Source organism: Dipodomys merriami, unplaced genomic scaffold, assembly GCF_024711535.1.
Source record: "Dipodomys merriami isolate MVZ:Mamm:240054 unplaced genomic scaffold, mDipMer1.0.p SCAF_159, whole genome shotgun sequence".
NCBI lineage: Eukaryota > Metazoa > Chordata > Mammalia > Rodentia > Heteromyidae > Dipodomys > Dipodomys merriami.
This window is the reverse complement of record NW_027202926.1, coordinates 297424-369512: the sequence shown is the minus strand read 5'-3', so window position 1 is coordinate 369512 and position 72089 is coordinate 297424. Positions and strand designations below refer to the sequence as shown.

Genomic DNA, 72089 nt, shown 5'->3' with positions numbered 1-72089 from the left:
ATTCCCAGCCTCAACCTTATGATTTCATCCCTCCACTTGCCTATCCACAAGAAAAGGCTTCTGAGTATAAATCATCAAAACAAATCCCTATAGGAAGTTGTCCAAAGATAAATAAGACAAAGCTCATACTGGGGACAGACTCTAACCATGTGATGACTTGACAAATGCCTCCATTTAATTATGTATCATGTTTCAACACTTAATAAAGTATTAATGAAAAATGAGCATGACTCAATGTACTAAATTATTGTGTATAATTTTATAATAGATGTACAAAACACAATTTATATTATGTGTATAATAATACTAAATACAATAAACAATATAATGAATAAATTAAAATTAAATACAAAATCAATAATAATAATCATAATATGAAATAAACATACATATGTACCTATATATCATATATTACACATGTATACAAATATTTTTTCTATTGCAGGGTCTTAATTCAGGCCCTATGAACTCTAGCTTGAAAATCTTTTCCTCAAGAGCAGTGCGCTTAGCCTTCACCCATGGTGCAAAAGAGTTACTTGGACAGTGAGCTCATATCCCAGCAATGGCAGAAATACTGGCCCCAGTTCCAAGACAGTGACTTAATATTTGTAACAGAAGCAGTTATGTTTATTCAGTTCCATAATGAACATTTAAGAATATCAGTGTAGAATTTTATACAGCTACTCAGACATCCTTCACTTACCCCCAAAGTGCTTCTTGAGCACTACATATTTTTGTACGTTTTTTACTGTAAAAATATTGTACAGAGGGGTCACAGTTATATGAGCAAAGTAATGAGTACATTTCCTATTGAGCATTGTTGCCTCGTCGTTTGTTTTCACCCTACCTTCCCTTCCTGCCACTCTTCACAACTAACTTTCCCTGTCGAGGTCAGTGACTTAATTATTTATTTTGGCTTGGCATGGGGTTTGAACTCAAGTAGTGGCAACTCTGCGCCTTCTGTCACATTGCTACACATTCCTCAAGTCTCTGAGTTCAAATCCCAGGCTAGGAAAGAAAACTGGTAGAAATTCCAAACCAGGGAGCTTTATTATTTCAAGTTAGTTAGGTAGATAGTTAGTTAGTTAGTTAGTTAGTTAGTTCATTAATTTTGCCAACCGGGTCTTGAACTCAGGTCATGGCAACTCTGACTCAGCTTCACTCTCCCTAGGATGGGGGGCAGCCTCGGGACCCACAACCTATCCAGAGACCCTACACCCAGATGGCTTGCAGGACGAAAAAATAAAACAGAACAGCACAAAAAGTAGGGAGCTGTAGAGGGCTCAGTGTTTTATAACTTTTTCTTTGCATGGTGACCATCCTGGGTCTGAATAACGGGAAATCCTGAGATACTGGTTTCTGGACCAGAAAAGTCATGGAATGCGATCGATCTTATCCTTGAATGAGTACTTCATGCATGATGTGACTAGGAAATGATGGGCAAGACTCATAGGATATCGCTTATTTGTAAAGCAGTGTAGATGAAGCATGACAATAATCATCACAGTCATGAAATGAAGGCATCTGGAAAGATCCAAGAATCAGTAGACACATGGTAGATTGGATTCCATCAAGGTTATCATCTCTCCTACTCTATACCAATGTATACTTATTTGCATACTGCCTTCAACTTATGAATGGATGACTGCTGTGTGCCCTCCCCCATACCTCCACCTGGGGGTCCATCTCAGGTTCTGGGAACGGCCTTACTCCTTAGTGTCTCACAGACTGGTGTGCTCACATGGACCCATTCGTCAATTGGGTCTGCTGGTCCCCGAATTCAGATCCCAGCAGTGCCAAAAGATTCATCCTGATGTCAAAGACAATTGTTGCACCTGTGTTCCTTTCCTGTGCAAGTCCTGGGTCTCAGCTAGGATGTAAAATGCATGGGCCACCCTGGGGCCATGGGAATAGGTTGTTATCATATGAGCCCAGTTATACCTGTCATCATTTACTGAAGAAAATACACAATACATCCATGAATAGCATACAAAATAGAATAACTACACTAAATGCACAATGCAGTCCACACGGATTTGAATATACATCCCATGCTTAAATGATGCATTCAGGACAATAGTGGCCTCCCTAGTGCTCGATCTCTGTTTCTGGGAACAGCTCAGCAACTTAGTGGCTCACAGTCTAGTGTGATCACATGGACCTATTGGGCAGTTGGGCTTCCTAGGCCCAAAGTTCAAATCCTAGCACTGCCAAAAATTCCCCTGATGTGAGAAGCCAGCCATTGCACAAGGTTTCCTGTGCTGTGCAAGTACTCAGCTAGGATGGAGAATGCATAGGCAACTCTATACTCATGGGAATAGTTTGTCATCCAGGTCACCACAGTTATATCTGTCATCCTATACTCAAGGAAATACACAATACATCAATGAATAAGACACAAAACCAAGACAATAACTACACTGAATTTAAGATGCTGCCCATCCAGCTATGGAAATATAGATCCTCTGTTTAAATGATGAATTTATGACTGTATTGGCCCCACCTGGGCTCCAACTCAGGTCCTGGGAATGGCCTAGCTCCTTAGTGCCTCACAAGCTGTTGTATTCATTATGACCCATTCACCAATTGGGCCTGCTAGGCCTTGAGTTCAAATCCCAGCACTGCCAAAAGATTCATCTAGATGTGAGAAGCCAATAGATCCACCTGTTTTCCTGTCCTGTGAAAGTCCTGGGTCTCAGCAAGGATGGGAAATGATATATAGGCAACTCTATAGCCATGGGAATAGGTTGTCATCCATGTCAGCACAGTTATATCTATCACCATACTCAATAAAATACACAATACATCCATGAATAAGACACAATTAAAAGAATAACTACACTGAATGCAAGAAGCATACCACACCTGCAGGTAAAGAGAAACCCTATGTTTAAAAAAGGTGAGCTGTTATTTTTTCCAGTGTTGGGGCTTCCAATCAGGCTCTGCGTCAGGCCTGACATTCTAGTCTTCAAGGATTGTGAGATTCTCCTTACCCCAAAGTGCAACAGAGCTACCCATTCCTCAGTTCACATCCCAGTACTGACAAAAAATTCATTCTGTTGTCAGAAGCCAGTCTTTGCACATGTTTTCCTCTCTTGTGCAAGTCCCGGATCTCAACTAGGATAGAGAATTACATAGGCAACCCTATAACCAGGGGAACAGGTTGTCATCCATGTCAGCACAGTTATACCTGTCACTATACTCAATAAAATGCACAATACCTTCATGAATTAGACACAAAATAAGGAGAAGTGCACCAAATGCAAGAGGCTGTCCTCACAGGTATGTAAATATAGATCCTATGTTTAAATTATGAATTTATGCCGATCCTGGCCCTCCCTGGGACTCGATGTCAGTTCTGGGAATGGCCAATCTCCTTTGCTCACAGGGTGGTGTCCTCACCTTGACCCTTTTGCCAATTGGTCCTGGTAACCTCTGAGTTCAAATCCCAACACTGTCAAAAGATGAATCCTGTGTGAGAAGCCCATCAATTCACGTTTTCCTGTCCTGTGAAAGTCCTGGGTTTCAGCTAGGATGGAGAATGCATAGGAAGTCCTATAATCCTATAGCAATAGATTGTCATCCATGTAAACACTATTATATCTGTAACCATGCTCAGGAAAATACACAGTACTTCCATGGATAAGACAGAAAATAAGGAGAAGTACACCAAATACAAGATGCTATCCACACATGTAAATATAGATCCTATGTTTAAATAATGAATTTATGACTACTGTGGCCCATCCTGGGGATCAATGTCAGATCCTGGGAATGGCTGAACTCCTTAGTTGCTCACAGGCTGGTGTGTTCACCGTAATCTATTCACCAATTGGTCCTGCTAAGCCCTGAGTTCAGATCCCAACACTACGAACAATTAGATCATGGAGTACGAAGCCAAGTCTGCAACTTTTTTTATTTTTTTCTGAGAGTCCAGGTTGTCAGGCATGCTGGAGTACACGTCTACAAATCTAGATGCCATGTAATAGGATGTCATCAATGTAATAAACGGAATGGGTGCCATCATAGTAAAATCAACGGTAAATAAATGAATAAAACAAAAATACAAGGAACAACCACACCAAATGTGTATGGACTGAACATCCATAGGTAAGTACAAATCCTATCTTTGCAATGTATACAAATAGTATGTTTTCCAGGGCTGCGGCTTGAATTCAGGCCTACAGTACAGGGCTGACTTCCTTATCTTTAAATATGATGAGCTTCCCCTTCTTCCACAATGCTGCAGATTTACCCAGACCCTGAGTTCAAATCCAAAGCCTGGCAGAATAAATAGGGTGAATTGCAACCCAGGGAGCTAATTTCCTTTAATTTTTTTTCCTCAGCAGGGGGCTTGAACTCAGGTCGTGGTAACAGCTTCAATCACCCTATGCTGGGGTGCAGCCACTGGACCCACAGCTGATCCCGGGATCCTAGACCCCCAGGCCTTGTGTGGAAAAAAATGCACCGAAAAAATATGGCACGATGGCCTTTTTAGTTTTCTTTCATAGCCCGGTGACCATCTTGGGTCTGAATGACACTGTTGCAAAGAGTACTTCACCTTGCAATTCTGAAGGTTGGCAGACTATTGGGGAAGCCATAGGCCCACATGGCAAGGTAGGTCCTGATTTCGAATCCCCGTCCTGGCACCAACCAAAGGCAGGAGATACTAAGAGACTAGTTCCCATCTACAGGAATAACAATGGAATGTTATCAATGTCATGGTTGAATGAGTGGATTATGAATGATGCTCGTATAAAATTAGACAGCATCATTTCAGGAGACTGATTTAATTTAATATTTATGAATCATTAAAAGAATAATATTACAGGAATGCAATAATTTCAGGACACTGATTAATTTACTTAATAGTTTGTTAATGATGAAAACAATAACATTAATTACATGGAGGCATAATAAATACCCAAGAATTGGTAGGAATATAGTCCATATAACTGAATAATGTATAGACATCTCTGGCACTCTATAAAGATATATATTTATGAGCATACTACTATCTGGGTGTCAATCTGTTCTTATTTTGTCAACTGATGAGGCTCAATCTCAGGTCCTGGGAACTGCCTGTCAGCTCAGTTTTCCCAAGGATGGCGTGCTGACACTAACCCATTCATGAATTGGGCCTTGTAGGCCATGAGTTCAGATGCCAGCACTCCCAAAAAATTAATCGTGGAGTAAGAAGCTGATGGTGACACATGTTTTCCTTTTCTGTGAAAGTCCTGTGTGTCCGGTATGAGGTGGAATACATATGCAGACCTATGTCCTATGTAATCAATGTAATCACTATTCTATTTGTCATAATAGTCAATAAAATGAACAGTCAATACATGAATAAAACAAAAAAAAATAAAGTGAATAACTGCACTGAATGTAATATGGAGTCAAAATATGTATATAAATATAAATCATATATTTAAAATTTATACGAAGAGGATGTTTTCTAGTGGTGGGCATTGATTTCAGGACTAAGGAACAGACTTGAATTTCTTGACATCAAGGAGGCAAGCTTCACCTTCCCACACAGTGAAACAACGTTACCCAGACCATCAGTTCAAATCCTAGTCCTGGCACCTTTACACTATGTGATGCCCAATTCTTAGGTATTTCATTATGCCCCCATTTAAATGAATGTGATTGTTTAAATGCTTCATAAAGTATTAATTAAAATTGATCAGTGTAGCATAATATAATTGCATATAATTTTGTCCTAGAATCATTCCAGAACTATTCAATCATGACACACATCACATTCCATTATATGGATAAAAATGAGATTCTTAGGATCTCCTGCCATTTGGAGGTGGCAGGACCAGGATTTGAATTGTGGGCTCCAGCTCCTACTACTTTAACCTGAGGATAGGGAACTCATTGGTCTGTCCAAGAACATCAGCAAGACCCATGATTAGCCAGGCACCAGTGGCTCTCACCAGTCCTCCTTGATACTTACCAGGCTGTGATAGGAGGATCATGGTCAGTCACCCTTGGCAGGAAAGTCCTTGAAACTCCTGTCCAACTTGTGCCAACAAATCCAGAAGTAGAGGCATGTGGCTCCAGTGGTAGTGGAGCAGCCTTGAGCAAAAGCAGTTCACAGACTGTGCCTAGATCCTGAGTTCTAGGTCCAGGACTGGCAATAAACAGCCATACACAACAATCTGTGCAACCATCCGGCTAAAGCAGGTCACCCTCTTGTTCCCAACTGGATTGGACAGAGTTTCCTGGGAAAGGTTCTGCTATTATTTGACTCTGCCCATTCATTCTGCATCACAGGATTCCAGCCAAACCCCCATTCTTTCATGGTTCTTTCTGATCAATGGGACACAAGAATGGAAGCCACACCCCATATTCCCCCTTTCCCCCTCCTGGCCCGGACCCGCACCTCTACTGTGCCCCACACTCTGGGCCAGGCCCTGCTGCAAATGTGCTCCAGGGGTGGGAGTGGGTGTTGACCTGAGGATCGCACCCCCATCCCTACTGGCCAGTGTCCCAGGAAACGGGAAGATGCAGCCTTGGATGAGGAGTGGGCACCAAAGAGCCCCTGGCCTGGAGCAGTGGGAGCCACACAGCGGCACATCTGCACCCTTCTCCCTGGTGAGAACCTGAGGCTTTAGTCAGATGTGGGGAGCTGCATGCCCACACCTGCCTTCTGGGGTCTTTTCCTTTTTCCTGGGGATGAGGGTGTTGGATGCAGAAGATAGACCCCCCTTTCTGTGTGAGACCTTGTCTTCTGTGCTTGGTAAACTTTTTCAACTGAAGAGGGTCCCAGAAAACCCACCAGGGAGGTAAGGATGCTGGGGTCAGAACAGAAGGTGAATATCTGGGAAGACCCCCTTTCCCCTACACACACATACAATCGGCCTATCCCCCGCCCCCAACTGTCTAAAGTTCTCACAAGTTGATCACATTTCCCATGTCTACCAGCTTCTGCTGGTGCTCCCGGTCCATCTGGTCTCCAACAAACTCAGGAGATGCACAGCTCTCTCTCTCTCTCTCTCTCTCTCTCTCTCTCTCTCTCTCTCTCTCTCTCTCTCTCTCTCTCTCTCTCTCTCTCTCTCTCTCTCTCTCTCTCTCTCTCTCTGTGTGTGTATGAAAGAAAGAGAGACAGACAGACAGAGACAGAGAGTCAGAGACAGAGTCAGAGACAGAAACAGAGACAGAGGCAGGGAGAGACAAAGAGAGACAGAGAGATCAGAGAGACAGAGAGACATAGAGAGACAGAGAAAGAGAAGTCATGTTTCTCTTTGTACAGCCTGACTGTACTAAGGTGAGTGATCTGTTGGCAAATTGCAGGTGCTGCAAGGAAGAGTGTTCTGTTCTGTCACCGGTCTGAATGTGTGTGTGTGTGTGTGTGTGTGTGTGTGTGTGTGTGTGTGTGTGTGTGTGTGTGTGTGTGTGTAGAATTGGGTTGTAACAAGGAGGCTGGTTGCTTTTGGTAACTTCTACCTGCTATCTTTGGGGGGTGCATGGGCTTCACAGCTGAGGTCTGGGTGCCTGGAAGGGTGAGAGGCTTGAAGGGGACTCAGCATTGTTAAATTACAAGAACAAGGGATCTCTGTTCCCTGGAGCTGTGTACTCTCTTGGGCCTGGTTGGTGGCAGTGGGAGCTTGGGAGGACCTGGGAGTGTGGCCTGAAGTGGGTGGCTTCCCAGGGGGAAAGAGAGCATGGCCAACACTTAGTAAGGATATGAGCCCTGCTAGTATGGAGTACAACAGTATAGCTCAGACTCCAGGTGTTCTCATCATGATGTCTGAAGGGTGAAGCAAACCCTACTTTAAATCTTGAGCTGTGATCTTCAGATCTCAGCCTCCTGAGTAGCTAGAATTATAGGCAAGAGCCTCCGGCACTGGGCCTCTGGTTATTTTTTGTATATTAGGGTTTGACCCCAAGGCCTTAGGCTTGCCAGTCAGGTATTCTAACATTCAAACCAAGCTTTTATGTCTTGGGGATTTCTGAGATGGTGACTTAATATATGCTCAGGCTGGGCTGGATCATGGTCTTCCTATCTGTGATAGGCATGCGCCACCAGGCCTTGTCCTCTGTAATTGGAATTGTAGACATGTGGTGCCATGCTCTGTCATTGGTTTAGATGGATTGTCCCAAACTCAGTCCATAGCAGCCAATTCTTGACCACAGGTGAAGCTCTGGGTTGCGCCTCGACCATTGGACTTCAATCTCCTCATGTGACAGTTGTTAGGAAACAAGGGATTAATACAGAGGGATCTCTGGAGCAGGGCAAGGCAAAGGGAGGGGCCTTCAGATACAGTTCTCAGCAATCCTGTGAGCATATGGCAGTAAGATACCCAGAAAGAGATAAGATGGTATCTGTTATTAATGGTGTGACAGACATGGGATTATGAAACAAAACATGGCTTCCTTTCATTATTACCCTATGCCCATGAGGAAGGGGATGCTTCACTTTGTTCACTTTTGCAGCTGGGGGAACTGAGGCACAGAGTAGCCGAGTGACCTATTCATGACTCCCAGCTGAGAGGAAGCACGGCCTGACTTCTCAGCCATACTCCCTAGGACAATGGGTGCTATTCAGTCCACTTCTTGTGGTGGGAAGTCCACTTCTTGTCAGTCGTGGGGCTTGAACTCGGCATGGACCCTGTCCCAGAGCTCCTCAGCTCAAGGCTAAAGCTCTACCACGTGAGTCACAGCACCACTTCCGCTTTTGTAGTGGTTCTTTGGAAATAACAGTCTCACAGTCATTCCTGCCCGGGTTTGCTATGAACCATGATCTCATATTTCATCCTCCTGTGTACTTAAGATTATAGGTATGAGGCACCTGCATCAGGATTAAGTGTAATTCTGACATTCTTTCAATCTATCTATCTCTCTCTCTCTGTCACAGGATCTTGTTGAATGGGTGCTGGAGGAGGTGGCCCAGCGACCCCATATGTCTGGAACCAAGGTGGCCCTCTCATCCTGTAGATTTTTTTTTTTTTTTTTTTTTTTTTTTTTGTCGGCCGTGGGGCTTGAACTCTGGGCCTGGGCGCTGTCCCTCAGCTCTTCAGCTCAAGGCGAGCGCTCTACTACTTGAGCTACAGCACCACTTCCGGTTTTCTGGTGGTTTATTGGAGATAGGAGTCTCACGGTCTCTCCTGCCCGGGCTGGCTTTGAACCGCGATCCTCAGATCTCAGCCTCCTGAGTAGCTAGGATTACAGGCGTGAGCCACCAGCGCCTGGCTCATCCTGTAGATTTGCGGTGGGTCAGGAGATATCTTGCTCAGTCTGTTGTACCAGCTCCATGAGGTAAGCCCTGCTGTGCCTGGCTAGTCCAAGACGGTTATTCATTGTCCATCTAGCCTTACTGTACTCAGTATTGTGTTCAATGTCCTTTTCTAGCAAAAAAAATTCTGGCCAAAATTGATACATAGTTAAAGAATAAAAATGTAATGCCATCTTAAGAAAGTCATTTAGGGCTATGGGAAAGTGGCTTCATGGTATGGTGATTGCCTAGCATGCATGAAACTCTGGGTTCAATATCTCAGAACCACATAAACAGAAAAAGAAACACTGGAAATGGTGCTGTGCCTCAAGTGGTAGAGGGCTGCCCTTGAAAGGAAAAAAAGCTGAGGAATTATTATCTTTCCCTGAGTTTATGTCCCAGTACTGGCAAAACAACAACAACAAAAAAACCCAAACATTTAGTAAATGAAAATAAAGAACCCATACTAGGAATATATAATTGCTGGTTCCATACTGATACCTGACAATAGTTCTAATTCATGCACTTTAGCTATATTAGGATACTTTGTTGAAAAAAAGTTTTGTTCATAAGTTCACGGCAATTAATGCCAGGAATGTGCTTAGATGTCAGGTGAAGATTAATTCAGGAAATTCAAAGATTCCAGGCTTTTGAGTATTCACTGCTAATCTCAATAAGAAGGGTAGTTTAAGTGAGATTTGGAAACCTTTTTGGCCAGTCATGTCACCAAAATGGCAGAGGCTAATTAACAGTTGTGACAGTAGAGAAGAAATGACTCCAGATGGAAGGAATAAATGATAGTAACTAAGGTATAGCAGAAACCATTCTAGGGAACCATTTTTGGTTATTGAAGAAATAGTTGTCAACTAGGCATATTCCTCATTGCCTTTAGCATTCTAAATCTCTTAGGCTAGTTCTTAATCTCTGTGTGATAAATATATCCCTTTCTATGCTGTTCTTGCATACTTGGTCTCCTTTGCTTTCTTTTTTATGATTTTTATTGTAAAAATACAGTGCTTTCTAAAAATATGTCTTTCTCAATTTCTCTATGAATATTTCCTGATAATAAATATACCTACACAGATGGAAGAGGCTACTAATGTAAGGGTTCCATAGCTCCTGAGTCATTAATGTAACAAAATGGCAAAGGAAGACATATTTATTGCTACCTCAATTATTCTAAAAACTGCAATGTCAAATCACTTGATTAAGATTTCCATTCTTGTCTACTTAGTGTCATTAACTGCACTAAATACAAATAAGAGCCGGGTACTGGTGGCTCATGCCTGTAATCCTAGTTAGTCAAGAGTTTGAGACCTCAGGATTGTGGTTCAAAGCCAGCCTGGTCAGGGAAGTCCATGAAACACTTATCTTCAATTAACCATCAGAAATCCGGAAGTGGTGCTGTAGCTAAAGTGGTAGAGCACTGGACGTCTGGTGAAGAGCTGAGGGACATTGCCCAGGATCAGAGTTCAAGCCCCATGACCAACAGAAAAAGTGCAAAAATGACTTTAACTTTCCCCAAAAGGAACGACAAAGTCAATAGTAATCTTCCCAAGCAGAGAAAATAATTCCAAAATGATTCAGGGCACCTACTTTTGCTGAGTTACTTAAGTTATGGATTCTTTGCTGAACATATTCTCTTCTTTTAAAAATTGTCAAATATTAGCTTTAGTATAAAATTAATCTAATATTTCTTGGTTCAAAAGAGAAGTCCATAAGTTGATGTCACTTGGATTTATTACTATCTCAGTTCAAAGCCAACCCAGGCAGCAGAGTTGGTCAAACTCTTATCTGTAATTAAACACCATAAAATGCAAAAGTGGAGTATTGGCTCAGTCAGTAGAGTCAGTCAGTCAGTAGGAGGCATGTAGGCAGGAAAGACAACTGTACAGGGACAGGGTCCAACCTCTGAGTTCAAGCCCCAGAACCAGCACAAACTAAAAAAAAACAAGCAAACAAAAGAAACCTCAGGTATTTCTTTGGGACCCTCTTACAGGAGTACTGGTCTGAGAAGAGGCTCCTTTTACTGATCATACTCACTGGATCCTGCTCTTTTGAAATCCTTATTGCTATGGAAAACTCAGGTCCACACTAAAGGAATTGATAACTCCTGCAACAAGAGAATCATCTCAGGAGTGAAACATCCATCTATAAGACACTTTGAAACCTCCATGCCTTTGCTCCTTTGCAGGAGACCACTTTTAAAATGAAGCTATTTCCTTTGTCCTATGTTGGCCTTCAAATGGCATATTGTTTCCTTTTGTAATACTCTCAACTAGACTAGAAGTGTATAGACAAATTTTATATGAGTAAAGGACACACTACAAAAAGTCAGGAACAGAGTTTCTTTCAAGCCTTGGATTCTTTTCTTGTATTGTAAAAAGGAAAACAAAACTTAACTTGAATTTTGTCATTCCTCTATGTTCAATTCCTCTCCTGGGATCAGTTTACACTTTCAGTAACAGTTACTTCCACTCACTTCCAGTAACAATCTGTGGTGCTGCTCCAGATAAATTGAAAGTTTTCTGGCTTCATTGAAATACTACAAGGACACCTTTGGGCATGTGGTAACATGTGTTTCAGAGACTTAGTAAAGAGAAAATGTGAAATTTAAATTGCTTATAAATACATTATCCATGAGTATATTGAGTTCAAACTTAATTGCTCTGTAAATTAAGGCAAATTTTAAATGGGAAGAAGGGTTTCAGATCATTTTTTTTTTGAGTGTCTGTGCTCTGCATTAATTTCCCAAGTATACATGATTTAACAGTAGGAGACATAATAGCAATAATAGGAGAAAGAGAAGTTCTGTGTTTATGTATAAGGGTTCAATACAATCGAGAAGACTCTACAAATAAGACAGCATTGAAACAATAAAGTCAAGTCCAGCATGTAGAGTTATGGGAGTGATATAAAGAAAGCATTACTCCTAAGTGGAACATGAAGCATGAGGCCACTCCCTTTCTAAATCATGCTTGCTAATCACGTAAATTTGTAAAAAGTAGAATGCAAGAATAATCCTGTTTCCAATGCAAGTCAGATATATGATCATGGACTTAACTGGAAAAAAAGAGTCCATATTGAGAGAACAGGGATTATACTAGCAATGAAACTGGTGGCTAAGATCACATTAAATTTCTTTCATTTTCTTATATTCGTTTTTGCTGTTGTTGGTCATGGCAATTCACCTCTGGGACTGTGAGCTGTCCCTCTGCTATTCAGCTCAAGGCTACTGCTCTACCACTTGAGCCACAGTGCCACTTCCAGTTTTCTGGTAGTTGTTGGAGAAAAGATTCTCCAGGACTTTCTACCCGGGCTGGCTTTGAACCCCAATCCTCAGAACCAACCACCACTAGGCTTGCGATCACCTTTCTAACAGTGTACAGTCAGGATATGTAATGTGTATGTTAATCTATCTTTATATGAATTCTTGAGTTAAAAATCTGGGCTACAGCTTACACTTTACACTCACAAAAATGTTTGTAGCTTAAAAGTTGATACTCCTAGAAAAATAAAACCTAAGGATGTAAAGGATTCTGGGAAGTTCAGTTTGTATCCAGCCTTTGCAGAACAGGCTTTGAGACACTACCTATAATTAATCAGGCAAACCTGGAATCCCAGACATGAGCAAGATTGCTGAATAAGAGCTTGAGACTTTTGCATAAATACATACAAACATACACATACACAGAGAAGCACTTATATGTGCACACACAAATACACAATGAAACAATTCTCAGAATAAGACTACAATCAAGTGATAATTTTTAGTATTAGAAAGCCCTCAAGTGAACTTTCTTTAAAAAAGTTGAGAATATTACATAGCTAGGGACCAGAGACAGTAAGAGATTCAAGTAATCATTGTTAATGGGATCAGATCCATGGAGGAATGAATCAGAGACCCCTGCAAGTACATCTGAAAATGTTCATATCCTGTGTCAAATGTTAGAAAATCTTTGAAAATAGTACATAAACAGTCTGAGCAGTCAGTCTAGTGGATAAGATCATAGGGGAAGTTCAGAATTGCTAGTCTTTATCTAGATTAAATAAACCAACAACCTATGGCAGGGTAATGTGGTACAATCCTGGAGACTAAGACAGGAGATTAAGGAGTGGAATTACATAGTGATACCTTCCCTGGACCAGGTAGTATACTTTTGTCTCAAAAAAACAAACCAAACAACAATAAAGGAATACACAGTTGGAAGTTCGGGCTAATTTCATTACCATGTTTTGAGAAGTCAAGTTTCCTATTGAAATGCAATACATATAAAATCCTCACTTGTTTTAAATGCTCTCTTCATTACAGAACATACCTAGATGCAAAATGGCTCATGATTCTCTCCCCCAAAATTGCGAAAGTAAGTATCATTCTGTTAGATTCCAAAGAACTGATGAAGGATTACAAAAGCTTAAGCCTGGAGAAATAGCAAAGTATGTCTAACGTAGAACTTTTTAGACCTTGCTAAACTAGAATTCAGATTTAAAATGAATATTTTGGTTTTCTTGTAATTTCATATTTTATAGGATACAACAAAAGTCTTTTTAAGTAGAAGGTTTAATTGAAAAATTCACAAAGTATACTAGCATTCTATTTTCCTAGATTATACTTTCAAGAGAGTTATAATTAGAACTTAGTTAATAAATAATACCAACAGTTCATGTATAACATGATAATGTGAGTAATCTAGACAGAGTTGCCAACAAATGGATGACATTAATTTATAAATTTGGGAAAAGAGCAATTTTTTGAGGGTGTGGTTTAATATGGTGTGAAGAGAGTAATTGTGTGACATCTTCTTTCTTCTTCCTATATGTAACTCAGGAAGCCATTTCCTTAATTACGTGCCTCTTTATACATTGAGAAAAATTCTAGGTATGGGGTTTGTTTTCATTTTTGATTTTATTTTATTGGCTTGTCCTAAAGCTTGAACTCTGGGCCTGGACACTGTCACTAAGCCTGTTTATTCTCAATGCTCGTGCCCTAACACTTCAACCTCAGTGCCACTTGTGTCTGGCTTTTTCTGAGAAGTTTATTGGAGATAAGAATCTAAGAAACCTTCCTGCCTGAGTTGGCTTTGAACCATAATTTTCAGATCTTAGCATCCTGAATATCTATGATAGCTAAAAAGTAAAATATAAATAATATTTGCAAGTTTTCTGATCTCAAGAATGCCACTGGGGGAAAAATGATGCAGCTCAGTTTATTGTGGCATTCTTTCCTGTACAAGGAGGGCATCACATTAGCAGAGGTGTAGTATTTTTTCACAATAGAGTTAAGCTATTCATGATGTGAATTAAGGAATTTTAAGGTGCACTTTTTACAAGATGGAAACTGTTGGTCTAGGATGAATTTATGGCATAAATCTTAGGATTGATGTTCATACAAATAAAGCTTACTCTGATAAACAATTGCTTACTCTTGACGAATTAATTATTACAGATGCTTCATAGTCTTATCCTCTATAATAATGTGGCTATTTTTCTGTTGACTTCTCAAGTTGTAACAGCCCATTGGAAGCTGTATTTACTTCAGAATTTCATAACATGCAAACAGGTACTGTTTTGAATCTCTCAGGTATGGAATGTTGATAATTTAAAAATGAATAATTAGTCATAGGAATTTTTAATAACACATATATACTGTCCTTTTAACAACTTATTTACTTTGAAATGTTATGGGTTTCCATGTAATTAATCTCTTTTCAGTTTTAGTATGAGAAAGTACTAAATTTATTTTTTTTCAAAATATTGGCAAGTTTATTGTGAAAATATTGTCTAGATGGATAACATTCAATTTGATGACCCCCTGATAAAGAAAGGGTAATTAATTCAAATTAGAAGCCAAATAGTTTTGATTTTTAAAAAGTTAATACATAAAGAATAATATTTACTATACCAATACAGTGAAATTATATTTTATGCAGCTTATGTTTAAAATTTTATTATCAAAGTGGTGTACAGTGTGGTTACAGTAATTGTAAGGTAGTGAAGGCATAACTTTCCAAACTTGTTACCTCTCCCTCATTTTTTCTCACAGTTTTCCTTTCCCCCTTCACCCCTCACAAGTTGTAATGTCCATTTCCAAAATATTGTCTTGTGAATATTGCTATTGCATTGGTTTGCCTTTCTGTTTTCTCTAACCATTTTGTTGTTCCTCTTCCCTTTCCTAGTTAAGGTAAATGTGTACACAATACACAGGGTACCAAAATCAAATACAGCAGGGAGAAACCATAGGGAAAATCCTAAAGAAAATAGCTATTACATAGTACATCAAAAACAAAAACCACAAATAAAAATCTGTTTCCATATCTTGGAGTTCATTTTTCTCAGCATCAGCTTATATGGTCATATACACATATAATAATGACAGTGCAAAATAATAGTTGCATGAACACTAAATCATGAAAACAACATGTTATCTTTTTGATGGTAAAGGTGGTATTAGGTTTGGTGAATTCGCGATTCTGATAAAGGAATTTCAAAAGAGTTTTAAAGTTATGACAGGTAAATTTTAATTGTTCAAAATTTTTAACACCTTAGCCTATTAAGAAAATTTAAAATTGCCTGGGAAAACAGGCTTTCATGCAAAGTAATCCATGGAGACTCTGTGGAGAGGAAACAATGTGGGTAAAGATGGCTCTTTTTCACACTAAACAAACAAACCTCAGAAAACTTGCTATAAATCCAGTAGGATCCCTTGAGAATTGTCATTATCCAGGAAATCTATTCACTGTGTGAAACAAGGTTGGAGTGGAATTTAAATTCAAATTCTTAAAAAATAAGACATCAAAATTTGTGAATTAACAGAGAGTCGGGGACGAAGGAGCCAGACGCAGCAGACGAGCGGATTCTACTCAACACCAACAAGAACCGACAAGGAGCGAACATCTTCATCCTGCTGTTTGCAGACCAGAGACGACCCAGGATCCAAGACTCGGCGTGAGTACAAGCCCGACATCCTCACTCCTCAGGGAGCAGACGAGGGAAGGCCACCCCTCCCCCCCAGCACTGGTGATCTCCATCTTGGATACCGACAAAGCTCGGAGGAGCTGCTAGCTCCAGCTCAGGCCTTGGAATAAAATGAGTCATTTAGCAGGTCACAAGAACTTAACGGCGAAGTGACCTGCCAGACTCAGCTCCATCCAGGGAAAAGTCACCCAGCTCAGGCGCCAGCCATCGGAGTGCCTTGCCTCACTGGGTAACCAGAGCCAGAGGCTGCCACTCCCTCTAGCAGCCACCACAATCAATTGAAAAACAGAAACCCTGAGAATGGCTCCAGGCTGGGCGCTGTGAGCTTTATCACAAAATAGCCCCAGGGAAAAGCTACTGTTTGTTGAAAGGCCTCAACTCTATCCAGAACCTAGCCTCATCACCACATCCCCCTCTTTTGTGACTCTCAAAGCAGACCACCCTCCCAGAAAACTAACCTGGGAGGGGGATCTCAAAATCTTGGGTAAAACAGAGCATTTTTCTGCCTCTTCCAACCAACCGACTTAAGAAACCAATCAAGCCACAGGACCTCAAGCTGACCAGAGACTCCAACAAGAGACTGGTTGCAGACAAAAGGGAGATACAGGATTCTTCCCACTCCTCCCCCCCAAAAAAAACAAAAAAATCAAAAGACTTTTTTTTTCTTTTTTTTCTTTTTTTTTCTTCTTCTTCTTTTCTTTTTTTTTGCTTGTTTTTTGTTTTTTTTTTTTGTTACCTTATATATATATATATATATATATATATATATATATATGTATATATAAATTTTTTTCCCTTCTAAAACTTTTATTAATCTTTAATTTTTGCCTCTTCTGAAAAAATAATTGTTTTCCAGTAACTTTTTTTTTCTCATCTTATAATTTTAATTTTAGGAATACGTGAATGAGAGTTTTCCTTTCTTTTCTTGTCTTCTTTCTCTTTTTCTTTCTTTCTTAATTATCTTTTTGTTTTTTATCTAGCTCTACTGAACTTCTGATCTTTTCTTCTCCCTTTCCCATCCTTAAAGATTTTCACATCTCCTCTATGTCCCTCCCCTTCTCTGAACATATTCACATTCCTCTCTAAATAGACGGTCTTTTAACCTCTATAATAACATTAATTTTTACGTTTCTATTCTTTTAATGGTCTCTCTTTATTCCCCTTTCCGTCTCTTCTTTTTCTCTCTCTCTCTACTTGCATCCTACCCAACCCATTTCCTGCATTGTGATTAGGACATAGTTAACTCTACCTGTGCCTCCCCACACCAATCTATTCCCATTTTTTACCCACATCTCTCCCTAATCCTAATAATTTCTGGTTTTCCAAATTCTTTTCTGCGGTTCGAAGTCCTTTAACATATAGTCGTTTGATGTTGAATAGATGTATCTGTTGAACTAGATTGTATCTGTAGACTATTGACTGTACAAATGCAAACTTTGGTTAATGGTTGCCTTAAGATAGTGTTCTAGCACAAAACTGGTGCAATCTTTATCTCAAATGGGCCGAGTAAGATGGAAAAACACAAGAAAAATGGCTAATTCGGATATCTCAATTCCCAACCTTGATGATCAGGGATTAGAACCGATAAAGAATAATCCAGAGGAGAGTTCCCAAATAGCTCTACAAACACTAATAGCAAACATGATAAATGAGAAGTTTGACAATGTACAAAGGACTCTGTATGAGCGTGACAGGGAGAGAGAGGAGGCATCCGAGAAGTTTATACAGGAATATCATAAGTGTGAGGAAGCTTCTCAAAAACTGATACAGGATTTGCGTGAACAACTTGAGAATACTCAAAGAGAAAGGGAGGAATGGCGTGAGCAGGCAGAGAACACTCAAAGAGAACTGCAGGAATCCCAAAGAAGGGAGGAAACTAATCAAAGAGTAATTCACGAATTAAGAGACCAGGTAGAGAATACACAAAGATCACTAAAGGCATTCATGGAATCCATTAACAAAGAGCTGAAGGAAGTCAGGGAGACCACAAAGGGAATGCTGAATGGAACCCAACAGAAGGAATGGGAGTCCAAAGAAACCATAACCAATCAACTAAGTGATTTGAGAACAAACACTGAACACCAAATTAAGGAAGTAAAGAAATTCATACAAGACCTAAAACAGAGCTTCAACAAAGAACTTGAAGCCATCAAAGCTGACCAATTAGAAGGAAAAGAGATAAAAAACAAAGTAGAGAGTCTTGACAGCAGGTTAGACCATGCAGAAGATCGAATCTCAGGGATTGAATACAGCCTAGATATTATAGAGAAAGAACATACAACCATCCAAGACAAGTCCAAGAAATATGATAGGTCTATCCAACACCTGGAAGACACCATCAGAAGGCCCAATCTAAGGATAATGGGTGTAGAGGAGCACCTAGAAACAGAAGTTAATGGTCTAGGAAATTTGTTTAACAGGATCCTAGCAGAGAACTTCCCAAACATACAAAAAGATAGGCCTATTCAGATACAAGAAGCTTTTAGAACCCCAAATAGACCCGACCAGAATAGGACATCCCACTGTCACATTATAATCCACACAGGATCAACCCAGACCAAGGAAAAGATCCTTAAAGCGGTCAAGGAGAAAAGGTTAATCACCTATAAAGGGAAACCAATTAGAATTACCTCAGATTTCTCAGCAGAGACAATCAAAGCAAGAAGAGCCTGGAATGACGTATGCCATGCCCTAAAAACAAACAACTATCAACCAAGAATACTGTACCCAGCTAAACTCTCCTTCATAAGTGAAGGCCAAATAAAAACCTTCCATATCAAAGAAAAATTGAAACAATACATCTCCACCAAACCAGCCCTGCAAAAGATTCTTAACGATGTCCTACACATAGAAAACCAACAAGAACGCAACAAAGGCCAAGAAACTGCACCCAAACTGAGAATCCAAGAACCTTAGGAAGAACCCAGCTTTCACAGCCCCCAAGAAGGTGGATAACATGGCAGGAACTCCCAAATACCTCTCAGTCCTATCTCTTAACGTTAACGGACTGAACTCTCCAATTAAGCGACATAGACTGTCTAATTGGATTAAAAAACAAGACCCTTCTATCTGCTGCCTGCAGGAGTCACATCTGGCCGTAAAAACAACCATATTTTCAAGATTAAAGGCTGGAACAAAATCTACCAAGCAAACGGCCCTCATAAACAGGCGGGAGTTGCAATCCTAATATCAGATAAAATAGACTTCAAATTAAAATTCGTGAGAAGAGATAAAGAAGGTTGCTACATACTAATTAAAGGATCTCTCCTTCAGGAGGATATTACAATTCTAAATATCTATTCGCCAAACAATGGAGCACCCAAATTTATCCAAGAAACACTACTTTCCCTCAAATCCCATATAGATCCAAAGACATTAATTGTTGGGGATTTTAACACACCACTCTCCCCACTAGATAGATCAACTCGGCAAAAACTCAACAGAGAAACCGCAGATCTAAACAGCTGCATAAATCAACTAGACTTAAGAGACATTTACCGAACATTTCACCTAGCAGCATCAGAATACACGTTCTTCTCAGCAGCACATGGAACGTTTTCTAAAATAGACCACATTTTAGGCCACAAAGCAAACTTGTCTAAATTCAGAAACATTGAAGTTATACCTTGCATTCTCTCTGACCACAAGGGAATAAAATTAGAACTCAACACCAAAAGCCACCAAAGAAAGTCAGGTATCACATGGAGGCTGAACAACACACTGCTGAATCATGAGTGGGTCATGGAAGAGATTTGAAAGGAAATTCAAATATTCATGCTATTCAACAAAAATGAACACACAAATTACCAGCTCCTCTGGGACACAGCAAAGGCAGTACTCAGAGGCAAGTTTATAGCTCTGAGCTACTACATCAACAAATTGGAGAGATCGGAAATTAGCAATTTAATGACACATCTAAACCTCCTTGCAAAAGTGCAGCAAGATAAACCCCAATCCAGTAGACGGAAAGAAATAATCAAAATTAAATCAGAATTAAATGAATTAGAATCCAAAAGAACTATAGAAAGAATCAACAAAACAAAGAGTTGGTTCTTCGAAAAACTTAACAAAATTGACAGACCCTTAGCAAAACTTATCAGAAAAAGGAGAGAACACACCCAAATTAATAAACTCAGAGATGAGAATGGAAACATCACCACGGAAAAAACCAAGATTCAGAACATTATAAGGGAATACTTCTCAAAACTTTATGCTAATAAGTTTGAGAACTTGACAGAAATGGACCTTTTCCTAGGAAATATTGACATGCCAAAACTAAACCAAGATGAGTTAAACCAGCTTAACAGGCCCATATCAAGCATTGAAATAGAAACAGCAATAAGAGACCTCCCAGCTAAGAAAAGTCCAGGACCAGATGGTTTTACAGCGGAATTTTACAAGGCCTTCAAAGCAGAGTTCACACCAATACTCCTCCAACTCTTCAATGAAATTGAAAGAGAAAGCTAACTAGCGAACACATTCTATGAAGCCATCATAACCCTCATCCCAAAACCAGGCAGGGACTCATCAAAGAAAGAGAACTATAGACCCATTTCTTTGATGAACATTGATGCAAAACTTCTAAACAACATTTTGGCCAATCGACTTCAACAATTCATCCAAAAAATCATACACCATGATTAAACAGGATTCATTTCAGGGATGCAAAGCTGGTTCAATATACGCAAATCTATTAATATTATTCATCACATCAACAGGAGCAAGAATAAGAACCACATGATTATCTCAATAGATGCAGAAAAAGCATATGACAAGATCCAACACCCCTTTATGATGAAGGTTCTGGAAAAATTAGGAATCCATGGAACATTCCTCAATACAATAAAGGCTGTATATGACAAACCTACAGCCAGCATTATACTCAATGGTGAAAAACTAAAGCCATTTCCTCTTAACTCAGGAACAAGACCAGGATGCCCACTCTCTCCACTTCTCTACAATCTAGTATTAGAATGCCTAGCTACAGCAATAAGACAAGATGCAGACATAAAGGGGATCCAAATAGGGAAAGAAGAAATAAAACTCTCCCTCTTTGCAGATGACATGATCTTGTATTTAAAGAATCCCATGGACTCCACTCCCAAATTACTCAAGCTGATTCAAAACTTTGGCAAAGTAGCAGGTTATAAAATTAACCCCCAAAAATCAATGGCTTTTCTATATGCCAACAATGAGAAAAGTGTGGCTGAAATTAGGAAAGCAACTCCATTTGTAATAGCCCCACAAAAAATAAAATACCTAGGAATTAACTTAACCAAAGAAGTGAAGGACCTCTATGATGAAAACTTTAAAATCTTGAAAAAGGAAATCAACACAGAACTTAAAAAATGGCAAAACCTCCCATGCTCCTGGATTGGCAAGATTAACATCGTGAAAATGGCTATACTTCCCAAGGCTATCTACAAATTCAACGCGATACCTATCAAAATTCCACCCTCATTCTTCAAGGAAATAGAGGAGGCAATCCAAAAATTCATATGGAACAATAAAAGACCCCGAATAGCAAAAACGCTCCTCAACGGAAAGAACACTGCTGGAGGAATATCAATACCAAATTTCAAACTCTACTATAAAGCCATAGTAATCAAAACAGCTTGGTATTGGCATAAGAACAGACCTCAGGACCAATGGAATAGAATTGAAAACCCAGAAATGAACCTACAGACCTATAGCCATCTAATCTTCGATAAGGAAGCTAAAACAATAGATTGGAAGAAAGACAGCCTCTTCAGTAAATGGTGCTGGCAAAATTGGTTAACTACATGTAGAAAACTAAAGCTAGATCCTTATATATCACGCTGCACCAGAATCAACTCCAAATGGATCAAAGACCTTGAACTCAAAGAAGACACTCTGAAAACATTACAGGATGGAATAGGAGAAACCCTAGGTCTCCTTGGCTCAGGTCGAAATTTTCTGAATAGAGACCCGGAAGCACAACAAATCAAAGAAAGGTTGGACAAATGGGATTGCATAAGATTGCAGAGCTTCTGCAGGGCAAATGACATAGCTGGCAAGATCAATAGAAACCCCACCGATTGGGAGAAGATCTTTACTAGCCATACAACGGACAAGGGTCTCATATCTAAAATATACTTGGAACTCAAAAAATTAAACCACCCAACAACAAATCCTCAAAAAAACAACTGCCCAATAAATAAGTGAGCGAAAGACTTAAAGAAAAGCTTCTCTGAAGAAGAAAGAAGGATGGCCAATAGACAAATGAAGAAATGTTCAACATCCCTAGCCATAAAAGAAATGCAAATCAAAACAACATTGAGATATCACCTCACTCCAGTTAGAACAGCAAAAATCAAGAACTCTAACAACAACAGATGCTGGAGGGGATGTGGACAGAAAGGAACCTTACTTCATTGTTGGTGGGAGTGTAAACTTGTTCAACCACTTTGGAAAGCAGTATGGAGGTTCCTCAAAAGTCTTCACATAGATCCCCCTATGATCCAGCAATCCCACTTTTGGGCATTTACCCAAATGTTTACAAACAAGACCACACTAAAGCTACCAGCACAACTATGTTTATTGCAGCATTATTTACCATAGCTAAGACATGGAACCAACCCAGATGCCCCTCAGTAGATGAATGGATCAAGAAAATGTGGTATATATACACAATGGAATTCTATGCCTCCATCAGAAAGAATGACATTTCCCCATTTGTTAGGAAATGGAAAGGTTTGGAAAAAGTTATATTAAGTGAAGTAAGCCAGGCCCAAAGAAGCATAGGTCCCATGGTTTCCCTTATTTGCAATATCTAATATAGGTATGAGTCAAGCGGAAAAGGTCAGATAATGTGATGTTAGGAAAATGAACCCTTAAATATGTATTTTAATGTTTTCGTTTCTTTCATGCATGTGTTTCTAACGCATTTATAAGATTATTTCTTTGTTGCTTTGTATGTCCCTCCCCCACAGTGTAACCCCCGCTTTCACTATATTTGATGTCAGTATAACATGTAGAGGAGATGGGGACAAACAAGTCGTTTAAGGATACAGGTGGAACTGTTGCAACAATGAGAAGTATAAAATGTCATGTCAAAACCAACTTTACAATGTCGGTGTGTGGGGGGGTATAATTGGTGGGGGGAGGGGGGTAAAATTGGGTGGGGGGAGGGGGGAGGCGGGGAAAGGAAGTGAAGGTTAAACAAAGGAGGAGGCTGCAATGCTTGGTAAGAAATATATGCATTATCCTGCCCATGTAATTGTAGCCCCTCCGTACAGTATGTTCTCAAATAAAATAAAATACAATTTTAAAAAAAATTGTGAATTAAACTTTAATTATCAAACAGATAATTTGGGTCAGTCTGGGAAGGTGACTCAGTGGTAGACCTCTTGCCTTGCATGCCTGAGGCCCTGGGTTTGATTCATCAGCACCACATAAGCAAAAAGAAAAAAGCCAGAAGTGTTGCTGTGACTTAAGTGGTAGAGTGTTAGCCTTGAGCTGAAGAGCTGTGGGACAGCGCCCAGGCCCAGAGTTCAGGTCCCACTACTGGACGCCCCACCCCGAAAAAAACAAAAAAAAAAAACAAAAAAAAATAATTTGGGTCAAAATATTTAGGGAGAAAATGCCCTCTACAATGAAAGAGATTATTGGGTTTACACTTTTCTGTTTGTAATACTTTCCTCAATGTCTTTGCACCTGAAGCAGTGAAATACAGAAAAAAATCTGAGTGGGTACTTCAAACCAATGATTTCATACATCTACGTGGCTCACAAAATATAATATCCTTATTAACAAGAGATAGTGAAGAATTCTCTAATTCCATAAGCCAAAAAATTTTGGGTTCAGGGACTGGGAAGGTGGCTCAGTGATAGAACGCTTGCCTTGCATGCATGAGGCCCTGGGTTCTATTCGTCAGTGCCTAGGCCCAGAGTTTCAGGCCCCATCACCGGACCCACCCCCCAAAAAACTTTTGGGTTCAGAAAAGAATTTAGCAAATGGGAAAGTTTAGAAAATAGTGTTCTTAGAAGCCCTAGCTAAGTGTATTGGATTCAGCAGTAGAGGGAAGCCAAAACTTTTTGATATAGATTGTCTTAATATTTTTGCTACCTAAAGTGATTTTACAGAGCCTATTTGGCTCACTACAATGCAGAACTGATTGAATGAAGACATGAAAATAAATTCCACATCCAAATGAGGCAACATAAAAGAGTGTTAAAAGAGAAAACATGAAGATGTAACAGTGGCTGAGGCTTCACTAGACTTGAAGCAAAGAAAATCAGGGAAGAGCTAAGAGGAGGACATAGAAGTAGGACACAGAAGCGTTGTCCTTTTGTAACAGACCTGTCTTCAAAGGTATGGGTGATTTAACTCTATTCTTCTCCATACATCTTGGTGATCAAATGCAAGACCATGAGAAAAATAATCTATTGAAATAATTTTGTAAAGAATAACTTCACTGCTCCTGATATGGTATCTAAGGAGAGTCTTAAGAGAGAAGACAAAAATGGAGTATTTTTTTGGTTTCCTCTAAGCATCTCGTTAGCAAAATATATCCTTGAGGTTAGAATTGATTGAAACAAAAAGTGATGGAGTACTTATTTGTCTGGGCAATTTAGACACAAGAAGACTTTCAAGTTAAAAGAAAAAAGAAAAAAAATATAGCCAAGTATTTGTGATCACAGCTTCTTGGACTGGTTTTCTGGAGACAAATTTTACATTAGATTTGTCCACATTAACATAGATGTTGTTTCATGGCAACCAAATGCAAGAGGAGAGTTTAATGGACTCGCTTAGTCAATTAAACAGCATAATCAAAAAAATGGCAAATAATATTTAGTGAATTGTTTGACCAATTACTTTTCCAGAATAAAGAAGGAAAATGTAATTCAAAATGAATTGACCTAAAAGTATGAATAAAAAGTAGTGAAGAGAGATGAGAGAAAAAATAGAGGATTGTTTTCTCTACAGTGGAGTAATGGGTTCTTCATCTTGTTTCTTACATTCCATCTTCACAAGCTATCAATTGTGGCTCAGGACTGGAGTATCCAGTTCAGACAAAGAGAACTCATAGGAGAAAGTTAATATTTGCAGCAGATATAGGTGATTTATAACCTTAGATAATCTATTTAAATCTGTTCAGAATCTTCCCCTACACTAAACTGCCCGCTTTGAACAGTTTTGTTTGCTTTTACCAAGACTTCCCTTCATTAACTGCTTAAAATTTTTGAGAGGTCATATTCGTACTCTCTAGAGATTGCTGTTTGGTGATTTTTGTGTGTTTTTGTTTGTTTTGTGTTTTTTAACTGAATTTCCAAAGGTTGTGCAAGTGTCTTACAACTAAATATGTCCACCTAATTATCCATTGCTCCTGGATCACAGTGACTCCTTCTATCATTCTCAACCACCCCTTCTACAAGATTTATTTCTGGTTTACCACTTCCTTTCTCAAATGTGTACATTGAGTATTCTAGCTGTACTTGCCCCTTGTTCCATTGTTCATTCCTTCTATGTATTTACTATTATTCCTCTTTGGTTTCAACTTCCTAATAGTCATTCTGCTAAACTGTCTGTTAGTACGTTGAAAGGTTTATATACATTCCATGGAGTTTCTGTCCTGCATATACTTGAACTGATGTCAGGTTATATTTCCATAATTCATTCATCTGCAATAACAATTTGCAAGACTGGAGACTTGGAACACCTCGACATGCTTATATTCTCATCCATTTGCAGATTAATCTTTAGTCAACAAGAAAGTTTAAAAATGGCTTTGAATGTATTCTTAACTACCAATTTTTATAAATGGCTTTGTACAATGGTGTGTGATTATTATATTTTACATGGGATTAGAATTTATGCTACCTATAAGTTTTGGAGAAAAAAGAAAACTAACATTTCCTACTATAAAGGAATATGATAGAAATAGAAGATAGATTTTGTCACATCTCAGATGAGTATCCATATTCAAGACTTAAAGACATATTTCTAACTATGTTAGAGAGAGGGAAAACAAAACAACATATGATCAGGCAAGTATTTGTGACTTTTTAAAATGTCCCTTATTAAGTGATGAAATTTACTTTATTAGCTAAGGTTTGGGTTTGAAATATGGGAGTCTGATCTATTTAACAAATTTCTGGAAGACACCTACTGAACAACACAAATGGTGCATTGTACCATTTCTGCACTTTAATGAATGGTTGAACCTGTTTCGCATTAGTGCTGGGTAAAGAAATCAACTCTATTGTAACTTGCTCCCTACACTTGAAAAACTCGTAATGTCACTAAGTGTCATCTACTTAGCAAATGTTATTTTGGCAAGTGTAATTTCAAAAACTTTATTTGAAAAGGAATACACTTTCAGGAGATTAAATGTAGGTTATCATTGGTTTGAGAATGACATTTTTATAACACAGAACCAAGTTGTACTAAAGGACCAGTGTTTTGAAGCACAAACGATCTTCTCAATTAATGTTTTGCTGAATTACATTTGACCTCTAAGTCAAGTTTTCCTGGGCTTGATAGATCAATGACGGATCTATACTTCCAGGAACTATTTTTGGGACCACTTATGCTAGACTGAAATATTACATTAATCATTAGGGGAGGGGTATTAAAAATAATCTTGTGACACTTTCTGATCTTGTTCATTCATATGGGCTGCTCATCTGTAAATTGAGTTTGAAATACAGTACTTTCTTTCGATCTTGTGACCTCATCTTTCATTTTAAGTTGCCTTGCATTACACAATTGCTTGCTGCTAATTCTTGTATCTCAAGGATTTGGGGCCCTGAAATATTATAAGAAATGAGAAATTGAGGGAGGTTCCAGGAAGATGGTGGAGTTCCAGTGAACAGTCCTAAGCCAGAGAACCACACCAAGTGTGCCTTCACAGGACAGAGAGTTAGGACAGAGAGAGAAAATACAGGCAGGGAGAAAGCCCTGAGCACTTTCCAGCAGCCGCCACAGCGGCGGCCGTGGTGGCAGCGGCAACTGCCACAGCCATACCTGAATCACAGAGAGTCCAGGACGAAGGAGCCAGACACAGCCTGAGAGCGGATTCCACTCAACACCAGCAAGAACCGACAAGGAGCAGACATCATCATCTTGCAGTTCACAGACCAGAGATGACCCAGGAAGCAAGACTCAGCGTGAGTTGAAGCCTGATATTCTCACTCCTTCTCAGGGAGCAGAGGAGGGAAGGCCACCCCTCCCCCACCCAGTACCGGAGATCTCCATCTTGGATACTGACAAAGCCCGGCGGAGCTGCTAGCTCCAACACAGGCCCTGGAATAAATCTAGAGTCATCTAGCAGATCACAAGAGCCTAACCTGACATGCCAGACTCAGCTCCTCCCAGGGAAAAGTCACCCAGCTTGGTTGCCAGCCCCAGGAGTGGCTTTCTTCACCGGGTAATCAGACCCAGAGGCTGCCCCTCCCTTTAGCAGCCTCAACAATCAACTGAAATTCAGTAAACAGAAACCCTGAGAGTGGCTCCAGGCTGTGCTCTGTGAGTTTCTCACAAACCAGCTCCTGGGAAAAGCTACTGTTTGCTGAAAGGCCTCAACTCTACCCAGAACCTAGCCTCATCACAGCATCTCCAAACTCGAAGAAAAAGCCATCTCCTCCCATTGAATGAACCTGGGAGGAGGATCGTAGAGCATTTTTCTGCCTGTTCAAAGAAACTGACTTGAGTAACCAACCAAGCCACAGGAACACAAGACCAGAGACTCCAACAAGAGGCTGGTTATGGACACAAGGGAGACACAGGATTTTTCCCACCGCTCCCAAAAAAATCAAAGAACTTTTTTTTTTGTTGTACCTTTATAAAAAATTTTTTTTCTTAAAAAATTTTTGTTATCTTTAATTTTAACTTTTTTTGAAAAAAATTGTTTTCTAGTAAATTTTTTTTCTCTTAGAATTTTATTTTAGGGGTATAAGTGTGTGTGCGTTTTTCTTCCCTTATCTGTTTCTGTTTTTGTTTTTTTGTTTTGTTTTGTTTTGCTTTTTGTTTAGCTCTACTGAACTTCGGATCTTTTTTTCTTTCTTACTTATCCTTTTCACCTGTTCTTCTCTTTCATTCTTTATGTGACTTAATTGCTGTTCTGCACATCCTCAGATAAACCCGTAGTCGATTATTAGACCTTATCCCCCATTGTGTACACACTTAATCCACAAATTTATTACTCAATTCAAAACCTCTTACAAGTAAATTCCTTAATAGCAGTACTACATCTTTATACCTATATAATATTATAAGCATTTTTATTTTTAAGTTTTTCACATCTCCTTTATATCCCTCCCCTTCTTTCATTATATTCATGTTCTTCTCTGAATAGTATTTTTCTTTCTGTATAATATTTTTAATTTTTACCTTTCTATTTTTTCTGGTCTCTTTTTCTTCCCTTAAACTTTCTTCTTTTTTTTGCTCTCTGTCTTCTTTCATCCTATCCAACGTATTGCCTGCTTTAAGGTTAGGACTTAGCTAACACTCCCTGTACCTTCCCACATCACTCTATTCCTATTTTTTACCCACATCTCTTCCTAAACCTAATAATTTCTCTTTTACCAAATTCTTGTTTTTGGTTCATAGCCCATAAATATATAGTTGTTTGATGTTGAATAGATGTGTCTGTTGAACTACATTGTATCTGCAGACTATTAACTGTACAAATACAGAATTTGGTTGATGCTTGCCTTAACATAGTGTTCTAGCACAAAACTGGTGTTAATTTCATCCTAAATGAGCTCAGTAAGGCGGAAAAACACAAGAAAAATGGCAAGTCCGGGTATCTCAACTCCCACTCATGATAACCAGGGGACAGAACAGATAATGAATAATCCAGAGGAGAGTTCCCAAATAGCTCTACAAACACGGCTGGCAAACATGGTAAATGAAAATATTGAAAACATAGAAAGGACTCTGTATGAGCATGATAGGGGGAGAGAGGAGGCAATCTAAAACTTTATACAAGAATACCATAAGCGTGAGGAAGCTACTCAAAAACTGATACAGGATTTGCGTGAGTAGCTTGAGAATACTCAAAGAGAAAGGTAGGAATGGTGTGAGCAGGCTGAGAACACTCAAAGAGAACTACAGGAATCTCACGAATGGGAGGAAGCTAATCAAAGAGTAATACAGGAATTGAGAGAGCAGGAAGAGAATACACAAAGATCACTAAAAGCATTTATGGAATCCATTAACAAAGATCTGAAGGAAGTCAAGGAGACCACAAAGGGAATGCTGAATGGAAACCAACAGAAGGAATGGGAGTCCAAGGAAATCACAAATAATCAGCTAAGTGATTTGAGAATAAACACAGAACACCAAATTAAGGAAGTAAAGAAGTTCATACAAGATCTAAAACAAAGCTTCAACAAAGAATTTGAAGCCATCAGAGCTGACCAACTAGAAGGAAAAAAAAATAAAAAACAAAGTAGAAAGTCTCAACAGCAGGATAGACCATGCAGAAGAGCGAATCTCGGAGATTGAAGACAGCCTAGACATTATAGAGAAAGAACATACAACCATCCAAGACAAATCCAAGAAATATGAAAGATCTATCCAACACTTGGAAGACACCATCACAAGGCCTAATTTAAGGATAATGGTTGTAGAGGAGCACCTAGAAACAGAAGTTAAAGGTCTAGGAAATTTCTTTAACAGGATACTAGAAGAGAACTTCCCTAACATGGAAAAAGATAGGCCTATTCAAATACAAGAAGCTTTTAGAACTCCAAATCAACCAGACCAGAATAGGACATCCCACCATCACATTATAATCTGCACAGGATCAATTCAGACCAAGGAAAATATCCTTAAAGCTGTCAAGGAGAAAAGATTAATCACCTATAAAGGGAAACCAATTAGAATCACCTCAGATTTCTCAGCAGAGACAATCAAAGCAAGAAGAGCCTGGAATGATGTATGCCATGCCCTAAAAACAAACAACTATCAACCAAGAATACTGTACCCAGCTAAACTCTCCTTCATAACTGAAGGCCAAAAAAAACCCTTCCATAGCAAAGAAAAATTGAAACAATACATGTCCACCAAACCAGCCCTTTATGATGAAGGTTTTGGAAAAATTAGGAATCCATGGAACATTCCTCAATACAATAAAGGCTGTATATGACAAACCTACAGCCAGCATTATACTTAATGTTGAAAAACTAAAGCCATTTCCTCTTAACTCAGGAACAAGATAAGGATGTCCAGTCTCTCCACTTCTCTTCAACCTAGTATTAGAATGCCTAGCTACAGCAATAAGACAAGATGCAGACATAAAGGGGATCCCAATAGGGAAAGAAGAAATAAAACTCTCCCTCTTTGCAGATGATATGATCTTGTATTTAAAGAATCCCATAGACTACAATCCCAAATTACTCGAGCTGATTCAAAACTTTGGCAAAGTAGCAGGGTATAAAATTAACCCTCAAAAATCAATGGCTTTTTTATAGGCCAACAATGAAAAAAGTGTGGCTGAAATTAAGAAAGCAACTCCATTTGTAATAGCCCAACAGAAAATAAAATACCTATGAATTAACTTAACCAAAGAAGTGAAAAGCCTCTATGATGAACTTTAAAAACTTGAAAAGGAAATCAAAACAGAACTTAGAAAATGGGAAAAACTCCCATGCTCCTGGACTGGAAAGATTAACGTTGTGAAAATGGCAATATTTCCCAAGCTATCTACAAATTTAATGCAATACCTTTCAAAATTCCAACCTCATTCTTCAAGGAAATAGAAGAGACAATCCAAAAATTCATATGGTACAATAAAAGACCCGAATAGCAAAACACAGTCCTCAACGGAAAGACCAAGGCTGGAAGAATATCAAAACCAAATTTCAAACTCTACTATAAAGCCATAGTAATCAAAACAGCTTGGTACTGGCACAAGAACAGATCTCAGGACCAATAGAATAGAATTGAAAACCCAGAAATGAACCTACAGACCTAGAGCCATCTAATCTTCGATAAGGGAGCTAAAAAAAACAGAATGGAAGAAAGAGAGCCTCTTCAGTAAGTGGTGCTGGCAAAATTGGTTAAGGACTTGTAGAAAACTAAAGCTAGATCCTTATATATCACCCTGTAACACAATCAACTCCAAATGGATCAAAGACCTCGGAGTCAAAGCAGACACTCTGAAAATATTACAGGATGGAATAGGAGAAACCCTAGGTCTCCTTGGCACAGGCCGAAATTTTCTTAATAGAGACCCGGAAACACAACAAATCAAAGAAATGTTGGACAAATGGGATTGCATGAATTTGCAGAGCTTCTGCATGGCAAAAGACATACCTAGCAAGATCAATAGAAAGTCCATGGATTGGGAGAAGATCTTCACTAGCTATACAATGGACAAGGGTCACGTATCAAAATATACTTAGAACTCAAAATATTAAATCCCCCAACAACGAATCTTCCAAGAAACAACTGCCCAATGAATAAGTGGGCTAAAGACTTAAAGAGAAAGTTCTCTGAAGAAGAAAGAAGGATGGCCAATAGACACATGAAGAAATGCTCAACCTCCCTAGCCATATAAGAAATGCAAATCAAAACAACTTTGAGGTACCATCTCACCTCCGTTAATATGGCAAAAATCAAGAACTCTAACAAAAACAGATGCTGGAGGGGATTTGGACAGAAGGGAATCTTACTTCATTTTTGGTGGGAGAGTCAACTTATTCAACCACTTTGGAAAGTAGTATGGAGGTTCCTCAAAAGACTCCACATAGAGCTCCCCTATGACCCAGCAATCCCACTTTTGGACATGTACCCAAATGTTTACAAACATGACCACACTAAAGCTACCAGCACATCTATGTTTATTGCAGCATTATTTACTATAGCTAAGATATGGAACCCACCCTGATGCCCCTTAGTAGATGAATGGATCAAGAAAATGTGGTATATATACACAATGGAATTCTATGCCTCCATCAGAAAGAATGGCATTGCCCCATTTGTTATGAAATGGAAAGTCTTGGACAAATTTATATTAGGTGAAGTAAGCCAAGCCCAAAGAAACATAGGTCCTCTGATTTCCCTTATTTGCAGTATCTAATATATGTATGAGTCAAGCAGAAAAGGTCAGATAAGGTGTTGTTAGGAAAATGAACCCTTAGACATGTATTTTAAATGTTTTTTTCTTTCATGCATTTGTTTGAAACACAATTATAAAGTTATTTTTTGTTGCTTTGTATGTCCCTCCCCCACAGTATAACCCCTGCTTTCATTGTATTTGATGTCGGTATAATTTGTGGAAGAGAAGGGGAAAAACAAGTCATTTAAATAAGGATACATGTGGACCTTTTGCAACAATTAGAAGTACAAATTGTCATGTCAAAAACGAACTTTACAACTGGGGGAGAGGGTTGGATGGGGGGAGCGAGGATGGGAAGGGATGGGAAGGGTAAACAATAGAGGAGGCTACAATGCTTGATAAGAAATGTGCTCACTATCTTGACCATCTAATTGTAACCCCTCTGTACAGTATTTTCACAAGAAAAAAAAGAAAAAAAAGAAATGAGAAATTGAGATGGATTTTGTTACTTTCTGCTTGCATGTTGCATAGGCCTAGGTGATAAGTCTTGCCCATGTTATCTGATGATGCAGGTAACTCGGCCAAAACATATTAGGACCCATGTGTCTACTGAAGAATAATGTCTTTTAGATATCAAATTAGCACAACTGGAGCATAATCTGTAGGAATGCTCCTGAAATATGGAGAAAAACAGTTTGGGGCCAGTGAGTTAAAACAATAAACAGAGCATCAGAGTAAAATCTCTTATAGATTAGAGGAAAACAACGTTGATTTTTTAAATTGTGAATTCAGAAGACCATGAACACTTAGAATGTATCACAAGTTTATACTGAAGACATTGCTTTAACACTTTTTATATTCTAATATATATTCTGAACCTAATTATTTATATTCCAATTCTATTTATTGGAATATATAAATATCAATTTATTTGTCAAATTATCAATTGATTTTAGTAAGTTTCACTGTGTGAAATATAAAATGGGCACATATAACTACAAAATAAATAACTATATATAATATAATAAAAAAGGGCACATGTTTTGCATTCTTCTGTTGTGGTTAGGGAATCAAAAGCAACTCTGTTTTAAAGTATTATTCCACTATCTCTACCTCAGTGTTTGGTAGAGTTAGAGTTAAACCTTTACCTTTTGTAGATTTACAGACTGGAGGCAAGAGGAAACATTACCCATTTAAGGTCTAATAACAAGGAGAAACATATGGACTTCTCCTGGAGCTATGAAATATTTGGTGATAGAAAGGCAGTAGTGTACGTTCCTGCCTGGTTGGAAGGCAGACAGGCCAGGACATTAGGTAATCATTCATATGAACAATTTTTTCACCTTCTTGGCTTTAGCTACTTTTGAAATGGTAGGTATAATAAACAATTATGTTTTGATAAAAAAAACCCCTTCTAGTCTGAACAGTTCTGTCTGAAATGTTCATCTTTCTATGATCCCTTGTAACTAACATTTGTTTTGTTCAAGTAAGACAATTTACACTCTGAGGGTAAGATATTCTGGTTGGTCTGATCCTACATGGAAGAAGGGTAAAGTGTCAGGTAAACATTTGTGCCAATATGACCTCATTTGTGAAAATTTCAGCTGCAGAAATTTACAAGGAACTCTTAAGCAAGGCTTATTTTGAATCCATTAGCTCCACAGAGCTAACTCAGTTGGATAAATAAATATTTGAAAAAGCCCTCCCTTTTAGATCTAGCTAAAAATGCTTCAAATATGATCAAATCTAAAATGAAAAAGGCTTAAAATAGTTATTGACAAAAAAATTGCAAACGTGAGCAATAGACTGAACAATATAATTATTTCCCATTATACACAGAATTTTAGGGAAATAAGATCAATAGCATTGTTAGGAATATTAAGGTTTCTTTGTTACAAATAGGCACCCAAGTATATAATCCTGTATAAAGATTGCATCATTAACTACCAAAATTTAGAGGACATTACATGCTTCAGCAGCACATATACCCAAATTACAATACAGAGATTAACATGGCAATTGCGCAGGATGATATGAAAATCTGTGAATTATTCCATATTTTTCATTCTTCAGATGCAAGAAATGAAAACAATTATTAAAAAGTTGATTACAAAATTACAAGTCTAACAATACATGTAATTCATATAAATGAAAGGTAGTTTGACATCAGTGTATTAAATCTTCACCTTAGAAAGGCCTTTACATAGCATAATCTTTATAAAACTTTTAAAATTAGACAACACTCTCATTTTATTCCAAAAAAATATACTATAAGGACCTAGTAAAAAAGGAATCTTAAACTGTTTCTTTATGGAATGCAATCTGACACATTTATTAATGAACCTGTATATTATAAAACAATGTAGTATTCAAAGTCTTATATCTAGGAAAGAATAAAATAGATTATGGGCATTATACAAACAATACAAAATATTTTAAAGTATAATTTTTCAGATAAGCACCAGAAATATCTTTAGTTTCTTTAGTACTCATTTCAACATATAAATTAAAATTATTTCTGATTAAAAAAAGCAAAAACACGAGGGGGGACCAAGATGGTTACGGGGAAGTAGGGGAACACCACAGCTCTCCCCAACCAAAAAGAGAGTTTGAGTTCCAACGTTTAAACTCCCCAAGAGACCGACAAAAACAAAAAGACCAACATCCAGAGAAAAGCAGGAGGTAGAAAAAAACAAAAAATAAAGAGTTAAAAAGAAGAATTTCACAACAGAGAAGGGTGAAGACCCCTCCCCCAACATCTATTGGCCACACAGCAGCGAGCCAAGCCATGGCCAGCCCAGCCCGGTAGGAGCTGCCGGTGTCCCAGAGAAACAGGGGGCTGTCTGCAGATCACCTGCACCAAAGCCCCCTCAGGTACCAGTGTCAGACCCGCTGATGTTAAGGAATGAAGAATCTGCTGAGCAGGGAGCTTACACAAAGATCCCACCCCTACCCCTCACTCTCTATTTGAGCAGAGAGGCTCCATCCCACCAAAGCCACTCGGCCTCATGGCAGGAACCCCAGAGATACACCAGATGCCCACAGAACACCAGAACAGAAGAACTGAAAGGAACAGGTGCTGATCCGGAGAGTGCAAACAGAGACAAATGCCAGCGCTCAGAACCTGCACAGAGGCTCCTCCCCCACCCCTTGGGTGGAGGCTGGAGGCCCATCCCATGGAGCTTACCCAAAACAGTGTCAATGGAGGCAGTGACAGAAGAGAAACACACAGAGCCACCACCTCTCAGCCCAGCCCACAATCACATCAATTGAACTCTGACTGCAACTGCAACCAGCAACCTATATCACACAGAAACAACAACAAGCTCCAGGTTGAGTACCCTGTAGGGGACAGTGTATTCCTCAAGGGAGACCAGAGCTGGTGGGAATCCCCAGACCCCCTACCCCAAACCTGCATCACAGGACCCACTAAAACTATAAATTGTTCACAAGCTCCACCAGCCCATGGAGCACACTCAGCTGGCCAGGCTAGAACAAGAGACAGCCTGGAAGGGAGCTTAAATGCCCAAGCCAGGAACAGCACCCCTGGGTCAAGACACCCAATGGTGGAAGAAATTTGAACTGTGTACTCCAGGCTGCACAATCTAGGTGGGATACACAGCAGCACAGGTCCAACCAGTGTGCCCTAGGGTGGGGGCCGGGACCAGACCTGGGGATCCGGTGCCTGAGCAACATAACCAACACCTCCCAACTGAAATAAGAAGCTGAGCATATGCCTCAGCAGAGAGGAGAAAAACAGGGAACTGCACCCTCTGGGAATCATGCCTGTGACAGCAAAAGACCTAGGGGTTCAGGACAAGAGAAGTCCAAAGCCCACAAGAACCCGACCCATATATTCTAGGCTGAGAATTGGACAACACAGGCTGCCAGCACCTGAAAATAGTCAGGAGCTCAGGCTGGTAAGACGGCTCAGCAGTACAGTGCTTGTCTTAGGTGCAGGAGGCCCTGGATCTGATTCCTCAGCAGCACATAAGCAGAAAGGGCCAGATGAGGTGCTATGGATCAAATGGTAGGGTGCCAGCCTTGAGTTGAAGAGCTGAAGGACAGAATCCAAGCCCAGAGTTCAAGCCCACAACTAGCCAAAAAGTAAAACAAAACAAAACATCAGGAGCCCATAGCAGACTCCAGCATCTGGGAGAGTACATCCAGCACATCTGGACTCGCCAAGAGCACCTGTAGGAACAAACAGGAGCAGTTTAGGCTGCTCAACCCTTCTAAAGTCAGGAACTGCCAGTGATCTACAGCAGAGCGCCGAGAACCCTCTGTGGGTCAGACCAGCAGCTAGAGGTCGGCCCCCAATAGAACCGAGATCAGGTACAGACTCTACCAGCACAGAAACAGTAACCAGGCAAAGACAGACGCTATTGACCAAAACAAAATTTCAGATTAGTCTGCAATAATCCCTGAATCCCCATGAAAAATCACAGAGAAAAATTACAAGGTTTATCAACACCTAGGATAACAAGCTATCTCTAAAAGCCAGCAGCCACCCAGGGGATAGACCCAGTGGGAGCAAAGCAGGAATGGAAGACAAACACTACATCCAAGAGATGCTGGAGGCAATGACTCAAGATATAAAACGAGAAACACACCAGAAATTGAAAGAACACAGGGTCGAAATATCGAAAGAGATGCAGGACATCAAACAGGAGATGCATGCAAAAATAGAGGCAGCACACACATCACAAAGCCATTACATAAGTGACAAAATAGAGGCAGTACACACCTCATTCAGAGGTGAGATAGTATTTTGAAAACCAACATCGAATCTATAAATGAGTCCATTTCCTCCATGCAAACAACAATGGAAGCCACAAAACAAAGAACAAAATGGAATGTAGAGTGTCAAATACAGAAGACAGAATACATCAACTGGACCAAAAAATGACAGGTATGGAAAAATCACTTAAATGATGCCAAAGGGAAATTCAAGAGCAAGCAGATAGTGCCAAGAAATTTAACCTTCATATACGAAGGTGAGGAATATCAAAGCAAGGGATTGCAACACCTATTCCACAAATAATCAGTGAAAAAATTTCCCCATCTCAAAAAAGAACATCTTACCTACATAACAGAAGAATATGGAACACCTAACAAGAAGGATCCCAGGAGAAACATTTCTAGACACATTATAGTATAAATGATAGATCTGAATGATAAGGAAACAATCTTGCATGCAGCAAAAATGAAGAAGGAGCTATACTACAACAGGAAAAATATTAGAATCACTACAGATGTCTCCACACAGACACTGAATGCAAGAAAGGCCTGGGAAAGTACCATATGAGCCAATGCAGACTGATATACTTGGCAAAGCCAGCATTCACATTCGATGGAGAACTGAAAATTTTTAATACCAAAGAAAAATTAAATTGATACATAAACATTAAGCCAGCATTACAAACACTACAAGAGGTGGAACACAACCTGAGAAAAGCAACCACGAACAGGGACCTGCACCCAGACAGGCATTAATAAAAGTCTATCTGAGCAAGCACAGGAGGAAAGGAAAGAAGAAAAACAGTGACCATAATGCATCGCTCTATACTATCTCTTAAGATTTGTGGGCTTAATTCACTAATCAAAAGAAAAAGAACTTCAAATTGGATCCTAAAACATGAGCCATCCATCTGTTTGCCTTCAGGAGATTCACCTCTAAGCCAAACATTCAAACAAACACAGAGTGAAGGTTTGGAAAAGGCTTTACCAATCAAATGTCCCTAGTAAAAAGGCAGGTTTAGCAATCCTGATATAGGAAAAATTGAACTTGTCATTAAAATCAATGCAAAAAGACAAGGATGAACACTACATATTAATGCAGGGAACAATACAAGAGGAGGATATTACCATCGTCTACTTACATTCCCCAAACATTGGTGCACCCAAATATGTTAAGCAAATACTCTCAAACTTATGGAATAAAATAGATCCAATATGATAATACTAGGAGACTTTAACACCCCAGTCTTATCCAAGGACAGGTCTACTAACCAGAGGATTGGCAAAGAAGCTACTGAAATAAGTGAAGCCATACTTCAAGTGGAACTGACATTTACCAAGTATTTCACCCTAAAAACAACACAGTACACATTCTTTTCAGCAGCTCATGGTACTTCCTCCAAAATAGACCATATCATAATTCATGCAAAGAACTTAAGCAAATTAAAGGGGATTGACATAATCCACTGTATCCTATCTGACCGCAGTGGAATCCAGCCAGTTCTCAATAACAAAGCATACTGCAGAAATTACTAAAATACATGGAAATTGAACAGCACACTTCTAAGCAATGCCTGGGTAATGGAAGAGATTAAAGAAGAAATTAAAAAATTCCTAAAACTCAATGAAAATGAAAATACTTCGCAAAGAAACTTGTGGGACACAGCAAAAGCAGTCCTGAGGGGCAAATTTACTGCCCTCAATGCCCACATCAAGAAAATAGAGACAGACCAACAAAATAATCTCATGTTGCAATTAAAACAGCTAGAAAAACATGAAAAAATGGAACCTAAATTTACTAGACAGAGCCAGATAACCAAACTATGAGCGGAGAATATTGAAATAGAGATTTGGAGAATCATAACCAATATTAACCAAACAAAAAGCTTGTTAAAAAAATAAATAAAATTGATAGACATTTCGCAAGACTGATTTGAAAAGAAGAGAAGAAACCCATATTAACAAGATGAGGGATGCCACGGGAAAAATCACAACATGTACCCAAGATTTCCAAACAATTTTAACGGACTACTTTCAAAAGTTATACTCGCTAAAGAAAGAAAACCTGGCAGAAATGAATGCATTTTTAGAGAAATACATGTTGCCCAAATTGAGCAAAGAAGAAGTAAATCAATTAAATAAGCCAATATCCTACAAGGAGATACAGAAAGCAATCAGAAGTCTTCCAACAAAAAAAAAGCCCACCCACAAAAAATAAAATACGTAGGAATTAACTTAACCAAAGAAGTGAAGGAACTCTATGATGAAAACTTTAAAAACTTGAAAAAGCAAACCAAAACAGAACTTAGTAATGGGAAAAACTCCCATGCTCCTGGATTTGGAAAGATCAACATCGTGAAAATGGCAATACTTCCCAAGGCTATCTACAAATTCAATGTGATACCTATCAAAATTCCAACCTCATTCTTCAAGGAAATAGAAGAGGCAATCCAAAAATACATATGGGACAATAAAAGACCACGAATAGCACAAACGGTCCTCAGTGGAAAGAACACTGCTGGAAGAATATCAAAACCAAATTTCAAACTCTACTATAAAGCCATAGTAATCAAAACAGCTTGGTACTGGCACAAGAACAGATCTCAGGACCAATAGAATAGAATTGAAAACCCAGAAATGAACCTACAGACCTAGAGCCATCTAATCTTCGATAAGGGAGCTAAAAAAACAGAATGAAAGAAAGACAGCATCTTCAGTAAATGGTGGTGGCAAAATTGGTTAACTAATTGTAGAAAACTAAACCTAGATCCTTATATATCACCCTGTACCACAATCAACTCCAAATGGATCAAAGACCACGGAGTCAAAGCAGACACTCTGAAAAAATTACAGGATGGAATAGGAGAAACCCTAGGTCTCCTTGGCACAGGCCGAAATTTTCCTAATAGAGACCCGGAAACACAACAAATCAAAGAAAGGTTGGACAAATGGGATTACATGAAGTTGCAGAGCTTCTGCATGGCAAAGGACATAGCTAGCAAGATCAATAGAAAGCCTACGGATTGAGAGAAGATCTTCACTAGCCATACAACGGACAAGGGTTTCATATCTAAAATATACTTGGAATTCAAAAAATTAAAACTCCCAACAACAAATCCTCAAAGAAACAACTGCCCAATAAATATGTGGGCTACAGACTTAAAGAGAAACTTCTCTGAAGAAGAAAGAAGGATGGCCAATAGACACAAGAAGAAATTATCAACCTCCCTAGCCATAAAGGAAATGCAAATTAAAACAACATTAAGATACCACCTCACCCCAGTTAGAATGGCAAAAATCAAGAACTCTAATAACAACAAATGCTGGAGGGGATGTGGACAGAAGGGAACCTTACTTCATTGTTGGTGGGAGTGTAAACTTGTTCAACCAGTTTGGAAAGTATTATGGAGGTTCCTCAAAAGACTCCATATAGAGCTCCCCTATGACCCAGCAATCCCACTTTTGGGCATTTACCCAAATGTTTACAAACAAGACCACACTAAAGCCACCAGCACAACCATGTTTATTGCAGTATTACTTACTGTAGCTGAGATATGGAACCCATCCTGATGTCCCTCAGTAGATGAATGGAACAAGAAAATGTGGTATATATACACAGTGGAATTCTATGCCTCCATCAGAAAGAATGACATTGCCCCATTTGTTAGGAAATGGAAAGACTTGGAAAAAATATATTAAGTGAAGTAAGCCAAGCCCAAGGAATCATAGGTCCCACGGTTTCCCTTATTTGCAATATCTAGTATATGTATGAGTCAAGTTAAAAATGCCAGATAAGGTGATGTTAGGAAAATGAACCCTAAGATATGTATTCAAATGTTTATTTCTTTCACGTGATTGTTTCTAACGCATTAGTAAGATCATTTCTTTGTTACTTTGTATGTCTCTCCCCCACAGTATAACCCATGCTTTCACTGTTTTCATGTCGTTATAATTTGTGGAGGGGAAGGGGAAAAACAAGACATTTAAATAAGGATACAGGTCGACCCATTGCAACAATAAGTACAAGTTGTCATGCCGAAAACGAACTTTACAACTTTGGTGGTGGGGGAAGGATTGGGTGGGTGGGCGGTGGGAGGATAGGAAGAGATGGGAAGGGGAAACAAAGGAGGAGGCTACAATGCTTAATAAGAAATATACTCATTATCTTGCCCATATAATTGCAACCCCTCTGTACAGCATTTTCACCGTAAAAAATAATAAAAAAATTAAAAAGAAAGAAAAAAAAGCCTAGGACCAAATGGATTCACAACAGAATTGTACAAGACCTTTAAACAAGAAATAATACCTATACTCTTCAAGTTTTCAGAGAAACAGAGAAGGAGGGAGCTATCCCAAACTCATTCCATGATGCCAATAACACACTCATCCCCAAAACAGGCAAAGACCCAACAAAAAAAGAACTACAGGTCAATTTCCTTGATGAACACAGATGCAAAGTTCCTTAACATAATTCTAGCTAACAGAATCAAGAAACATAAAAAAATACACTAAAACCAAGTAGGCTTCATCACAGTGATACAGGGATGGTTTATCATACGTAAGTCAATAAATATAATCCAAACACATCAACAGAGCCAAGGTCAAGAATCATATGATTATCTCCACAGATGCAGAAAACGGTTTTGATAAAATTCAACATTCATTCATGCTAAAAGTTCTGGAGACAATAGGAATAGAAGGAACATTTCTTAAAACATTAAAAGCCGTTTATGACAGACCAATAGCTAATACTATACTTAATTGGGAAAAGCTACAACCAATTCTCTTAAAATCAGGAACAAGGCAAGGATGCCCACTGTGTCTACTCCTGTTCAATATAGCCCTGGAAACCTTAGCCAGGTCAATAAGGCAAGAAAAAACATTAAAAGGATCCGCATAGGGAAAGAAGAAATTAAACTATAGCTTTTTGCATATGACATGATACTATACCTTCACAATCCCAAAAAATCCATCCCCAAACTCTTAGAAATCAAAAATCACTTCGGCAATGTAGCAGGATACAAAAATCAATCCAATAAAATCAGTTGCCTTCCTGTACACTGACAATGTACAAGCAGAAAGGGAAATAAAGGAAGAAACCCCATTCACAATAATCTCCCCTAAAATAAAATATTTAGGAATTAACCTAACCAAAGCTGTAAAAGAACTATTTAATGAAAACTATAAAAAGTTAAAGAAAAAAATTACAGAAGACACTAGGAAATGGAAAGACCTCAAATGCTGTTGGATAGGCAGACAGTATAGTGAAAATGGCAATACTGCCTCAATTAATATACAAATTCAATGCAATTCCTATTAAAATCCCAATGATGTACATCTCTGAAATACAGAAAACAGTCCAAAAATTCGTATGGAACCACAAAAGACCTAGAATAGCCAAAACAATTCTAGAGAATAAAGACAACATGGGAAGGATATCCATGCAGCACTTCAAACTCTACTATAGAGCCATAATAACAAAGACAGCATGGTACTGGCACAAAAACAGACCCGAAGACCAATAGAATAGAATAGAAGATCCAGAAATAAATCCACATGCCTACAGACAGCTGATATTTGACAAAGGAACCAAAGACAGAAAATGGAAGAAACACAGCCTCTTCAACCACTGGTGCTAGGAAAACTGGGTGGCCACATGAAGAATAAAAGTGGACCCCAGCATATCACCATACACCAATATCAACTCAAAATGGATTAAAGACCTTAGCATTAAACCTGAATCTTTGAAACCACTTCCGGCAGAGTAGGAGAGACACTTGAACTTATAGGCACTTATAGGCACAGGAAAGTATTTCCTGAACAGAGTCTCAGGGTCACAACAAAATGGAGTGAGACATGACAAATGGGACTACCTTACAATAAAAAGCTATAGCAAAGCTATAGCTGTAAAGCTATAGCGATCGCAACCAAGCTAGAAAGACAACCAATTAATTGCGAAAAAATACTTACCAGCAATATATCCGACAAGGTGTTAAAATCCAGTATATACAGGGATCTGAAGAAACCAGGCCCTCCCAAACCTAACAAACCAATTACTTAATGGGAAAGGGAATTAAAGAGAGACTTCTCAGAAGAAGAGATAAAAATGGCAAAGAAACACATTAGGAAGTGTTCACCATCCCTGGTTGTAAAGGAAATGTAAATAAAGACAACCATGAGATTCCACCTTACCCCAGTCAGAATGTCCCACATCCTCAAGTCAGCCAATGACAAATGCTGTAGGGGATGCAGAGAAAGAGGAACCCTGCTACACTGCTGGTGGGAATGTACACTTATACAACCACTTTGGAAAACAGTCTGGAGAGTCCTAAGAAAGCTAAATATTGACCTCCCTTATGACCCAGTCATACCATTTCTAGGCATCCATCCTGAACAACAGGAAACAGTATAAAAGGACAAATGCACCTCCATGTTTATTGCCGCACTGTTCGTAATAGCCAGGATATGGAAACAACCCAGATGTCCCACCACAGATGAATGGATCCCAAAATTGTGGTATCTATACACAATGGAATATTATTCAGCCATTAGAAATGACAAAATAATGGCATTTGCAGGGAAATGGATGGAGCTAGAAGGTGATCATGTTGAGCAAAGAAGTCAAGAGCATTGAGACCAACAGTACATGGTCTCCCTGATAAGTGGATGTTAAAAACCAAATGTTAGGTAATACGACATATTTAACAGGACTTAGGAAACAAAGGACTTTCACTCATCTGGTCAAATCTCTACTAAATAACCCAATGCGGCTGATCACATGTATGGTATATATGTGCACAATGAAGGGGAACCAGGAAGACGACATAGAAATAGAGGAAATCAGGGAAAAATTCATTAGTTGCACTGGACATTGACCAAAATGAACTAAGCAAGTTAATGGCAGGGATAGAAGGGAGGGAACATGTGGGAAAAGGGAACAGCTGATGTTATGCAAAACAAAAGAAATGTACATACCAACCAATGTGGAAGAAATAACAGTATCGCAAAGCTCATGGAACTCATAAATGTTATACACTGTGATAGACAATTTTCTCCAGAAATGTTAGAATGTGTTTGTGATTTTTACTGAGTGTCACTATCCCACAATACTGTGAAATTAGGGAAATTATGTAACCACTTAATTACAATAAAAAAGCAAAAACTCTCCAGAAATCATTATAGATATACAACTAACCCTTGAATACATTTTGACATCAAAGTAAGGCAATTGACTTGGAAGACTTCCATGGAATCCATGAATTGTTGCAGTAAGCTATTGTTGTTAGTTGGATTGTGAAAATATTTTGTATGGAAACAGAATGAAATGGCATTTTTGAAATTTAAGGAACTTAACCGAACCATTATGACTTAGGAGAGCAATTTGTACAGCCTTCCAAAACTTCAAAGAGGTAGTGATACATACTTATCCTTTTGGCAATATCAAATACAGTTTCTTCCAAGTTGTTCTTCAGACCTGATTTGACATAATGGTTCAACAGAAGCAGATCCAACATGTCTTTGCTAACTCTATTACCATCAGCAAGATGCAAGGGGGCCATTGGTATCTCCATCATGATGAAGTAAGAAAAAAGCCACTCTATTATTATTCCACATATAAGCACTGCACAGGGTTGTCCAGCCATCTACAGTTATTGCATGAATATGTGCCGCTTCAGCCACCAACTCATAGACAGTGTCTAAGTGTCCACTGTAGGCTTCTTGATGAATATGGGTATACTCATCGTCATCCCTAGTATTCACATGAGTGGCCTTTATGGAAAGTAGTCTCTGCACTGTAATAACCTGATTATTTTCAGCAGCCAAAAGAAGAAAGTTGCCTGGATCTTTCTCCATTTTTTCTTGCAATTGATACCATTCCTCACTTTTTCATCATGTTCCTCGTCTTCATCAGAATTGCCTAACCAGAGACTTTGAGTGACAGTGGGAATGAGGTGTCCAAGTATTTCCCTAATAGTTCAAGTTAGTTGAACTGTTCAGAAAAATCCGGTGAATTTTCTGCATCTGTTTTTTCACCATGATTTATTTTCCCTTTTTATATTTTTACTATTCGAAATTATTCTAACTGGAGAGTAGGGAATTGATGGAAGCACAGGATAGATTTTCCTCCGTATTCAAAGATACAGACTGAAAATAAGGACCAGTGGTGTCTTCATGTGCAGCTTATTCTAGGAATAATGCCTTCTATATAAATGATTTGGGAAATGGCAGAGCAGAAAGTAAAATGATGCAACCAAAAATATAAAAGCAAAATAAATTATGATAATTATAGAGCAATCCTATTATTTATGAGAAACATTAAAGGGAGAGGAAGAGAGACAGATGTGCAATGTCCTAGATAGACACAAATGCATGCCTCTGATCAATATATAGAGCAAGCAGAATTTTATGTTTTAAAAAGATAGAAATAGAATTTATGTATTTACTTGAATTTGGTAAATACATTTTTAGCAGCCTACATGAAGAGACATAGGTTTAATCATATTGCAGACAAGAATCTAAATCCTTGATAATTCTAGGAACAGATCTGAATGAAATCAGTTGAATCACACCTTTCATGTACAATGAAGGAATAGGTCCAGGCTATGAAAGCAGCAAGAGAAAGCAGGCCGATGTATCTGTGACAAAACTTTGTGGAAAATGATATTGAGGATTACTTACTGTTGATCCACTTGCACTGGAAGCATGATTCTGAAAAATTGCTTGCTGATTCTCAACTATTTCTTTGATCATTATATTCTCCAAAAAGAAAAAGTGAGATTTAATTGATAGCAAAGTACTACTAATACATTTTGATTTCTCATTAAGCACCTTCAATCATTGAAACCACATGAAGACAATAGACAGGCCTACTTTTTTAGATGAAAACAAGTGTCTTAAAAAAACAAAGAATGGAAGTAGTCATGTAAAGGACTTCTATTTTAGTACTACATTATATATTTTTTTCTAATGTTGGGTACCAATAAATAATGGATCTATTAGAAATCTCTTAAAGCTCATATGTCCAATTGTGAATTCTCTTATACTATATCATGATATTTTTTGTGTGTGTTCTTAAGAAGAAATTTACATTACTAACTTGAATTTCTGACAGGACAGTATCATCACTGTACATCTTGCTTCTATACTCTCATTTTTAAATTACTATCTAAGTATGTGCATTAGATAACAATAGAGGAAAAATAGAAGCCACACTGTTGGCTCATGTCATTAATCCTAGCTAATCAGAAAGATGAAGTCTGAGGATTGCGGTTTGTAGCCAGACCAAACAAAAAAAAAAGTATTAGATTCTGATTTGAAATAAACCAACAAAAGCTAGAACTGGAGCTGTGGTACAAGCAGTAAAATGATATCCTTGAGAAAACTAAAACAAAAAAATAACAAATTCTGGGACAGAGACAGGCCCTGAGTTCAAGCCTTAGTATTAGCACCAAACAAATCATTGAATTAATTAGTTAATTAAGTAATTAAATATAAATTAAGTGGTCACATGTGGATAGGCAGGTAAAATGTAACATCTGTGGTGACTGGATTGTGTATTTTTTTGTAGTAAGGCAAATTATTATTTGTACTAATCATTAATTTTTTTGAACTTTTTTTGAATTTAGCATGCATGTATAGGTGTGTGTACATGTGTGCATATGTGTGTATGTGTATATGTGTGCATATGCTGTTGCAATGTTGCTTGCCAGTGTGGACAGGGTGAGGCTGAAAAGAGCTGAATTTGTTGCAATGTTTTTATGTATCAGTATTCTGTCATGTCATTTTGTACATTTTATTTGTCAAATAATATCATCAGAATCAAACGATTTACAATATTAAGTTAGATGAAAGAGAACGCTTTCAGCTCTTATTATATGTTAGGTGAGAAGATTCAGACATATTTAGGTAGTAAATTAGTGCTGGAAGATGACTGTCGGTACAAAATATGTATTTGACTTCTTAAATTTGTTATACTTTTAACATATGCTCATGGAGTAAGTTTGACCAACTGGACCAAATAGGTATTGCTCTCTGGTTATTCCCGTGAAACACAAAGTGGATAAACTCTTTCTGGCTTTCTGTTGAAAATAACTTTCTTTGTAAGATCATATCTATTCACACTAAGAGGTAATCAACCCAATATTTATCAAGTTTGAATATCCCATCATATTGACTGAAAATCAGTATTGTTGATATGCTTGTTAGCTATTCCTTTCAAAAAAAAAAAACAAAAGCACGTGTCATCTTTAGATAGTGGATGTATCTGAAGTTGTTTTGTACATGCAAAGGGCTAATGGCTCTTTTGTGGGAGTAACTATTGCAACTTAACAAATAAGGCTTTTTGAATATCTTTTCCAATATGAATAACATCACAGAGCGAGTCTTGCAATTTCGGAAAACCCTTTGAATATTTTAGTATTATTTCAGTTCATTGACTATGGAGCTAAAGACATTTCTGAAATAAATATTGTTAAGATCTGAAAATATATGAGGGTATACAGGCTTTTTATGCATCATGTTATGAAAATCCAGTTTTTATGAAACTAAATGAAATAGAATGAAAGAATGTATGTGAATTTGGTAAGCTAATTATTAGTTTAACTTTGTTTTCTATTAACACAGTCCATTGAATGTAGATGATGCAGTTAAATTACTTCCTTTGTGTTTCTGTACTTCAGTTATTTTTCATATCATTGTAGTTATGGGAGTGAATTTGTAGTATAAATAAAGGTCCTTTAAAATGATGAGGTTTAATCTTGTGCTTTGTGTCCTACTCCCAAGAAAATGGGTTATTTTCAACTGTTAATATTTTATAATTGAATCTTCATAAGAAAAATTTAAAAATGAAGTAGTATTGATGACTTTTTAAACCAATTGTATTGACAAGTTGGAGAGTCTTTAATTCATGCTTCGGTCTTGGTGTCTATGATTTTTAACCCCTTGTTGCTAACATTAATGATAGCTCAGACGGCATTTGGGGGTATATGAAAGGTAAAATATTTATCTGGGGTCAAAGGTGATTTTTATATCAGTCTTGCTTTAATAACATTTTAAAGTAGTATATTTCTCTCAGAATGTTTGGTATAAAAAGCAATCAAAATACTTCTAATGGTAAACAACCTAGGTGAGCTACAATGTGGAAATGACTGGTCCATAACACCTGCAGTCTGTTTCCATCAGGAATTGGGCAGGACACTCTTTTGGTATGACTGTGTTAAACAGAAATGGGATCCCCAGGCAGTGAAGTGTTGAGTGAAGGGATAGGTTATGATTTCTACTATTTTGAGCTAGAAATCAAGAATGTTATACTTTAGCAGTTCTTTTCACCAGGGATGTATAAATTGATTATGAACTTGGAGTTTTCATATTACAGCTACCTATTTTCTAACAAAGATAAAGTCAAATATAATTAGAGTGTACACAATAATTCTGGGAAATTTTCCTAGAATTAGTAGACTAAGTGCTGGTATTTTTGTCATAAAATAAAATGCGGTTATTTGATACAGCGGGAGATGCGCCTCAGGCTAACACTTACCATGTGTGCAATACTGTACTAGTAATTACAATTCTGAAGATGTCAATACCATCATCTGAGAATTAAAAATGGACGAAGTTCCACTTTATGGGATTATTGTGAGGATTAAGTTAGATACCATTGGTAAAGTACTTGGAAAAACTATAATTCATCATTTGATACTTTCTTCCTGTTATTTTTTCATGTGATGAATTCTAACAATTTTACTGTGATTTTTATATTGTGTCTATTTACAATAGGCAATGTGATATATTGATATTCATTGCATTGGTCAGTTTTCTGACATTATGAGGAAAATACCTGCAAAGAAAATTTCTGAGGAGGAAACTATTATATTGATTCATGGTTTAAGAGAATACAGTTGAAGATCAGATGTCTCCATTGTTTTTAATTATATTTTTATTAAATAGTTGTTCAAAAGAATTTCCATTCCACAATTCAGTTATAAGTACAATGGATCTTTAATAACTTTCTTATACCCTTCCAAACCTCACCCCACTTTCATGTTTTCTAGTTTCATACTATCTGCATTGAATATTATGCCTTCACTCTCTTCCTGCATAACTCCCTTTATTCCTTCCCTTTGACTTCCGCTCACATCTTCCAAGTGATAGATTCCTGGTATTCATTTTGTTGGATTAAAAGTTCAATTTTATAAGAAATTACATCTTTTAAATACTCCTCTGCAAATAGCATGCTTTGGTTAATACTGTTGTGTAATTGTAACACCTCTGTATGGTATTTTCACAATAAAAATCTCAGTTTTATGGTCAATAGATTTTGAAAAGGATGCCATGACTTTATGAAATAAAAATAGAATCTTAAATGGTTGTTGTGGCCCTATTGCCTTCCTCTATTTAAAAAAAATTTCTTAGACTACTACCTCAATCCTTATACAAAAATTTAAAGTTTTTAAATAGAAGATGATTATCAAACTAAATGTGAGATGTAAAAACATAAACATAAAAATTCAGGGCATTGGATCAGTAAAAGTTTCTATAATATGACATGGAAAGCATTAGTGGGTAAAGAAAAGCAAGAATAATCTGTATAATATCAACTTATACTCTTTCATAATTCAAAGGACAATATAACAGAAGTGAAAATATATCTAACATATAGAAGACACATATTTGTTAATGCTACAATGTTAATGCTAAAATGATTCTGAGTCTAAGTATTTTTATATCTTCTAATTCTATATAACTTTTCCCAAAATAGCATATTTCTTTAAAGAATATATGTAGACAGTAGGAGCATATGAAATAAGTTCCTCTTTAGTATCCAAGAATAAATAAAGAGAAAATTCACTAGTAGGACTATAATATAAAAAGATGACACAAAATATAGTAATGCACTTGTGGAGAAATTGATATACTCCACTTAGCAAATGAATTTGTATAATACTTCAATCATTAAAGCAAGCAATTTTTCAAAAGGTCAAAGAGAATTGAATAGGTTCTATCCATTACACGTCTATGTATGTATTAAAGAGAAGTAAAAAACTTGTTTGTACAGGGAATGTAGTTCATTGAGATTGCACTTGAATACTTTGTGTGAGACCCTGGAAATAATCCCCAAAACCAAATTTTGAAAAGTATCACTATCGAGGATGTATGCTGGACAAATTCCTGTAAATGAATCTTAAATCTACTTTAATGTCTATTCTAAAATTTACAGCATTTCTATTTGAAGAAAAGCAAATTTGTGAAAATTTTAGGCTTGGAAAACCTATGATTGTACAATTCACTTCCAAATCACTAAAATGCATACAATAAAAGGAAATAATATATTTCAGGTGAATTACACGTCAGCAAAAAAAAAAGCTATTGTTAAAATACTTCACACAAAATGTAGAAAACGTAAAAAGATATTGTTTGTGTTTGCTTATAAACTTTGTAAACTGCAACATTTGAAACAATAATATGATTTCTGTTCATTTTAAGTATTTTTAATTGTTTATTTTAAGTTTATTCAGAGATAACTAAATCAAAAAGTGTATGTGATAACTGGAATACCTAGGAATTAAGCAACACTTATAAATAATTGATAACCTGGAAGAAACTTTTTGCAAAGAAACTTTTTGGCAAATGACAGAAGACACAAATCTATGCATCTGCATCTTATGAAAGCCATATGTTACTTGGTCAATCCAATTGTTTTTCTCTGCTTTGCTAGGGAAAAAGTATTCTCAAGATAAGAGCCAATGGCAGTGAAAAGAAACAAAATACACTATCATCTTGATTTATTTGTGAAATTAATAAATGAAATAAAACAATTCCACTTAAGGGACTCCAATATTAGTATCTATGAAGATGTTCCTGAATGCCAACATCCATTGAATTTTTGGAATTTTAATTTCTATGTACATATGAAAACTAGAAAAGGAAAAGAAATATAGTCTTAAAGCAAACCAGCCGTGGAATAATTTTCTCAATTGCTTTGAAATTACATAAGAATTGATATTCCTTTCCATTGGAAACATTTAAAAGTGTTTAGCATGTATTATAATTCAAATATAAAGCAAGAGTAATTTAATATAATCATTATAAGTATTATTCTATTACTATCATAAAATAGAATAACAAACCAGTTCCAATATATTACTTACCCATCATTATTCTTAATTCCTAATCATTACCTAAATATCTTAAACAATCTAAATAGTCACGTCTTTAATATAAACGTAAATATTCTATACTTTTTACTTAACATTTTCCAGGGGCTTGTATTCATGTTTCTAAGAAAGGTTCACAGCAGTTAAAAGATGTTTTTGTGAAACTAATGTGATACATTTTGTTGTTGTTGTTGTTGTTGTTTGAAAGGCCTGGGCATTATCACTAAGCCTTTTTATCTTCAAGGAGAGCAATCTACAACTGGAGGCACAGAGCTAATTCATGTTTTTAGTGGTTAATTGGAGATAAGAATCTAACAAGTACTTTTCTGTCTGGGCAACTTTCAAACACATTTCTAAGATCTCATTACCCAGAATAGGTCGAATTATAACAGTGAGTCACTGGCACTTTTTGATGTAGTTTTTATTTTAATTATGTTTTAAGATTTTTGTTTCACCATAGTGTACATCATTCTACCCATAAATTTAGTTATGTATATATTTCTGATGACAATCTCTAAAAATGTCATTCTACACATAACATTAATATATATATATATATATATATATATATATATATATATATATACACACACACATATATTTCTGAAGACGGACTCACTCTATTTTTTGCTACTATTTTTGACCTTTTACATTTCAAAGATATACAGTCTATTTTTCTAAAAGTTTCCTAGAATAAAATAACTAATATTTCATTAGAAAGTAGAGCTTTTACTTTCAAGGGAATTTTAGATACACATATGACTTTGTAGTAATATTTACAGTATATTACTTGAAAAAGTTCTGTCCAAACTCTTAAATATTTGTGTGTAATGAGGGGAAGAGAGGATGTTAATTCATACTGGTTAGGAATTAGCAATGCTTCAAAAATCTATTCCATAATTTGTTATAAACACATAGTCAAGCTACCTGATATGGTTTAGTTTTTTTTGTTTCTTTATTTGTTCAAAATTTTAATATGGATGCATGCAGTGTTAACATTAAAAATATTAATCAAAAGACAAATAATAGCAAAATCATAGGCACATATAAGATTTTCATTAATTAGTACTTATGATGCTAATAATAATTTTGATGAAGATAATGATGATGACCACAGTGTAACCTGACAATGATAAGGTGATTGAAAAGGAAAAATAACTTTACACTTCTTTGAAGCTAGTGTTCCCACATTGAGTACATAGTTATAAACTGAATTGGATTACATTCAATAATAACAAGAGGAGAGTTTCTATACCAAGAAATAAAATTACATTAATAGGTAGAGACAGTAAAAACCCTAATGTTATTCCTGCAGTCTCTCTAATGTATACTCACTTTTCTTGCTGGTATTGTGTTCTTATAAATAAAATCATTTACTTCCACATTTTGATGGACTAAGATATATTGTTCAACTCAGTGTGATTAATTCATATTGATAAAAATTCGTAATATGAATGTGAAGCTATAAAATTCTGGATCCATGAATTCAACAGATCCTGTTGATTTTAAATGCTGGGAACAAATGCTTTTATCCTGACCTTAGAAGAATTATACAGTTATAACTCTCATGAACTTTCCTTAGAGGTATTTTGTGAATATGTTTCAAGACTGTTTAGACAGGAGATTAGAGATTGAACTACAGCACAGACAAGCCTAATTTGTCCTACAGTTCCAATGAGTGATTCATGTATCCACATCTGTTTGGGATTTTATTGAAATATTGTTGGATATCTTATTAGCCTAATCATCACAAATGTAGGACAAGTAACACCAAGTATTAGGTTAAACATACAGCTTTACTGATGTGACTGAAGAATCCTTGAATTGATTCTTCTTTATAACAGAAAATGCCTCAATAAACATTAACAAACCATAACTGCCATATACCTTATTGAAATCTAATTCTTGTTAGGGATATATCCATGCTTAAGTAACCCTGTCAATCAACATGCCACAAATTCTTTTTTCTTTTTTTCTTTTTTGGGTCCCGTCGTGGGGCCTGAACTCTGGGCCTGGGCGCTGTCCCTCAGCTCTTCAGCTCAAGGCTAGCGCTCTATCCCTTGAGCCACAGCACCACTTCTGGCTTTTTTCTTTTTGCTTATGTGGTGCTGAGGAATCGAACACAAGGCCTCATGCATGCAAGGCAAGCACTCTACCACTGAGCCACATTCCCAGCCCCTGCCACAAATTCTTATATGTAGGAAGTGCTATAATAAACTTCAAACTTTTATTGAATGGAAGAATTCAGACATTAGCCTCACCATTTAATCCAAATCTTTCATTTTCTCATACACATTGGCAAATAGGGAAGAATTCTGATATAACAATAATACAATGGTGACTTGAATTAACACAAATTCTAGGATCTAGTATTAAATTGATTACTTACTAATTAGCTCCAAATTTTGTGGATATTTATATTTCTCCTGGGAAAACTAATGAGCTCCAAGCAAATGTCCCTAGGGAGGCTTTCACTTCTAATATCACTGTTTGTCTCAAACTGCTTTAAATTCTACACTCTCTAATGTGGGCATAGGGTTATACTGTGCAATTTTTTCCTCAGAGAGTGAGTACTACCCTATTGTTTATCATAGACAAAGTACCTTGATACATACACTGGGTGTGTGCAAACAAGAAGTGGTAGTTGAACAATGTTCTTAGTAGTATATAAAGATGAAATTGAAATAGAGCAACTATGAACTCAAAAGGAATGTGCAAAAAAGATAAAGGCACAAAATAGAATGTGCCAAGGAAATGCTGAAGTATAATTTCAAATTACGTACTCACGTTTGAGGGTGTGTTCAAAGTACAGCTTTAGACAATGCAGTTGGATATCTTGGAGGAAAAACTGCTTTAAACTATTTTGGGATAATTGTACAAGTAGAAGCCCCTAACACTGATTCTAATCAGCCACAACATCTTCAACTTATGGATTATTTTCCAAGTGCAATGTGAGAAACAGAGGGCTCATCACAATTAGTGTTCTGGTTGAAGTAATGGCAATCACATAACTTTTCTTATAAGTCTTTATTTTGGATCATTAAAGTAGGAAAAAGCCAAGTAAATATTTTGCATGTACCTAAATTAAGTGGGACGTATTATACTGGTCTCCTTTTAACTGGGAAGTTATAGATTATTTCTTTTTATACTCTAACTTGGAACAATGATCTGCTGTCAGTTATTTCTTCTCTTCCTCTTCATTTGCCCATCCACTTTCATAATTTTTATTTAAAGAGACATACTTGAACTTGCATTTCTAAATTCTTCAAAATTATCTGAATTTCTTCATATTTCTGGAAGCCTCCTAAATGTTTCTCAAGGGAATATTTTGTCAGTACCATTTTTATCCTATATGATGTCTTCCTGCCTAACTCAGTGCAAGAAATACATTAGACTTATTCAGGTATCTCAACACTTGTCCCACCATCAAAAACTATCTTACTTAGAAATCGTGATTTTAGTATATCTGGGGAGGTGGCATCTGTCATTTTTGTATGACTCTAATGATACTTACATGCAATCATGATTTAAACCAATATGCCACTCAGAAGATGAACAAATCCATTAAACACACACACCGTGGAATTCTATGCTTCCAATTAATAAGGAAATGGAAAGACTTGGAAAAATCCTACTAAGAAAAATAAGCAAGACACAAAGAAACAGATTCCATGGTGTTCCTCATGTGTAATAATTAGGTAATGGCTAAAATAGTCCTAGCGGATGAGCAGAATGGCTCAATAGCTATGTATATATAACCATATAAGAGGATGCTGAGCAAAATGAACTCCTAGACATGGAACCAGAGGTTTTTCTTTGTGGTTATTGTTTTTACAGTACTATGTGATTTCATTTAGGACAAAGGGCAAACCAATGCAATAGCAATATTCACAAGACAACATGTAGGATATTCACATTACAACTTGTGAGGGATATTGGGGTGAAGTAAAAGTGTGAGAAAAATGAGGGAGAGCATAAAAAGTTCAACTTTTAGATATTCACTACCTTACAATTACTGTAAAACCTTCTATATACCACCTTGACAATAAAATTTAATTTAAAAATAAGCTACATAAAATATAATTTCACTATATTTCTATAGTAAATGATATTCTATGTGTATTACATTTTTTTAAAAAATGAACAATATTTGGCTTCTAATTTGAATTAATTGCCCCTTTCTTTTTCAGATGGTCATCAACTTGAATGCTATCAAACTATACAAACTTTTCAGAATATACTTGCCATTTTTTTTAAAAAACAGTATTTTAATATTGTCTCATACTAACTAGAAAATAGTTCAATTTCCTGAAAACTCCTAATTATTAAAACTGAATATTTGTTAAGAGGACAGAATATATGTGTTCTACTAACTACTCATGTTTAAATTCTGAGTATGTCATACCAGAGACATTTAAAACAGTGCCTGTATGCATTTTATGTAATTCTGCAAGAGATGCAGTTTCCAATGGGGCATTACATATTTAAATGTCAACAGAGAAACTAGCCACATTCTGGTAGAAGATAAAACTATGAAGTATCTATAATAATTAATTCCTCTAGAGTAAACATTTGTTCATCATAGTAAGCTATTATTTCAATGAAAATCAATACCAAAATTTTATGCAGTAAAGTCATTCTAGCCCAACAGTTTCCACCTTGTAAGCTGCACCTTAAAATTCCCTAAATTCACATCATGACTAGCTTATCAATATTGTGAAAAAATTCTACAATTCTGCTAATGTTATGCCCTTTTTTGTTGAAAGAACACTACATTAAACTTTGCTGCATCATTTTCCCTCAAGTGGTATTCTTGAGATCAGAAAACTTGAAAATATCATTTATACTTATCTTTTCGTCTACCATAAATATTCAAGAGGGAAAGATCTGTATATTATGGTTCAAAGCCCACCCAGCCAGGAAGGTTCCTTAGATTCTTATCTCCAATAAACTGCTCAGGAAAAGCCAGACACAAGTAGTACTGAGGTTCTAGTGGTAGAGCAGTATCCTTGAGCAAAAAACAGGCTCAGGGACAGTGCCCAGGCCCAGATGTCAAGCCCTAGGACAAACAAAACAACAAAAACAAAATGAAGACAAACTCCAAACCTAGGATTTTTCTCATTGTATACAGAGGTATACAATTAAGGAAATTTCTTCCTATGTTATGTACAGGTAGAAGAAAAAAGATTTCAAACAATAATTCTCTTCATACCATGTTACACAAAAGTCACAAAACATGGCTCTTTTTCTAAATTTATAAATTAATAGCATCCATTTATTGTCAACTTTTTCTAGATTATTCACATTATCATGTTATACATCTACTGTTGGAATTATCTATAAACTAAGTCCTAATTACAACTCTCTTGAAAGAATATTCTAGACAAATAGAATGCCAGAATTATTTGTGAATTGGTAAATTAAAACTTCTATTTAAAAAGTATTTTGTAGTATCGTATAGATTATGAAATTACAAGCAAAAGATATTTATTTTAAATCTAAATTCTAATTTAGTAAGGTCTACAAAGTCCTACATTAGATAACTTTGCTGTTTCTCCTGGCTTAAGCTTTTGTATTCCTTCATTATTTCTTTGGAATCCAACAGAATGATGCTAAATTTTTAAAATTTTTGGTTCTGAATCATGACCGATTTTGCACCTAGAAGTATTCTGTAATGAAGAGAGCATTTAAAACATGACTGAGGATGATATATGAGTTGTATTTCAATAGGAAACTTGACTTCTCAAAACATGAAAAAATTTGCCCAAAATTCCAACTGTGAATTCCTTTCTTGTTCTTTGGTTTGTTTTATTGAGGCAAAATTATACTATCTAGTGCAGGGAAGGTATTACTATTTAATCCACTCTCTAATCTCCTGTATTAATCTGAGTGCTAAAATTCCAGACTTGTATTGCATTGCCCTGCGATAGTTTGTTGGTTTATTTGATCGAGAAACATACTAGTAATTCTGAACTTCTCTGATGATCTTATCCACGACTGACTGTTCAAACTGTTTCTGTACAATTTTCAATGATGTTCTAACATTTGACACAGAATATGAAAATTTTCAGATGCACCTGCAGGGGTCTTTGATTCATTCTTCCATGGATCCGATCCCTTTAATCATTATTACTTGGCTCTTTTACTATCTGTGGTCAATACTTATGTAATAGTCTCATGCTTTTGGGGGGAAAGTTCACTTGACGACTTTCTAATATTGAAAATTATCACTTGATTCTAGTCTTACTCAGGACATATTTTCTATTGTTTTCTAACTTTTCTACACATTTTGAGAATTGTTTCATATGTGTGTTTGCACATATAAGTGCTTCTGTGTGCATGTAAATGTTTGTATGCATGTATGCAAAATCCTCAGGCTATTATTCAGCACTCTTGTTCATAACTAGTATGACATCACTTGAGCAATTCATCCAATGCAGCTTTTGGTTGGTTAATTATAGGTAGTGTTGCAAAGACTCTTCTGCCGAGGCTGGATGCAAACTGAACTTTCCAGACTCTTTTATATTCTTAGTTTTTATTTTTTCCAGGAGTATGGTTTTAAACTACAAACATTTTTGTGAATGTAAAGTCTAACCTGTAGCCTAGATTTTTAACTCAAGAATTCATACAAAGATAGATGAACATACACATTACACATCCTGAGTGTACACTGCTACAAATGTGATCTTAATCCTGGTACTGGTGTCTCAAAATTTTAATCCTTGTTACTCAGGAGGTTGAGATCTGAGGATTGCAGTTCAGATCAAACACCAGTACGAAAGTTTTCTGAGGCACTTAACTCCAATTAACCAATAGAACACTGGAATTGGCACTGTGGCTCAAGTGGTAGAGTTCTAGCCTTGAGCTGAAGAGGGGAGGGACATCGCACAGGCCCAGAGTTCAAGACCCACAACCATAAAAAAAAAACGGAAAAAGAAAAACAAATGTGATCTTATCCACTAGCTCATTGCTACTATATTTCCTGCTCTCTCAACATTGCCTTTTTTTCCAGTTAAGTCCATGCTCTTATATCTGACTTGTTTTGGAACCAGAATTACTCTTCTGTTCTACTTTTGACAAATTTGCATGATTAGCAACCATGATTTAGATCTAGTAGAAAACAAGAGTGGCCTCATCCTTCATGTTCCACTTAGTAGTAATGCTTTCCCTGTATCACTCCCATAGATCTACATACTGGCCTTGGATTTATTGTTTCAAAGTTGTCTTACTTGAAGAGTCTTCTATAGTGTATTGAACCATTATACTTAAGCACAAAACTTCTTTTTCTCCTATTATTCCTATTGTTTCTCCTACTGCTAACTTATGTACACTTGGGAAATAATGCACAAAACACACTCACAAAAATGTTTCTGAGAATATTCTTCCCACATAAAATTGGTCTTAATTACAGAGCACTTAGAAAATTTGAACTTAAAGTAGTCCAGGATGTTTCTTTCATGTTTTTATTGTAAAAATGGTTTAAAGAGGGGCTAGAGTTACATAAGAAAGTTAATGAGTACATTATCTATCAAGCATTGTTACCTCCCCTTTTGTTTTTCTCCTACAATCCTTTTCCTCCCCACCAACCTAACTCCCTTCTCCCCTCCTCAAGTTGTAAAGCTAATTTTCTACATAGTGCCATGTACAACTCATTGTTACAATAGGTCATACTGTATACTTCTTTAAGCATTTTGTTATTTCCCTTCCCCTCCCCACATTAGAAAAATGTATATGCAAGATGCAGGTCTCTGACAACAAATATAGTGAAAACAGGGGTTATACCATGGAGGAAGAAAATAGAAGAGAAACAAAAAAATCACATACTACTTGTTAGATACATTTAAAAAATGACAAGCAAGAAAAAGCAAGTTGTGTCCATATCTTGGGTTCCATTTCACTTAACATCATCTTATATGGCCATATGTACATGAATAAGGTTTTATAAGCCATGCAAATTCCATATTTTCTCGTTATGAAGTTATCTCTGAAACACATGTTACCTCATGTCCAAAGATATAACTTGTGCTATTTCAATGAAGCCAGAAAATATTCATTTTACCTGGAGCAGCACCATAGATTGTTACTGGAACTAAGTGGAAGGACTGTTATTGCAAGTAGAAACTGATCCCAAGAGAGGAATTGTATATAGAGAAATGACAAATTTCAAGGTAATTTGTGCTGTCCTTTTATGGTACAAGAAAAGAATCCAAGGCCTGAAGGAAATTCTGTCCCTGAGTTTGTCAAGTGTGTCTTTACTTACATAAAACTTGTCTGTAAACTTCTAGTTGAGAGTATAACAAAAGGAAACAATATGCCATTTGAAGGCCAGCATAGAATAAAAGGAAATAAACTTGTTTTAAAAGTGTTCTCCTGCAAAGAAACAAAGATTTGGGGGTTTTAAAGAGACTTATGCACGGATATTTCATTCCTGAGATGATTTTCCTGTGGCAGGAGTCAGTTACCCAATTCTTTAGTCTGGTCCTGAGTTCTCCATAGCAATAAGGATTCCACAAAGCAGGATCCAGTGAGTACGATCAGCAAAAGGAGCCTCTTCTCAAACCAGTGCTTTAAGGATAGTCTCAAAGCAATCTGTGGTTTTTTTCATTTGCTTGTTTGTTTGCTTAGTTTATGCTGGTTTGGGGGCTTGAACCCAGAGGGTGGCCCCTGTCCCTGTACAGTTGCCTTTCCTGTCCACCTGCCCCCAAAGCTAGTACTCTATTGCTTGAGCCTAAAATCCACTTCTGGCTTTTTTAGTATTTAATTACAGATAAGAGTTAGACAGACTCTCCTGCCTGGGTTGGCTTTGAACTGAAATAGTAATAAATCCAATTGACTTCAACTGTATGGACTTCTCTTTTGAACCAAGAAATATTAGGTGAAGTTTATTATAAAGCTAATATTTGACAATTTTTAAAGAAGAGAATATGTCCAGCAAAGAAACCATAACTTAAATAACTCAACAAAAATAGGTGCACTGAATCATTTTGGAATTATTTTTTCTACTTGGAAAGATTACTATTGACTTTGTGGTTCCTTTTGGGGAAACTTAAAGTCAAATTTGCACTTTTTTTGTTGGTCTTGGGTCTTTAACTCTGATACTGGACTCTGTCCCTCAGTTCTTCAGCTCAAGTTGAACACTCTGCCACTTTTGGTACAGCACCACTTCTGGGTTTCATTTGGTTAATTAAAGATAAGAATCTCATGGTCTTTCCTGACCAGGCTGGTTTTGAACCACAATCCGTTGGTCTCAAGTTTCTGAGTAGCTAGGATTACAGGTGTGAGCCAATAGCATCTGTCTTATATTTGCATTTATGTGCACTTATTGACACTATGTAGACAAAGAATGGAAATTTGAATCAAAATCATTTGCAAGTTTTCAGAAAAATTGAGGTAACAATAAATTTATCCTCCTTTTCCATGTTGTTACATTAATGATTCATATGTCATGGGACTTTTACATTAGCATCCTCTGCTGTCTGCATTTGTCAACTTAGTATCAGAAATTGTTCATAGAGAAATATAAAAGACTGAGATTTTTAGAAAGCAAAGGAGTTCAGGTATGAAAGTACAGCATAGAAGGATATACAACCTATCACACAGAGATTAAGAATTAGCCTAATTGCTGGAATGCTAAAGGCAATGAGGAATAATCCTAGTTGATGACTAGTTCTTTAATAACCAAAAATGGTTCACTAGAACACTTTGTGGTATAACTTAGTTATTATCATTTATTCCTTCCCTCTGGAGTTATTCCTTCTCTTCTGTAAAAACTATTAATTAGCCTCTGCCTTTTTGGTGCCATGACTTACCAAAAAGATTTCCAAATCTCACTTATACTACCCTTCTGATTGTGATTAGTAATGACCACCCAAAAGCCTGGAATCTTTGAATTTCCAGAATTAATCTTCACCTGACATCTAAGCACATTCCTGGCGTGAATTGCCGTGACTTAATGAACAAAAGGTTTTGGTTTTTTTTTTCAAAATTGTATACTGATATAGGTAAAGTACATGAATTAGGGACTATTGTCAGGTATCAGTATGGAAGGAGCAATGGTATATTCCAAGTATGAGTTGTTTATTTTGCATTTACTAACTAAATGTTTGTTGTTGTTGTTGTTGTTTTGCCAGTCCTGGTGCTCAAACTCAGTGATAGGGAATTATTCCTCAGCTTTTTTTGTTGTTGTTGTTGTTCAAGGCTAACCCTCTACCACTTGAGACACAGCACCATTTCCAGTGATTCTTTTTCTGTTTATGTAGTACTGATGAATTGAACCGAAGTTTTCATGCATGCTAATGAATCACCGTACTGTGAAGCCACATTCCCAGAGCACTAAATGACTTTCTTAAGATGGCATTACTTTTTCATTCCGTAACTATGTATCATAATTTTAGCCAGAAATTTTTGCTAGAAAAGGTCATTGAACACAATACTGAGTCCAGTAAGGCTAGATCGACAATGAATAACTGTCACGGTCTAGCCAGAGCACAGAGGGGCTTACCTCATGGAGCTGGAACAACAGACTGAGCAAAACAGCTCTTGACCCACAGCCCACCTCCAGAATGAGAGGGCCACATTGGTTCCAGCCACATGGGGATGCTGGGCCACCTCCTCCAGCACCCATTCAATAAGTTCTTGAGAGAGAGAGAGAGAGAGAGAGAGAGAGAGAGAGAGAGAGAGAGAGAGAGAGAGAGAGAGAGAGAGAGAGAGAGAGAGAGAGAGAGAGAGAGAGAGAGAGAAGAGAGAGAGCGCATCAGAATTACACTTAAGTCAGGTGCTGGGGGCACAGGCCTATAATCATAAGTACACAGGTGACTGAGATATGAGGACCATGGTTTATAGACAGCCTGGGCAGGAACATCTGTGAGACTCTTATCTCCAAAGAACCACCAGAAAACCGGAAGTGGCGCTATGACTCACGTAGTAGAGCCCTGCCTTGAGCTGAGGAGCTCGGGGACAGTGCACAGGCCCAGAGTTCAAGCCCCACGACTGACAAGAAGTGGACTTCCCACCACAAGAAGTGGACTGAATAATACCCATTGTCCTAGGGAGCATGGCAAAGAAGTCAGGCCGAGCTTCCTGTCAGCTCTCTCTCTTTTTTGTTTTTATTATGAAGGTGATATTCCAAGGGGTGGGTCACAATTACATAAGTAATAAGTAGTTTTTTTACAGTGTTACCACTTCCTCATTTTTTCCTGCTTCCTCCAACACTGATATCCCATTTCCCCAAAGTTGTAAAGTTCATTTCTAACATAGTGTTTAGTGTATATCACTATTGCTTTGGTTAATCTTTGTCCGAACATTTCTGTGATTTCCCTTCCCTTACCCAAATCAGATAAACTTGTATATAAGACAAAGGGTACAGCAATAAAAAAAACAGTGACCACAGGGAATAAACCAAAATGGAAACAGTAAATAGAAATACATAAAAGCAGTTCACTATACAATCATCTTGTATCCATTTCTTGGAGCTCATTTCAATAAGCAACATTTTCTATGGTGACATGCATATAGCTATAGAGCGGTTGTGATCTTTTATAAGAATATCCTAGACATATTCTAGTGTTTTTAAATGAGTGAAAACATGTAGCCTATGATTCTTTAGGTGTGGCTTGTTTGACGTATTATGTTTTCCAAGTCTTTCCATTTCCTTACAAATGGGGCAATGTCATTCTTTCTGATGGAAGCATAGAATTTTGTTGTGAATATATATGACATTTTCTTGATTGATTCATCTACTGAGGGGCATCTTTGTTGGTTCCATATCTTAGCTATGGTAAATAATGCTACAATTGACATAGTTGTGATAGTAACTTTTGTGTGGCCTTGTCTGTGGTCATTTGGGTAAATGCCCATGAGTGGGATTGCTGGGTCATAGGGGAGATCTTCTGAGGAACCTGTATACTTCTTTATGGAGTATTTGAACAAGTATACTTTTCAACCAATAATGCAGTAACATTCTCTTTTGGCTATATTCCCACCAGACCAGCATCTGTTATTATTAGTTTTCTTCATAATGGTCATCAAACTGGGGGAAGGTGGAATCTCAATGTTGCTTTTATTTGTATTTCTATGGCCAGAAATGTGGCATATTTCTTCATGTTTCAATTCACCGTTCATATTTCTTCTTCAGAGAGGTCTCTCTTTAAATCTTTAGCCAACTTATTAAGAGGGTTGTTTCTTTGAAGATTTATTTGGTGGGGGGGAGTTAACATTTGGGGCTCTAAATATATTTGAGATGTAAGGCCATTGCCTGCTGCAGAGCAAGTAACTAACTTCTCCCAATCTGTGGGCTTTCTATTTATCTTTCTATCTATGTAAGTTCTCTTCTTAGATTTGGTGTCTGTCAAGTCTGTTAATTTATTGAAACAACCAATTCTGTTTTGTTGATCTTTTTATGTTTTAGTTCATCTTTATTTAGTTATTTCTGATTTTTTTTATTTGTTTCTGTCTTCTGCTTTGGGTTTGGTCTTGTTCCTGTTTTCAAGAATTTTGAGATATATAATTAAAATACAGACTTCAGATTTCCACAATTGTTTGATGTAGGCACTTAGAGCTATAAATTTTCCTCTAAGTACTGCACTTACTGTTTCGAAGAGGAGTTGGTATTTTGTGTGTTCAATTTGTTAATTTTCAGAAACTTTCAGATTTTCATTCTAATGTATTCAGTGCCTCACTGGTTATTCAGCAATGTGTTGTTCACTCTTCATGGGTTAGGGTTGTTTTTTTTTTTTGCTTTAGCTTATAATTCTAAGTTTATTCTGTTGTGGTCTGACAAGATATGGGAATTCAAATAATTTTTCTTTCAATTTGGATAGAATTTCAATGTGACATAGGATATGTTCTATTTTGGAGATTCTTCCATGAGCTGCTGGGAAGAATTTGTATACTGATGCTGAATGTATATTCTGTAGATGTCTGTTAAGGAGAAGCATTCAATGTAGTTATTTAGGTCATGTTTCAATTCACCATTCATATTTCTTGGTTGTGTTTTTCCTGGATAACCTATCCATGCATTTCAATGATGTGTTGCGATGTGTTTTTAGGTTAAGTAGTATTTGGTTGATGAAATGGGGTTCTCCAGGATTCAGGACATTGATACTTAGACTTGATATATCCACCTAGTGGAGATGTGCCTTTATCAATATATAATGTCTCTTCCTAGTAATTTTATTTTGAATTCTATTTCATCTTATGTTAGTACTATGGCCTGTTTATGGTGTTCATTTGCTTGAAAATTTTCCTTCCAGCCTTTCAGTTTGAGTATGTGTTTGTTTTTATCAATAAAATGTGTCTCTTGTAGATAATACATGCGTGCGTCTTGTTTTATTATACTACTATTTAGTCTGTTTTTTATTTGGAAAGTTAATTGCATTGATATTGAGAGTTAAGACTGTGAAATATCTCATAAGTCCTGCCATGTTATTCACCTGTTGTTAGGCTCTGTGTCTAATCTACTCTTAATACATTTACCTTGTTCACAGGTAGGGAGCATTTTATATAACCAATTTCTGTTCTTCATGATCTTCTCTATGTAGGATATATTTGATTAACTTCTATCCTGCTGATTTGGTTGAGATACATTGTTTCAAGTTTTCTTTGTCATGAAATATTTTTATATATCCTTTTAATGTAAAGGAGAGTTTGGCTTGGGACCATATTCACGGTTGGTATTGTTTGCCTTTAATGTTTGTCATATATCATGCGAGGCTCCACTTTTTACCATATCAGCTAAGAAATTTGTATTTATTCTGACTGTATATCCTTTATAAATAATCAGTCTTTTCTCCTGACAGATTTAAGAGTCCATTCATTGATGTCTAATGATCCTCTAATGGATTATGATGTGATGGTGGTTTGGTCTGTTCTGGTACACTCTGTTTGGTGTTCTAAAGGCTTCTCTTATCTGAATGAGCCTATCTCTTTGATTTCTCTGTCTTACAATTGGTTATTGTTTTAGGGCTTCTATCTCTTTATTAAAGCTTTATTTTAGGTCTTGTATGGATTTTCTTTACAACTTTTTATTGGGTGGGGACTTGGGAGGTATGTGTTTACCTATGTCTTCTCTCATATCTTTTAACTAGGCATCCATTTTTCCCTTGGACTCTCTTGCCTTCTCAGAATTTATTTTTCTTTGTGTTTGGAGTCTCCATGAATTATTTTGCTGATCTTTGCTAGGTCTCATCTTGTTCACAAATTTCGTTGTAGAGGTTTTGTATCTTTTCATTAGTCACAATTTCCAGCAGTATTTGTAATGTATTTTAAAAACTATCTTCTAGTTAATTGATTGTTCTAATGCCTGTTTATTTACTGTGTGAATTATGTTACCTTGGCATGACTTTTGTCATATTTTTCTGATTTGTTCTGTCCATTTGAAGTATTTCTTGGCTTCAATTTGGGGGATCTATGATCTTAATAGGTGACTATCTATGTTCTTGGTTGATATGCCAAGTGTTGCTTTGGTCTTCTGTTGTGATTTGCTTTTCTGGAATTAGGTTTTTGTCTAGACCATTAAGTGTAGGAGAAGAGATCAGTAGTGAGAGATGTTGTCAAATGAATACTAATGGTTCCAACGAAAGTTCCGACTATCCAGTGGTAAGGTGAATTATGTGTGTTTATATGTGAGTGTCTCTGTTCATGAATTTTTTTCTCACGTGGCCCTTTCATTTCCACACTGCAGTTGTGTTTTTGAATATGTTGGCCAATACAGTCACAGCAGTCACCTTCCTGGCTGGGTAACTTTTCATAGATTTCTGTTTTCTTGTGAAGACAGTATAAAATATTCTTTTGAATTGTGTATCTATATATAATTATACCTAACTTAGTATGACACTCTAGAAATGGAGTACCTTCTAGGATTCTAAATCTCTGTTTCATTGGAGAAATCTAGGGTAATTTTCTGTTGTTATTCTGCCACTGTTTATCCTCTTCCTCTGGTTTATTTATGATATTGTGGATTTTTGTCACATAATTTATGATTTGTGATGGTTGTATCAAGTTATTTTTGTTTTTCTGTTTGTGTTACTTTGAAATAGTGATTTCAGGCTTGTATGAAGAGACAGTAATAATATGAAATGTGAAGAGCTTAAAGCTTAAAGAGGCACAATGAAGGCCTAAGTAACTCCATTACTGGCTAGCAACCATCTTGTGAGGTATGAATTATGAAAATAACCATGGGTTGGACCCAGAAATGACACAAAAAGGAAATCAATTCCTGGACAACTGAGACATAAACAATCCTTAGGAAAGCCACAGGAATTTTCTCCAAATGCATTTACCAAACATTGGGTGGCCATGCAGGACACGGTGACCCAGTGGCCAGACACTTCCTGTCAATCACACCTCAATAATATTAGCCAATCACATATGTATAGCTTAGTTTGCTTAAAATGTTAATCAATCAAGTAATTTCTCATGTAAATCTTCCTCAAAGTTGTTTGTTCAATACTCTAAAAACTGTGTTGATTCTATGTTTTGGGTCTTTTAGTGTCATGGGTTACCAATTGCACAGAGTACCAGCCTGGAGCTTGCAAATAAAAGACTCCTTTGTTATTTGCATTGGTTGAGGTCTCTGGTGGTCTTCGGGTGGTCTTGAGTCTAGGTAAGACAAATGTAAGTTATTACATTGAAAGAAAGAGAGCAGACATTTTAACCTATTTGCTACAAGTAAATTAATATTAAACAAAGCTAATTAACTCTTATTTACTCTTCAGAGGTTGAGTATAGTACTCTTGGATAACTTGGAGGAAAAGACTGTAGACTGATTACAATTGATGCCTTTCACAGAAATTACTGGCTAAACATTCCTCTTCAGAAAGGCAAATGCTCCATTTTTTTCATATTAGTATCATAAAATCATAACATCTGCATGTTGAATTGTTTTCCTCTGCTATTTTCAATACCATTCTTCATCCATTAGGTATCTAGGGCTTGGTATGGCCCGTTCCTTAAAATACCTATATTGCTTATATTGTGATATAAATCTCAGTAATATTAATATGAATTTATCTCTGAGTCTCATCTTGAGCTACATTCATATGTAATTTATGCAGTTTCAAGCAAGAAACCTATTTTACTCTTTTCTGTTCTTTAAACAATAAATCTATTATCTTTAGAAATATATTCTAAAGAAAATATGTTCTTGTATATTGTTCCAGTAAACATCATTTATTTCTAGTACTTTTACTGAAATAAATATAAAGTATGTCACATGGAAACAACCCCCCCTTATCATTTTAAGGTATATCCTTGGGGACTATTTTATTTATAAAAATAAAAAAGTGCAATGCACATGTTTATACATGAATCATCTAATGGTTAAGTCAATTAGACACAAGAACTATCATACCACATCAAGTCTCAATTTACTTAAAGGCACATTGTTCATGAATATCACTCATTTTTAGAAAATGACTAGTCACAACAAACTTTATATTTCAAATTTAAAAAATAAAAATTACACCCAGATTTGATGTGAATATCCTGTTTCCAGGAATACATTTATCCAGCAAAGAGGGAAACAAAATATAAGGCCTTGTCATATAGAAAGAAAGATGTAAAGCATACTGTCTTTCCTTAAGATGATACATACATGCAAATCGTGTCATTTATTCAAAGATACTATAGAAATTCATGAGCGGATTTGTGATAAGAAGTGATAAGTAAGCAAAGTAACTGGAAAACTGTATTTGTAAATAGTGCTTTCAATATATGATGACGTTTTCAATAAATAAGCCTATAGATGATGATATTGTATCTGTAACACACATCCAGTATTCTACATTTTAGACATACTCCCATTGTCTTCCCTAAGTTCTTGATCAATATTTTTCTACTTTCATGATGTCAATTGCTACTAAAGTAACAAGGTGGGTGTTCTCTTGGTTTCCACATCCAATAAATTTTAGTATTTTGCAAAGGTGTCTAAAGTCATGGAGTTTGACTTGGATGTGAAGTTTGAGGATACTGTATTCAGGGTATTAATTGGCCTGTAGAAGCCAGGAACTTATTGTGAATACACAGACACACGGGATACTAAGAATTAGGGACTTGATCTCGGGGAAAGATAAAGGTCCAGGCAACATCTTGAAGCTGAGATAAAGCAATGCAGCAAACATCAATCAACTATCATTACAAGGGAATGGATCTTATCTCTGATGTGTCTGGTTGGCAGCTGTGTGTGTGTGTGTGCGTGTTTGTGTGTATGTGTTTGTGTGTGTGTGTGTGTGTGTGTGTGTGTGTGTGTGCGCGTGTGTATGTGTGTGTGTAGAGAATTTTAGTGTGGCTTCTATATTTACAGTCCATAGAGCATTACTTTCTAAGGAGAAGGTGCTTTTACCAGAGCTCCGATAATTATTTTTAAAATTTTTTCCCGTTTCCATGTGATTAACCTCCAAATTTGAAATCCAGATATTTAATTCATATTAGCCAAAAATATTTATTGAGTATAAGAACCTTCTGCTCTCTACATTCTGCACACTAACTTTACCAAATATGATGAGTCTGAAATAATCAGTCTCTTTGTGCAAGTGTTGATATTATTTACAATGTGAGCAAAATGTTTAAAAAGCAGTATTTAGTTTAGCTAAATTGCTCTGAAGTGACAACAAATTATATAATCAAAGGCTAAAACTGAGTACATTTAAAATTTAGAATTCAGGAAATGTTTTTGACCACACTGGTTACTAACCATTATTTAATCCTAACTGGAACATTGAGAATAACCATAAGCCTAAGTGTAAGTAGATTCTAAAATTAATAGCAATACTCTAGTTCACATTCATTCTAATTCTTACCTGGCTTAATATGAAATTTACCTTCAGGGGCTGGGAAGGTGGCTCGGTGGTAGAGCGCTTGCCTTGCATGCTCGAGGCCCTGGGTTCGATTCCTCAGCACTACATAAGTAAAAAGAAAAAAGCCAGAAGTGGTGCTGTGGCTCAAGTGGTAGAGTGCTAGCCTTGAGCTGCAGAGCTGAGGGACAGCACCCAGGCCCTGAGTTCAGGCCCCATGACCGGACCCCCCCCCCAAAAAAAAAGAAATTTACCTTCAATTTGACCCTCATTTTTTTCTCTTACATTCTAACCCTAACCATGGCTAGAATCCTAACCATAACCTTGACACTAATGGTATCTCAAATCTAAAATTTATGAAAAATGCTTGTTTGTGTCATTCTAACTGAAATTCCACTTGTAATTCTTGAAATAAATTGCAGGTTTTCCTAAACCCTATAAATTTTCTCACTCTTAACTTTGAACCTATCTTGTTCCATAAGAGAAATCATTATACCCATTGATCTCAAATCCTAATATTATGAAATACATTGTACTTCCATTATCCCAGCTATTCCTGAATTTCTAGAACCTAAAATAAGTTCAGATTTACTTAACATTTAACCCATTCCTTTTTATTTTCTTTTTGTTGGGTGTGCAGATTGGTCTCTGGGCCTGGGCAGGATCCCTGAGCACTAGGCATGTGCAAGATCCCCGAGTTCTTTAGCTTAAGGTGTGCACTTTACCACTTAAGCCACAGCACCACATTCAGGTTTTCTGGTGGTTAATTGGACATAAGAGTCTCACAGACTTTCCTGCCAGGGCTGGCTTTGAACTGCATTCCTCAGAAATCAGATTCCTGAGCAGCTGTGATAATAGGTGCAAGCCACCAGTTTAACCAAATTCTTTACTCTTTCCTCAACCCCCTTTAACCAGAAACCTAATCCTAATCACAATCTAAATTAACACTAAATGGTTAATATAAGGAAAATTGTCTGCATTCTATTCAATCACACATTTTATTGCTTCTGCTTCTTAGTGAAAAACTAAATTTTACCCTAATCCTATCCTTCGCTAACCCTAACAAGAACTAAAACAGCAATTCACAATTTAAACCAAATAATATCTGAATGTTAAAAGTAACACAGACGTTGGTTTTCATTCATTATAACTTTGATATCATTCATTCTTCATAAAACATATTGCAATTTTACACAATACCTTACATCTTTTTCTCATCCAAACCCCAGCTCTACCTGGAACACCTTGTTGAATCCTAAACCTACAGATAAAGGAATCAAAATGTTAATAGCAAGCCTCTATTTCACATTTATCCCAACTCTTGCTAGGTATGTAGGTCTAAATTTTACTTGCATTTTTAACCTAAAGTTTTTAAAGTGTTTTCCTATTTCATGTCAGGTTTTATTTTGCATTTTTAAAATTTTAGTTATTGTAAAAGAGGCTGACAGAGGGATTATGGTTATATGTGTAAAGTAATGAGTACACATCTTGTTGAACATTGTTACCTCTTCTTTGTTGTTCTCCCACTATAACTTCCCTCTCCCACCTCTCTCACTCCTCTTTCCCAATGGTGTAAAGTTCATTTTCAATATAGTGTGTTGTGAGTATCATTGTTGCAATGGGTCATCTTGTGTTGAACCTAAATTTTCTTTTTCTCTAACCCTAATTCTAATTCTGTCTGGGATCCTAACCCTAACCATAATAATAACAATAGCCCTATTCAGAAGATAAAAAAATATTAAAGTTTTTATTCATCCTGTTGATTCACTGTACATATTGAATTAACTTGCAGTTCACCTTAAATCTTCCAAATTAGATTATATGTGCATATTTAAAGATGTAATTTTATGTGAAAAACAGAAAACTTTGGAGGAAGGAGTAATGAAAAGGAAATAGAGGGAGTATAATCAAATGCTTTAAATATATTTTGGAAAGAGCATAAGGAAACTGCCACTTCTGATAATTAATAACCATTAAAAAATAACTAAAAATTAATAAGTAAATAACACACTGCCATCTAGTGTTCTTTAAGAGAGCCATAATATATCTTGTGAATAAAATACTTGTGTTAAATAAACTTTGTTCATGCATAATTCATATTGCCATTGGCTAATTATTTAACTTAATCAATAAAAATATATCAAATAAAATTCCATGATAAAAAATATAAATCAGTTAGTAATTGTTTGAGAAAAAGTAGTCATGTGCTGCTGAGAAAAACGTGTATTCTTATGCTGCTGGTTGAAATATTCGGTAGATGTCTCTTAAATCTAGTTGATCTATGCAGCTGTTTAGATCTGCAGTTTCTCTGTTGAGTTTTTGCCAAGTTGATCTATCTAGTGGGGAGAGTGGTGTGTTAAAATCCACAACAATTAATGTCTTTGGATCTATGTGGGATTTGAGGGAAAGTAGTGTTTCTTGGATAAATTTGGGTGCTCCATTGTTTGGCGAATAGATATTTAGAATTGTAATATCCTCCTGAAGGAGAGATCCCTTAATTAGTATGTAGCGTTATCTCTTCTCACCAATTTTAATTTGAAGTCTACTTTATCTGATATTAGGATTGCAACTCCCGTCTGCTTTGGGGGGCTGTTGGCTTGGTATATTTTGCTCCAGCCTTTAACATTGAAAATGTGTTTGTTTTTACGGGCAAGATGTGACTCCTGAAGGCAGCAGAAAAAAGGATCTTGTTTTTTAATCCAACTAGACAGTCTATGCCGCTTAATTGGAGAGTTAAGTCTGTTAATGTTAAGAGATAGGACTGAGAGGTATTTGGGAGTTCCTGCCATTTTATCCACCATCTTGGGGGCTGCAAAAACTGGGTTCTTCCTATGGTTCTTGGATTCTCAGTTTGGGTGCAGTTTCTTGGCCTTTATTGTGGTCTTGTTGATTTTCTATGTGTAGGGCATTTTAAGAATCTTTTGTAGGGCTTGTTTGGTGGAGATGTACTGTTTCAATTTTTCTTTGCTATGGAAGGTTTTTAATTGGCCTTCGGTTATGAAGTAGAATTTAGCTGTGTACAGTATTCTTGCTTGATAGTTGTTTGTTTTTTACGGCTTGGCATACATCATTCCAGGCTCTTCTTGCTTTGATTGTCTCTGCTGAGAAATCTAAGGTGATTCTAATTGGTTCGCTTTATAGATGATTAATCTTTTCTCCTTGACAGCTTTAAGGAT

The 72089-nt window shown here is 36.9% G+C and overlaps 2 pseudogenes; one reads left to right on the top strand and one right to left on the bottom strand.

The window, feature by feature from the left end:
• Positions 1 to 34198: 34198 nt before the first annotated feature.
• LOC138827640 (U6 spliceosomal RNA) lies at positions 34199 to 34294 on the top strand (annotated as a pseudogene).
• Positions 34295 to 44332: 10038 nt separating this feature from the next.
• Positions 44333 to 44997, bottom strand: LOC138827622 (ankyrin repeat domain-containing protein 49 pseudogene; annotated as a pseudogene).
• Positions 44998 to 72089: the final 27092 nt, after the last annotated feature.